Consider the following 72,089-nt stretch of genomic DNA (forward strand, 5'->3'; position numbering starts at 1 on the left):
AGATTGGTTAGTGATTTTTGTTTATTTAGCTTCATCCATGCCCCACTCTGAAGGCCCGACTCAGCCTCTTTCATTAGACAAACAATGTGTTTTATCCACCTTGTTCACCTGACCTGACCTCGTTTCTTTAACGGTAGGATATTTATACACCGTTTTTCTCCCGTGAAGGCAAACAGCACTCTCTTTGCAGTCACTAGCCCTTAACCAACGGCCAGTCTCTCGCTGGGGTGCTCAGCTGCGCGTTCCCCCGTACAAACTGCTCATGTGCTGCTACGCAGATTTCAGGCGTGAAAGTTTGGGTTTATTTCGTGACTGGGATTCTGCGAGAGCGGGTAAAAACCGCGCACAGATTTATGAATCCTGCTGTTCACCCAGCCTAATCTTTGGCTCTGCTTCAACCTCTTTCCCTTCCTGTTTTCCCAAGAACGCTCCCCCTCTGGAAGCCAGCTTCATTAATGCAAAGTTCAAAATTATCCAGAGACTGCCTCCCACCTTCCCAGCCAGCTCACGTCCTCGCTAGGAGCCTCGGCAGGTCTGTCCCTACCAAGCCAGGCTCCTTTCCAGGCCCCTCCGGTCAGAGTCGGTTCCTCCTCCTGCCACCTGATATCCTGTGTGCAGCACAAGCTCGAGTCCCTCGGCTCTTTTAAGCTCGATTTCCTCTCTCTGAACTCCTTGCTGAATTTAGGTGACCCAGAATGTTTCCCAGAAGGTCCAATTACGAGTCACTTGCTTTTAACGCGTGAACCATCCTTCAGCACATCTGCAAAGCGAACTGGGGCTAGCACAGGTGAGACTGAGCCCGTAGCAACTCCCTTCCACGCCAAATAGCGTCTATTTAGACTTCCAGAAAAACGTCGACCATTCTCATATCCCCACTTCTAAAGACACCAAATAAATATATTTGTTTGTGGTTTTTAATAAATAAATAACTAGTCCCACCTATTCCTGGCTAATTTTAGTATTGCTGCCGTTAGGTTAGTTGTGGTAGCAGTCTGACGAGCATTGTGAATCGGCCGAAGTACTGCCGAGAAAAGTAATCCCCCACCTCCCATCACTCGTTCCTGCCTCACGGCATCCCCGCCCTGTGCGAGCACAGCAGCCTGCGTGCTGCCCTGGGGAGGGAATCCATCTGAAGATTGTTTTGTTTTTTTTTTTTTTCGCTGGGTAAGTTTAAACCCAGATCAGCTTCTCCCTGCAGTTCTCTGCACAGCTACAGCGGAGGCGACGCAGAAGCGGGAACGCGTGGTGAGACTGGGAGAAGGTGGGACTGTGTCTTCCAGCACCAACGCCACTTTACGCTGAACCTTCGGCATCCATTGAACTGTAGCTTCAATTAGTTTACCTGAGGTTACCCCTAAGGAAAATGCAAATCGCATCTCTTTCAGAGACCCAGAAAATTTTTAAAAAATAATGCTGTTCTATGGTGGAAGCTGTTCTGAGAACAAAACTGTCACTTCAGGGAATTACATTTTTGTCAGTTCCTGTCAGATTTTACTCCCCAAATTTTATGTGGAGCTCTCAGTGGTTTCAGAATTTTTAAAAAAGAAGCCTTTTGTGACTTATAAACCATCAAAAGACAGTTAGTAGTTAAAAAAAGTGTTTACAGCATCTGAAACAGTTAATGCTGAGTGATAAAGCTGTACTTCACTCATCCAGGAAAAATACCAGCCCCTTCTTCACTCCAACATCAACATGTTTACCACCGGGCTGGAGGGAGGACAACACCCTAGGTATACTCTTAAGAATAAAGTTATTTTGACCTGCAGGAATTTTCATTGCTTCTGCTCTCTCAAACACAGTGCAGATGTGGATGTTAGGGAGAAAGCATTTGAAAAGCCGTAAAACTGCTGCTCGTTTTATCATCTACTTATAGCTTCTATGTGATTACCCTGTCTTTAGCTGCAGCAGCGCCTTCGTCAGCTGTGGCTCAGCACCGACACTTCGCCGATGAGCGGCTCCGCGCGCCGCTTCTGTGGCGCTCGAAAGCTGATAAAACTCAGCAGCTGTTATTTTCACTGGCTTATGCGGCGCGCAGTGGGTGTTCTGGTCACTTTATAAATATCACCTTTACACTTCCAAATGCTTATAAGCACATTTATTTCTAACAGAGTATCTCCACTTAGGTGCGATGTGTATTTAGTTGGTGTTATATAAAAAGGTCGGCTCTGAGGGCAAAACGTCTTCCCAGAATGACACGTAGGAGAGTGAAAATATTTTTGTATTTGTATCCTAGGAACACACACCTAAGTCTGGTCAAGCGTTCGCCGCAGGGAAAGCCACACCGGTGGAAGAGGCTGCAGTGCCCAGCTGCTGCTCCTGGCCCTGGGCTGCAGAATCCCGACCCCAGAGCTGAGCCAGCAGAACCAGCCACGTGGGTTGTCTCCATCGCACCAGCGCTAAGCCACCCACGCTAATTCAGGTCTTCGTCACTTTCTAAGTGAACTGGGCTGACGCTATGCTTTCAGGACAAGGGACAATCCTAGCTGGCCCTCTATGGGGATGCTAACCTCTAGCAGGAGAATGGGAAGAGGCTGGAAAGGAGCAGTAGGGGAAATATGATAGAGGTCTGTAAAATGCCGGCTGCTGTGGAGAAGGAATGACTGCTCACTTGTTCGGTCCAGTACAAGACTGGTGGGCTATAAGGGAACCAGGTTGAAAACAAATGCAAGGAAAGGATTCTTCAAGCAACAACTAGGCATGGACTTCGTGGGCAAAAGACAGCGTGGCTGCACGGGTTTAAAGGGAGAGCGGACAAGCATTTGGAGAGGGATCCACTATGGGTTACCCAACAAAAAAAACGTCGCAGGCACAAAAAAATGCCCCTATTTGAGAATGGTCAGAGGCTGCGGAAACACTGTACAGCTTACTTGCCTGTTCTCATTCATCAACAGGCATCCCATTGCTGTCCCTGTTTTCCTCTTCCCTGAGGGAGACCATGAGTGTGGTCCCCCATTGCCACAATTCAGGCAGATGAGTTGCCTGTTTTGGGGACGGCTGCAAGGTGAGTACACCCAAAATGCTGGGGATGAGCCTTATTCAGGGAAAACACTGGGGCTATCCCCTGCCACTTCTGCAGTCAGAATATGAGCTCCGTGTACTCTGATCTACAGCAGTACAGCTGGTTTAAGTTCAACGTGCAACCACAGCGTCGGACTATTGCATGGCAGAATTTACATACCTGTGCTTAAAACTATGCTCCTGAAAGCCTGTTCTTGTTACCCATGAGCATTTTACATGGGTCTCTGAAGTTTCTTGAGCATCTGTAATTGCTCAGCACCTGGCTTATGCCTAGGCTCCATTAATATCCACTATCCAGGTATTTCTCTGCCTAAATACCCATGGGGCTCATCCCCGTGGGCAGCTGTGCAGCAGCAAAGGAGCTCCCAGCAGCTCCACGCTGGGCAGCAGTAGCTTCCACACTCCTTTGTAGAAAACCAGTAGCTTTTTGTGTGGTTTTACAGCAGAGCTGCTAGTAAGGAAGGACCAAGCAGCAGTTTAGCCGTGTGGGTGATGAGGGGCCATTGGCTCAAGCTCCACTTTGGCCCTCTTCTATTCGGCAGTGTTCATCCCCACTCTGAGGTTCCTGCCCTGCCTTGATGATTAGTCCGGTAATTAACATCCCCGCCAGGAAAAGGAGGGGCTGAGGTCTGAGTACATGCAGGTGAGGGGATTTTAACTCCTATTTCCCACAGTGCAGGGATAAGTGAAATGCTTATTCTTGTGGCCCACCTCCCCACGCAGCAGCAGCAGAACCCAGGTATATTTGCCCCTGGCAAACAGGAATGTCCCGTTTACGTTGCCCTTGTGAGGGCACCAAGGAGCGTGCCCTCCACACCGCTCCAAAGTCCTTCCCCTTCCTGCTGCCACATTGCTGGAAATACATTGCTATTCCAGAAACGAGTACAAGTAGAGAGCAAATAATTGTTTGTGGCAGCCAGCTAGGGTAGAGGGAGGGCAGTACATAGGCAAGCTCCAAATCCTTGTTCCCATTACACTGTATAGATTGTACTCAATTTTTTGTCCCAGGCCAAAACAGCCCGGGGACATGGCCAGGAGTCCAGCACCTGCCTTTCCCACAATGGCAGGGCTACAAAATGCTGCTCCCTTCTGCAGGCTCTTTCTCTAGTCAGGCGTTGAATCCTCTTCTAGCACAGCTTGAAGCCACAGGATATGTTTTCCCAGAGAGCTTCTCAGCTCCTAGTAAGGCCAGACCTGTAAGACATGAGAGTTGAAACCCTTCCTCCCCTACGGTGGGTAACAGCAGGAGTTGCCCTAAAAACCACCTATTGTAGCAGCGAATTTTATAAATCCAGATTTATTCGGTTTGCATGGCAAGGTTTTGGTAGCAGGGGGCTACAGGGGTGGCTTCTGTGAGAAGCTGCTCAAGCTTCCCATGTCCGACAGAGCCAATGCCAGTGGCTCCAAGATGGACCTGCTGCTGGCCAAGGTCGAGCCCATCAGTGACGGTGGTAGCGTCTCTGGGATAACATAGTTAAGAAGGGGAAAAAGAAAACTGCACAATTGCAGCCAAAAAGAGGAGTGAGAATATGTGAGAGCAACAACTCTGCAGACACCAAGGTCAGTGAAGAAGGAGGAGGAGGAGGTGCTCCAGGTGCCGGAGCAGAGATTCCCCTGCAGCCTGTGGCGAAGACGATGGTGAGGCAGGCTGGCCCCTTGCAGCCTGTGGAGGACCCCACGCTGGAGCAGGTGGATGCCCAAAGGAGGATGTGACCCTGTGGAGAGGCCACATTGGAGCAGGTTAGCTGGCAGGACTTGTGATGCTGTGGGGGACCCACACTGGAGCAGTCTGTTCCTGAAGGAGTGCAACCCGTGAGAGGGACCCACGCTGGAGCAGCTGGTGAAGAACTGCAGCCTGTTGCAGAACTTTGTGGAGGACTGTCTCCTGTGGGAGGGATCTCATGCTGGAGCAGGGTAAGAGTGTGAGGAGTCCTCCCCCTGAGGAGGAAGGAGCAGCAGAGACAACGTGTGATGAACTGACCACAACCCCCATTCCCCGTCCCCCTGCGCTGCTCGGGGAGAGGAGGTAGAGAAATCGGGAGTGATGTTGAGGCCGGGAAGAAGGGAGGGGTGGGGAGAAGGTGTTTTTAAGATTTGGTTTTATTTTCTCATTATCCTACTCTGATTTGATTGCTAATAAATTAAGTTAATTTCCCGAGTTCAGTCTGTTTTGCCTGTGATGGTAACTAGTGAGTGATCTCCCTGTCCTTATCTCGACCCATGAGCCTTTTGTTGTATTTTCTCTCCCCTGTCCAGCTGAGAAGGGGGCGTGATAGAGTGGCTTTGGTGGGCACCTGGTGTCCAGCCAGGGTCAACCCACCACGCCAGATCATTTAGTGGATCTGGTGGATCAAATTGTGCATCCATCCTCTGCCCATACTGAGCACCAGAACTCTCCCAAAAAAAGCGCAGGGTACACAATGAAAGGACATGGTGCAATTGTCTCCTCCCCAGAGACAAATTTCTTCCTAATCTTCATCATTCCCTGGTTGGATTTGGCCTTGAAGCTGAAGGGCTTATATCTTTTATAAGTGTTTATTCTGTCTCCACAACAGTCCAGAGTTCCCCTTAATAACATTTGCATTAGTAAAAGAAAAACAAAAAGACATGATTAGGACAACCTAATCAAGTTCAAATTAGATCAACGCATTCTGGGAACATATGTAGCAGGTTTCCTGAACACGCGGTCTCACCCGAGCCTGGGTGTTCCCTAAGGTCCTGCTCCACTGGTACCATCCCACCAGCACTGTACCATGCAAAGAGCAACAGCAGCAACCAACAGCAGTGCAGGACCCAACCATTGCTGGTAAATCCCACTGTCAGCAACTGGAGACAAAGGCTTACGGACTCACAAAAGCCACTTGACCTTTTTAAAAATGATTATCAGGTTTGATTGGGCTTTGGAGCTAACTGCTAGAAGATCTCAGCCTCCCCTTCCCCCCTCGCCGTCCAGACACTCAAGGGCAGCGAGAGCGTCCCAAATCCGCGCCACCCAATGCTCCAGCACTACTTCTGCAAGGCCTCATTGTCCCGATGCCGTCGGCAGGTGCCAAGTCAAACAAGAAACAGCGAGCACGGCGCAGATGGGGGAAATGGGCTTCTCCCCGCGCGCCGACGGAGACGGAGCGGCGCGTGGCACTGGCCCGGCAGCCCCTCCTTATCCGAGAGGCAGCGAGCCGGGACGGCAGACCGCTGCAGGTGCAGAAAAGCCACGGAGCTCGAGTCTCCCCACAGATTTCCTATGTTCCTTCCAAAGTCACAATATTTTAATTGATGTTTCTTGTGAGAATTCAACAGGTGCAACATAAATCCCATGGATTGTGCTGAATCCCACAAAACCTTGACTTTCATTTTAGAAGGAGCCGGGGAGGGGCGGGGGGAAGAGGAGTTTTCTTGCTCTTTGGGTTTTTAGCCTTGAGCTACATGAGACAGAAAAAATGCTGTATTTGCTCAAAGTGCTGCCAGATTAAAATAAGCAGCTATTCATCTCATTTTTCTGAAAGGATGGTTAACTCATTGAGAAAAACTCATTGACTGTAAAAATACATTCAATTATAGCAGAAGCACAGTAAGGACAACGTTGGTTTTTCCTTATACATCCTGGAGTGAGGGGCAAAAGCTCCTACGTCCATTTCTGCCCCTTCAGACATGCCCGGCAAAGCAGACGGGACAGTCAGGAATAGAACCTCTGGATTTGTGCATACTCACCAGAACCCTGTTAAAAGCAATTAACAGACCCATTCTGCCATGGTTTTAGTTATGAGGTGAGAGGTACTAGAAGTAACGAAGGTAGATGCCACAGCATATGATTTCTTTAGCGTTAAGTCGTGATGTATCTCCTCTTGCTTTACACTCTACTTGACCGATGGCTCAGTATCTTCAGGGCTCAACATGGTACGCAGATAAACAGCGAGCAGATAGGGAGGCAGATGTTGGAAATAAAGACAAACTTCCACTTCTCATTTTTGCAACTGTCCGTGTATAATATTTCTCTAAGAAAATTCCTGATAAGGGTTTGTTAGAGGGTTTGGAGGTTTTTATGTTTTTGTATAAATAAAAGTTTTATAAAATGTTAATCCACCCCAAAACTTCAGACCACCTAAGAAGACCATATTTCTAGCACTTAGAAAGTGAGCAAGCTGATAAACTGCAAATCTGTGTGTTCTTCTCCACACTCCTGTACCCACTTCTCTGCTCTTTTGCCTCATCTGCGGTTTGGTTTGAGTGCCTGGCACGGGTCCTGCACTGATGCCAGGCCAGTCTGAGAGTCCCCTATAGGAAGGAAGAGAGGTCTATCTGCTGACAGATGTCTGTCAACTGACGGATGAAGTTTATACCTTTAGGAAAAAAGCTTTTTGCTTTTAAAATCAATACTAACACTTGGCACCACTACAACAGCAACGATAAAACGGCGGGTAGTAGCAATATAATGCTAACATTGATAATAATAGCAAAGAACTGTACTGAGAACACACTGAAGATATTTAAATCCTGGAATACTGATTTCATTTAGCACAGTGAGACATGATTTTTGAAGCAGAAATAACAAACTAGGTAGAAGGGAAAATCCCTCCATTCTTTCCGTTAAGTGTACCAAATCTGAGATTTTTTCACTGAGGATGAAAAGTTGAAATCTCAAAAATTTCTGTAAACTAAAATCTAAACCAACCCAAAACACGAAATATGGATCAACACAAGGAAAACACTTACCTTACTCCTTGTTGGTGCCTTTTCTCTATACCTTGGCTTAAAAGCAGACGGAGAAAAATTGCATTAAAAAATAAAACAAAACTTTAAAATATATGCTTAGGTGTTTAAATGCATTATTCTGACTTCCTAAGCATTTGTTCCTGATTTTTAAACAAAAAAAGATGGAAAGGGATGTTCTGCAGCAGACGGTGCATGTTCATGAACCCAGAATTTTTGATAAAAAGACAATTTGGGGGAAATTCCTGCTTAATTCTAAGTTGTTTTTGCCATCCTCTAAAAGCCTGAGGAACTCTAATACCTGGCTCATTTACTGTATGGGTCCCAAAACATGTCACCGTGGGAGTCAGCATCATTATCCTCATTTCCCATAGCGGAAGACTGAGGGACTTGCCCCAGGGCAAGCAGCAGACCAGCCATGGAGCTGAAACGAGAACTTTTCCATGCTAGTCCCTGCTTGGCACTCTTTGTTCTTTGCTGTGTGACCAAAAAATGGGTCTCCAAACGGGTAGTTTATCTCTAGCCCTGGGATGGGATCGATACACCTGATTTTGGGAGAGGTGGTGACAGTAAAGCCCTGCTCTGAGGAGCAGGAGAAAGATCAGCATTTCTCCAGAGGGAATTGCCGTGAGGTGTTCTGCCGAGCGACTGAGGCAACGTAGGGGGACCAGGTACATCCCCCCTTATTTCTCCCTAACCAAGCAGATTTGTCTGCATTTATAAAGAATACAAAGCCGAGAGAATGCTACCTAAAGTTTAACTAGGGAGCAAATGGAAAGTTTAGATAAAAGTCTTGAGGAAAAATAATGAGCAGAATTTCAGTAGAAACAGTTGCTATATGGATAAGGCAAAATATTGGACAAGGAAAACATCTCTGAGAAGAAAGGACAAGGGCAGAGCTATTATAGCCTCTGAGGCCTTTTCCCTCAGACTTCTTATTTTATAACATATTTCTAAAACACAACACCCACAACTGTTTTTCTTCATCTATCAAAGCATAAAATTGCCAGTCCTTTGACCTAACTTAAATGAAGGAAGTAGCAATGTTAGGTTTAATTAAAAACAGCAAATATTTGTACAGCTGTCCCTGGTTTCACAGCACAGAAATAGGTTTAGCATCAAATCTTACAGTTTTAAATCCTCTGGGAACCATATACAAAAACATATAGGATCCTTCTGGCTGACTTGCCAAAGCCAGAAATGCCTTTTTTTTGGAGTTATTTCAGGTGGGGCTCATTCAGCCTTCCCGTTTCCAACCCACTGTTTTCCTACTTGAGATTTTTTTTTTTTTCCTTTTTGCCGTGCTCCAAACGCAGTACTGTCAGCTTGACAGGTTTGGATCCATTTGATGCATTTTGGGGTTGTGAATAATAATGATAGTAATAAAACTGAGGCTAGGCTGAAAAGTTTTGACTTATCAACAGCCGCAGCTTTTTTGATGGAAACCCTGATGGCCGGACCCAGCTGGGTGTTTCAAGGGGTCTCTGCCTCTCGGTGTGGGTGTCACTGGGAGGCACCCAGCGCGGGATGCAGGAGCATCAACCAGCTCTGCGCCGAGCATCCCCAAAAGCGGGAGGGGGTTGGAATGAAAGGTTTCGCTCCTGGCCCTTTCTCTCCTTTTTAATTACACATTGAAAAATGTTGTAAAATCCTTCAGCAGCCAGCTTTATAACGCAGCCCCCGGAGGGCTGACTCCACGCGCACCCCTCCCCCTCGAACGGGCCAGCCTTGGCAAGCCCGCTCCCAGCAGGGACCAGGGGAGGATTTACACCGCCTTGTGCAAAAGGCTCAGCATCCTCGAGCTCTGCACCCACCCACCCGTCCCTCCCTGGACCCGCAGGTTTCAACATGCTGAAGCCACCCTGGGGGGGCTGAAGAGGCTGTTGGGGCGGGCGGCCACCCACCGCGGGGCCAGAGATAAGAGGGAAGAGGGAGGGAAGGAGCCAAACCAGGTTTAAAAAGATTTCCTTCCCACTCCAGACTCCAGGTCTGGAGGAGGATGGGAGGTGGGAAGGCTGATGGCTGGTCCAGCCACTCTCCTTGTGTCCATCGGGCACCAAGCAGGGGCTCTCCGCACCCTCCAGGCTGCCGCAGCCCCCCATCCTCCCCACAGCCCCCTGTAGCCTTCCCACACCCAAACCTTCAGTGCCAGGAGCTCTGTCCCAGCTTGGCAGAGCCCGGGAGAGGAGAAGGAGGTGTCCGAGCCTGGTAGGGCTCAGGAGCTGCAGGAAGAGAGAAAAGCTCCAGGGAAAAGCCCTAAGGAAGGAGAAGAGAGTGGAAATCTATCTCCTCTCAGCCCAGATGAGCCCAGGCCAGAGAGGGTGGCCTGGCCATGGCTGGAGAGGCATGAGACGCTTCGAGAGATGGCTCTGCACAGCAAGATGTCCCGACTAGCAGAAGCGACTTCCCGGCTTGTACAAGTAGAACAGACTCTCCTGCTCCCTCTCCTACAGCAGCATCCCTTTTCTCTCCACGCAAAAGCAAGTAAGAGAGAGACAGAAGTACACTCATTTCAGGCTTTTGGCAGAAGGGCAGTGGATTGCACCCATAATTGCACATGCTGGGTCTTGCCATGCGGACTGGAAGAGTTTCATTTACATTAATTTTCAGTTAAGTAATTTAAGGCTACAGCCTGCAAAATAGAAAGCTACTGACAGTTCAGTGTAGTTGCATCACAGGGATTCAGGGGATAAAAACACTTTTTGGCAGAATGAAGTCTTACTGACATGCTGAGTTGCCTGGAAAGATTATTTAGAGCTTTTTCAGAAGACAGCTTTATATGTCTAAATTCCTATAAATGCACATGAAGTCTTAAACTATAAAGCTATTCTCCAGTTCTAGAAGAGCCAAAAACCAACACAAGATGCAGAGATGACTGGTAACCCGCAAGTGAAACACGACAAACCCACAGAGCCCACGGCTGTTCCAGATTGACACAGTATATATCCAGCATACGAGACCCAATGAACAAATACCTGAAAAAAGCCTCAATTTTCCGACAAATATGATGGTCATGCATATTTACCCAGGAAGAAGTTTAAGAAAAAGCTAGATATGGGCTTGCAATTCATAGGTTTAGTTGTTGGAGCCCAATATGTCTTCTCTGTCTTGTTCCAAGTCAGTTTACGCTGGCATTGCCCAAAAGGTCTTTACCTTATGATGAGTCTTGAGTGTACCATGTAGAACAAGATGGCAGTTCTTATCCAATTTTTAGTACCAGAGGTGCATGCCACAGAAACCCTACCAGTAGTAGACACCAATTGCTGGGCTAAAGTGAGAATCTGCTCTTTTACTTTTATACCAACCTTCCCAGCACAGACCAGCGCAATATGGGAAGGTGGGGGATACTGAAGTAGCAAAAATTTAACCAGTTAAAGTTTCATCTGGTGGATAAATATTTGTGAACAAAATTTTCCTATGACTTCTGGTTTCTCAGCATCTTGGTGATGAATTTGAGATATTGCACAATACTGTTGTCACGTGTGCTAGATCAATATACTGACTCCAGCTGTCTTTGTGACTGTCCACAATTTGTTAAAAATCAAATCCAAGCTATCTCAAGTCAAGATACAACTCATCCATAAATTCAGTCACCAAGATTCAGAAGCAACCTTTGAACACTTGAGTCCAAATATTTTCCGTTTCCAGAAACATCCATCTCAGAATTCACCAGGAATAAATACACCTAGAGATGGAAGGGGCGATATTGGAAGCTATGCATGACCTGAAAAGAGTGTGTTAAAAATCAAATGAAATTGTTAGACATTATTCTTCAAAAATGAGAGTACAGCGACAGGTTGCACTTCTGCAATATCATTTTTCCAGTAAGACTTCTGCATTGCTCATAATTTAAAATAAACAAAGCTAATGACATTTATTTTTTGTACAAACAAATGCTAGCATGATGAAATACAGCCACTTCAACGAAGGTTTTATTTTCTTCCTCTTCTTTCCCAGAACTACTTTAATATCTACTCGTACGAAAGCACGTGCTTAGATACCGCTGGGAATACAGTTCACTTTGGATTCTGATTTTCCTGTTATATTTGATGCTAAGTTAGGTCCTTTTTCACTGAAAACCCATTATCATGGCCCATTGAGCTCTGGGACTTTCTCCCCTTCCCCTCTACAATGAGGTTACATAAATTCTGTGCTACGTTTCCTCAGACCCTTCGTCACGGATAACCGACCCCTTTAATTGCGAGTAGTTTCACTGCTGCAGATTTGATTTTGAAGTAAATTGGATTCCAAGGGATCCATTTATATTATAACCTGTTCATAAATTCAGATGAACAAGCCCTTAAAAATAAGCTCTAAGCCAACAAGTTGGCCAAAGTCCCTTCAAAATGGCAGCCCTCAGTAGCACGTCCTTCCACTCACTGTTTTTGAGGGAAAGCTCTTGGTTTATGTCCCAGAGACACTCACTCGTGCTAGCAGCCAGTATTTGATACTTCTCATTCATTGTTATGGTTATGTCTTTTTCAGTTCCTTCTTGACAATCCTGACTTTCCCGTTTTCCACTTGTTCGTTGTTTTCCTTCTGTTGGTTTATGGTATCGGTATTGGTTTCTCAGACGAACTGGTTCAAAAAAATCACTCTATAAAATGGTCCCGAAACACATAGGCATAGGCTTGAAGAAAAAAAATAGATTCAAGGAACAGGAGGGACAGCACTGAAATAGCTCATCCCCTGTAGGCACTGGGAAAAACTCTTTCTGCTGTGCCCCAGTGCCCATTAGACGGTGCTAGTCCTCAGCAATTAAAAGGTGGGTGTTAATTTCTGGTGAAAAGTGACACCCTCGCAAGGATTTGGGGCAAATCCTTTGCTTGTGACAGCGAGCCCTTTGTTACTGTTTCTTCCTGCAGCACGGCTGCAAAGAGCCTCCTCGGCCAAAGGGTCTGCGTGAAGATGGAGATGGGCAAGGGGCCTCTTCCCACCCTGGTCCTGGGATCCAGGTGGCCGCATCGCCCCGCTGCCCGACTGGCTGTTTACTGGCATCGCACCCACAAGCAAACCCCTTGCCCCTTCAGCCTCCACAAAGACACCCTGTAATAATGTCCCCGTTTTCGCCCTCCCCTAATTACACACTGCCAAAGTGAACAGAAGGGCTTAGTTTTTTATTTTTATTTTTTTTTAAACAGGGATTAGGTATTTTAAGCAGCAACGTGAGTGCATTTGAAAAGGAAAAATACAAGGTATAAAAGCTTTCCTGAAATAGCAGTGTGCGGCTTGCCCTGGCTGTGCTCAGGTGCAGCTACGCATTACTCCGGCTTTCTGATAACATCCTGTCTCCCGCGCCGAAGTTACCAAGGGGTCGCGAGGACAGCACTAAATCAGAAATGTGTAGTGGATTGGACTGGGCCAATCTCGACGGCAGCCAGCAGGGAATGGAATATAAATCACGCTAAGAAGTTAAAATAGCCAACCCATTTGCAAAACAGCCATGGTATTTTCTTTAAGGGGGAAAAGAAAATAGTGTCCTTAAAAGGAGCCAGATTGGCAGGGCGGGATAATAAAAAGAACTTCTGACTGTGCAAGTTTCTCCTGCCCCTGTGCTATGGTGCCGCTGCCCTGCCCGGGGCGGAGGAAGAAGGTCGGGGAGGCAGGCTCGGCGCCCCTCACCGAGAGGAGCAGCATCAGCAGAACTGCACATCCGCCTGTGGTCCCCTTGCCCTGGATCTGCCGTCGGGGCGAGACAGTGCAGTTGCTGTGAAATCAGCCCAGCGACACTTAATTTGTACCGAGAGCAAGTCACATCAAGTGACGGCACGAAGGCAGCCCTGCTAGGGTTCCCGCAGGCGGGCAGGGGGACGGTGCATCGCTTCTGCCCACAGCGGTGCCAGCCGCAGGCTTTGTTTTCCCGCTATACCGAGACCCATCCCGGGGGAACAGAACAGAGACCGCAAGTTCACGGCAGGCCAAGCGGCAGCACAGCATCGGGCGTCGCTGGCTTTGGCCACAGGCGAACCGAAGACCTGGAGACGTCCTGCTCCTCAGGGGTGGTGCCGCCAGGCATCTCTGCCGGTTGCTCAGCCCAGGGCTCTTCACCCGGGGCATTTGCACATTTCGGGGGAGGAATATGGAATGGGTGGCTGTTGCTAGATGACATTTCTAATGGTAGTTAATATGCTTGTTTTCTGGTTGCTGATTTCCTGATACAAATCAGCGATCGGTTCTCAGTACCAGAGTGACTCATTCTTCCTTACGCGAGAGATCCGAGGACTGATTCATAAATAATGGCTTAGGGGTGACGGAAACGAGATAAATGGCTTTCATTAGAACTCGCATAAAACAGCAGCAGGGTCCCTGCTTGCCACCACAGATTGAACAAATGTGCCAGCATGCACGTTTTTCATTTTGCAGTCACTGATATTTTGAAATTGTTCCTGGATCTAATAGCTTTGAATGAACATTTTTTAAAGTAATTAATACGAAGAGTGATCCTGGAAAAAATTGCCTCACCCTCCATAAAGTTATTTGCAAGCTGTAGGCATCAATACTCGTTTGTGTGGATATTATTTTTTTTTTAAATACTGACAAACGGACAATTTGAAGTTCTTCAAGTGAGGAATTGCCTCCAAGACCTTTCTGGAAGCTCAGAGGAAATATGCTTAGGCGATTCCATTTTATTAATACGATAGTTCTGCGCTCCGCGTGCATCTGCACCTGCTGTGTTAGAAAGTGGCTTTGCAGCAGAAAACCACAGAATGAACTACACGAGGGGCTTGGGGAGGGTTTGTTTTATTTTTTTTCCACAGGAATAGTAACTTTGCGAGAAATTATTAACCACTCCACCATTCTCCGTGGTATGTGTCTTAGGAGATATCTTCCAAATGCAACCGTTTCAGAAAACAGCAGGTGAGAGATGGATACACACTTGAGGTGGGGCTTATCTGTCCCATGGAGATTTCCTTAAGACTGACCTGCTCAAACCGCGTTTCCTTTAGGGTCATCAGAGAGAAAGAGGCACTCCAGATTCAGTTCATCCTATAAAAGTAATGAAAAAAGTTTATCTGACCCAAAGATGGGTCAGATAAACTGTTCCTATTGCTCCCCACTGACCACATGCAGAGCCGCTGGAGAAAAACTGCAGCTCAGGCTTTCATGCCCCCAAGGAATGCCACAGGAATCACTTTCTAAAATGACCATTTTATTCCTCCAGAAGTTGAGCTATCCCGAGAATTTATACTGGAAAAATATAAAACAGGTCAGTCGGGGTGGAGGCACTGAATTACCACGAATGGACGTTAGGAGCTCTGGCACTCCTACCCCGACTCCCAGATTTTGGCCCTCTGATCGTGGAGAGCATCCAGCACCTGGACCAGAGCACCACCACTGCCACTCTGCCTTCAGTGGAAATTTTGTCTACCAGGGTGCATGGAGATTAAGAAAAAATGTTGAGGGTTGGCAGCGGGCCGGGGTCTAAAATTTGAGCCTGCTGAAGAAAAAGGCAGCTGTCTGTAAGAACCAGCTGTAGGAATCTGTTTGATGGGTCAGGTTTGCACCTCTGGTAAAATAAAAGATGGAAGAAAGTAGTTTGTATCTTCTCTAAGGAAGCCTTCATAAAATTGGCCTCTCCATAAATGCAAAGCAACTTGGTGGATAGTATCAATTTTACGTTAAGGTTCGAAAATAAAAGCTGGGCCATCAGAAACATCCTGAAACTTCAGGCTACCACTGAGTGACATCTGCATGAAACAAACCCAGAGCAGTGGAAAATTTTAAGCCTTAAATTAGAGAGCCTTGAAACGAGTAGGCCATGCTGTTTTTATTCTGGGGGAGGTTCTCTATTAACTCATCTGTCTAAACATATGGATCTTGAAAAATGAAAGCTGCAGGGAGGATCTGCTCCTGTCCTGCAACTGAAAACACTTAAAATCAAATCTCTGCAAATATTCCCGTTACCTTCTCTTAAATGGCAAAGTACTGCAGGAGCTGTTGCTCTCTATCAGTTCAGCTCACAAGGGCCCTATTTCCTGAAGTTAAAATGGAAAGAATTTTTAGTCTGAAACTTTCTTTTCCTTCAGTATGTTGCTGCCCGCTTTTACTGAAAGGAGGGAGATAAGTCAAGTTTTTATTCTTTATTACACATGTATCCTAAAGCTCCCATGTGCTGGACACCTGCAAAAGCTAGCAGAACTAGCTTGTTTACTTAGTGCAATTTATTTGACCTTTTAATATATTTGAGTAAGGATTTTATACCTAAGGCAACTTTACAGAACAGATTTGAAAGGTGACCTTCAAAGGAAACATCAAAATCTTTCTGAAAAAGGAAACTTTGGAAATATACATGAAAAAAGGCTGCTTTTCAGCTAACCTCCTGACTCAGGACTCCCTGGCTTTTTGGCACGGGGACGTACCAGAGCAATGAGTTCACCTTGCCCACAGCAGACCCACAACCACTATCGTACAATACCTAAGGGCCCAAGAATGGTGTTGGATGGCTAGCTTCGGTATTTCCATAACGAACGCCTTCTAGTTGCTGGCTGGGGCAGTCATTCAGCACCAGTTTTGATGTTAACCCGCATTTTAATCCTTCAACTGCAAATCCTTTTTGTTGTTACCAGTATGAAGCTGGGATTGTCTAGGCGAAATGGAGTTTTTAAAACTGGGTTCTTTGTTGTTTTTAATAACAAAGGTAAAACCCACAATAGGTCTGAACCTTCATGCTTTTAAGAATAACATTAAAACTCAATTTCCTCTCAGCTAAAAACACAGGCTGCTACTAACTAAAAGTGTAAATACATCAAGTGAAGGAGGTAAGAGGTGCCAAAATCTGGTGTGCACCACACGCAATGGGAGAAGGTTCCCCCTTCCCCTACAGCTTGCCCTGGAGCATTCATTGTGCATGGGACCTCATGAAGGCATAAGCTGTGACTGAGACTGCATTTGCACATAAAGTTTAGGATGACAGAGGCTAATCCTGCTGCCAGAAGAAGATGTCTTGTCCTCTTCCCCTCCAAAAGCTCATTCCCAGCACTGAGATGCTCCTCCCTTTGTGCTGTCCCTTTCCCAGAGCAAACCAGGCTGAGGAACCACTGCAAGTTAAAGCTCTGCTTCTACCATCTGCTCCTCCCTCTTTTAGGGGTAGAGGGGAATGTTTTCTTTTAGTGGTTGTGTAAACGTGCATAGTAGATGTGCACCCCCTTACAGTGCTCACAAACCCATGTTGGCCCAGCTCAATGCCAGGCAGAAGGTTGCCCCTGCGGTAGGCAAGGTCCTACAGCCAGCAGCTCTACATGTCCTCAGGGGAAAACTGGCTCCACTGAGCTATTTTCCACACACAGCAGGCAGGGTTTTCCGTGAGCTGCAACATACGATGTTGGTTTGACTGGATTAAGGAATGCATTTGCCCGACGCAGTGCATTTCCCAGGTGTTAGAGCAGCACTTCTCATGCTGCCGGCCATGCCACACCTGAGGGACTGGGAAGTCTTCATAATTTCTTATGGTGTGCAATGGGCAGAGCTGTCAAGGTCACCTGCCTCACTGGTGATCCCAGTCGCATCACAGATGAGGGACACTGCATGGAAGTGATGTTTCAGTGAGGGCTGCCACCACAAACTCCCCTTGGGGCCATGGGGACCTCTCCAGAGGCGTCTGGTTATTACATTTCCCTGAGGTCCTACCCTTGCCCATCAGGGTAGGGGAAGCTGAATTGCTTGAGGACAGCTACAAAAGGTCTGCCTGGTAGAAACACAACTAAAAAAAATTAAGAAAGTCCCCTTTTAAGGGAAGAAAGTGCCCCTTAAAAGTGAGTAGGTGAAACTGCTACCCAAGGCTTCCTGCCAAGACAGCTTGCAGCAGTATTTAACTAGGTTCCACTAGATGTATCTCAAAACTGAAGGTGTTTCACACTAAATCAGAGATGAGCATTCATGATTAGGAAGTTTCTGCTTAGAAAATCATGCCCAGAAAGCTTGGGGAGCATTATTTTTCACTCACTTCTTTTTGCTTTTGCTTTTAGGATGGCATTGAGATAACAAACATCTGTAGTCACATGGCTTTACAAAGAGAGGGACGACAATTTGAGAGAGACTTATATGAAGCCCACTAGTTTTTGAAGACCATCATAGAGGAACTCATATGTTCATTGGCAGTTTTCCCCTCAGATACATATATCCCAGTCCGATATGCTCTGAGACAAATCCTGCAAAATCTCCTGGCAATGTGAAACAGCAGGCTGCTTGGCCAAGGAACGAGCAAGGCCAATGAGCTGTAATGGTGCTATAAAAATAACAGATAACTTGAAAGGTGAATCCTGGAGATTTTACTGTAGCGAGAGTTCCTGCTGACTTTACATCAGTGACGACTTCCCAATGGAGATGGCGTTCCTGCAAAGTACTGAATAACCTTCTCACATCAAATCCATATCAAAGTCATGTTAATGAGAGCTGGGAACATCTCCAGAAGTTGCTCTGGAGGAACGGGAATTCGTTCTTAAATAATAAGGTCTCAAAATGAATACAGAAAGGTGGAGGCTGAGAAGACAACTATCAGAAATCTCTCTATTTTCGTCACAGCTGAGGAAAACGTGTTTTCAAGCAATTCTTTATGGCGTGGGCACTTGAGAGAGACAGAGAAAATATAGTGCTTAACTATGGACTCTTTCATGAGAAGGTATACAGCCTGATTACGCTGCAAATAAAGACAGCCTGCTAAATCTTTACTGCATTTACCATAATAAGCCAACAAACCACTGGAAAGATGAAGGTGCAGTATCTTCTGTTGAGGAAAAAAAAAAAAAAGAAGAAAAATATGTGAGACCAGTGGGATCAATCACTTTAAAGCAATAAAAGGTCTTGTTAGATGATCCAGTGGAGGTGAATGGAAAGCAAAGCAAAAGAGGCATTAACACGGTGAAGCAAAGGTATTTATAAACTGAGGTGAAACATTTGCGAAGATTGCTTTGCAGAGCTTTCTCAGCCCCTGTGACTGTGCAGCAGACAGCATAAAACTCCGCTCTCCTACTGCCAAATCAGGAGGGTTTATGAAGTCACTTACTTCTGTCAAACAGCTGCAGCTGTAATGCTGAGAAGAGGCATTCCCCCCCTCTTTTTGCAATAAGATTTAATGTCTGTGTGATTGCTGAGCAGGAATAACGGCTTGTAAAATTTTTTTTTTTTTCCAAAGGAATAAATTAAGCTCCTTTTAACTGCGATTTGGGTAGTAGGTGAGGGAATTTTGTAGACTATGAGATAGAAAAGCATCTCTTTCCATGGGCTGGAGGAGTGAATTTCCACATGTGATTTTTTTCTTTTTTTTTTCTTTTTTTTTTTTTTTAATGTGTGATCATGAACATCATCAGCTGAATACTTTCCGAGTGTGGTTCCATACCCTGATTGATTTGCCATATTTTATGTTCACACTTTAAATGTTACACTGGTGTCATTCTCACAGCTATAATTGAGGCTACCTCAAAACACTTATTCACTGGTTCTTAGTGTGAATGTAGACAACTGCCCCAAGTTGAAACCTTGCATGGGATGTTTCTGCCTAGAATTCATTTAGAAATGTGACAAAAAACCACGAAGGTCAGGCCAGCACCAGATATCTCCCTTTTTTTCTAAGCATGACCCCCTCCTTCAAGGGAAGAGGGAAAAGGGCTCCGCTGGGAGCAGAACATGGCAGTGTTTGCCAAAAATGTTGTGATCTCCAGGGCAACGCTGAGCATAACAGCAGGCAGCAAACAAACAGAAGGGATGCACACGAAGGTGTTCTACCCAGCCCTGCACACATTAGTCAGTGTGTATCTACTGCCGTTGGCACCACCCTTCATTGTGGAGGGACAGGGGCCTGAAGAAGTCCTGGGAAATGAGTCTTTTGGCTATTTTTCTAATGTTACTTTGAGGATGGCAGAGCACTGGAACAGGCTGCCCAGAGAGGTGGTGGAGTCTCCTTCTCTGGAGATCTTCAAAACCCACCTGGATGCGTTCCTGTGCAACCTGCTCTAGGTGACCCTGCTCTGGCAGGGGGGTTGGACTAGATGATCTCCAGAGGTCCCTTCCAACCCCTACAGTTCTGTGATTCTGTGTGATCCTGTTATTCCCTCGGAGGAGAGATACGTGGGCAGCAGAGGCCGGGGGAGGAAACGTGGGTGAAGGCAGCTGCAGCCCTGAGGTCCCCCTGCTTTGCAGAGCACAGAGTGGTGCCACCCCCCTCCACTTCAGTGTGACAGCCACCCAACCGGAGCCCAGACCCCTCTCGTCCTGGCTATGAGGGGCTGTTTCTTTACTTCCCACCATTTAGGCAGGCCACTTTCTACAGTTGTTTCCATTAGTTCACTCAATCTGCTCTCACACACAAGCACCCTATTCCAGAGTCTGTGTCCCAGTTCCTTCAGCAGGGCGTTAGCCCCGAGCACAAATGGTTTTATCTCCAGTTTCATTAAAAAGTCTTTTAAAAGAAAAGCTTCCCCAAGGACTCACCATACCCCTCACTTGGGTCCATCTCAGTGAGCTGAAATCCTGGTCTGAAGATCAATAGCAAGATCCCGTTGACTTCACCAGAATCTGAGCTATGCTCTCCAGGTCGAAGCTCACATCATCAGCCTTGCTAACAGGTTTGGCATCGGGAAGGCTCTGAAAAAAAAACCACAACAAACCCAGGCTGATTTCAACTCTCAACTCTCTTTGCCCGGTCACACGCATGCGCGCACAAAATTAATGACCAAGTACAGAGGAATGAATGCATTTGGCAGGTAATTTTCTCTTCAAGCTTCTAAGAAACTAGCAAGTGCTACAGACTAAAAGTACACTACATCTAAAAAAATACTCCGGCCACAGTTCCACCAAATTGGACAGGTTCCCTTTTGGATGGCTCTAGGCCTGCAGAGATCCCTAACAGGTAAGAAACACAAGACACAGAGACTTAGGGGAAAATTAGGCCTTCTGATTATGACTCTTCATGTTTTTTTACAAGAATTAGTGTTTATTCTGAAAATTTCCAGAACTTTTTCTTTCCCAAACATTCCCACTTAAAATTAATATTTTGATTCAAGGTCATTTAAAAAGTAAACATTGTAAAATTCTTTGAAATTCTGGCTAGAAATTTAAGAATCCCTTGGGAAACTTCATCCTGCATCGGACTGTATGGCACAGGTTTTCAATTCCTCTCCTTGTCCTCGAGATGACGGTGTAACGGAACAGGAGGGCAACGGGTTCTCAGGCCCTGAGTCTGCAAACACTTTGGGTATGGTTTCATGACTCAAAGCGCTCACATTACAGTGGTTTAATAAGTTACCACCCATCAGCTGAGCTGTGGCAACTGCCCGTGCACATACAATTAGCTCACCCTAATTGCAAAATGTGCGACTCACTCCTTTTCAGGAGGTCAGTGCAGCTGCACGTTTATATCGAGTTACCCCCGCGGCGTGTTTGAGGCTCAAGGCCCCGTTTCATCATACCTTGATCAAGACGAAGGGTGGTAGAAGATATGAGCCTCCAACGCGCTCCTGGGGTGGGGCCTGGTGGCCTTGACAGGCTGGTGGACCCCCACCATGGCGAGCAGCCCTTGAGCCGCTCTCTGCAGCATACTGTGTTGGCTACGCAGCAGGTGAAAATCGGAGCATCGGAGAGAATAGCCTGAAATGTGTCTTCCTGCCTCCAACGCAAGAGGTGCAAGGGAACATGCTGCCCAGAAGTAGCTGCCCTCGCTCAATGGTGGCTATGTCACCACCTCGTGCGTCACACAGACTGCTGCCACACCTAAAAAAGCCTCACTTTTTTTAATGCTAAAATACTCCGCTTTGGGTTCAGACGGAGAACAAACACTGTTTGCACCTCTGTGATTTCATATACCCACCCCAACATCCTGCTCCGGAGCATCTGTGTTCCAGAGCTCTCCGTACGCGTCTTGTCTTTGCTGTTGTGCTTTCCAAATAACACCACCCAATTTAGCACAACTGCTGTGCATATGATCCACAAAATCAGCCTGTTCATCTGGGTTATGTATTTACATCTCCTGCTACTAGGCATTTGGTGAAGCAGCTCCCTCCTCCTTACCAGTCCTTTCGGGGCTTTGATGACTCAAATCCTTACTCACGTGAGCAGCCCTTGCTTGAACACGTCCTCTGCTGTTTCAGCTGGGCCTCCCTGCAGTCGCTCCTAAAGGATCAGGATGTTTGCCACCAGCATGCCAGGTTTCAAGCACAAGATACACTTGCTACATCAGGAAATTAGTGAATAAGAAGCTGAACCGGCAAAGAAACCCTGAGCATGAACGTATCAACTGTTCTATCTGATAAAAGAATTTTCCTATCATGCTCGGCACATGAAGCTGAGGTTAACAAACGGGGCAAAGTAGTCCAGGAAAATAGAAAACGTATATAGTAATGCAATAAAAATGCAACCCCCCCCATTGCTATTGCATGCGTAGTCTAAATATTGATGAAATTTCAAGACTGAAAAAAAAAATTAGAAAAAAACCTCAATGATTTTTTCGGTAAATATTTTTTTCCTAAATAAATTTCATGCTAACTGCCCTGTATTTCATTTCAGCTGCTTGAAATCGTTTGAGATGTAAATCAGAAGTGAAGTCTGGAACATTTTTTTTCCAGAAGGTGTTATGACCAGTCCTATCATCTAGGTAACCTTTTTATATCCCTGTAATAAATTTCATCCGTCATTCACCTTTGAGCACTGCACCTGCGCTCGCGAATCCCTATTCTGGGACTGCTTTAGCCTTCCAAATTGCTGACCAGCTTCAAACAAGCACAGCTGCTTGTTTAGCAAACATTAAAGCTGTTTCCTTCACAGCCAACTCCAAATATTCCAAAAAAAAAAAAAAAGGTCCTAGATGGATGCCAGGCTAAATGTGCATTATCTGTCCGACCACCACCATGGCTAGAAATTGAATATTTTTAACAATTTTAAGCTGAATATCCCATTGCTTAGAAGTGACTGTCACTTTGAGCCTATCCAGACAATTCAGAGGTTGCTGCTAAATTTGTGTTTAGTTACGTGCAAATTTGCACGTGCTAAAAATATGCCATGCAAAGCATCCAAAGCTGCTCTAGGAAGACTTATTTTATAATGGCATCCCACCACAGTACTTTCTGGTTTCTCTCCTAGCTTTGCTTGTGGCCATTACAGAAGGATGGCAGCGGCCTCAAGCAAGCAATGGAAAGAAGAGTTGCCAGAGTTGAATTTTCCTGCCAGTCCTTTGATTGGCTCCATTTTGCCCAGGGAAAACGTGAAAGTTTTGAACTCTGTGATTACAAACTCTTTATCTGAAAGCTCCTGCTCCACTGTGTGCACAGAATGGCCGGTGTTCACAGACTGAGCAGCTTTGTGATATTTAGTTCCGCACGTGGCTTCGTGTTTGCTGCCCGCTGCTCTGCGTCAGGGAGGCGGTGGGAGGAATTGCTGTTTTGCAGAGGAGGAGTTGCGGCACGCAGAGATGACAGCTGAGAGCTGCCACCCGTTTGGTGGGCCCAGCCGTCGAGCACCTCGGCTGCCAGGGTGCTTGGTGCCTCCCGTGGTCCTCGCTGAGGACCCTGCTGTGTCCCCTGGGCTGATCCCTCCCCTGGGCTCGCCCACCAGGTGGGAACATACAATCCAGGAAGGGTCTCAGAAGCTCCGTGTGGATCAGCCTGGGTTGCAACAAGATTACTTGGGCTTTTATCAACTTTTCACTTCGCAGCCTAGCTCACAGCACTGTAACTCGGGTGCACATAACTTAAATTACAGAATCACAGAACGGCAGGGGTTGGAAGGGACCTTCGGAGGTCATCTAGTCCAACCCCCCCTGCCAGAGCAGGGTCACTTAGAGCAGGCTGGACAGGAACGCATCCAGGTGGGTTTTGAAGATCTCCAGAGAAGGAGACTCCACCACCTCTCTGGGCAGCCTGTGCCAGTGCTCTGCCACCCTCAGAGTAAAGACGTTTTTCCTCATGTTGAGATGGAATTTCCTGTGTTTCAGTTCATGCCCGTTGCCTCTTGTCCTGTTGCTGGGCTTCACTGAGAAGAATCCCTTCGTCATCTTTGTAGCCCTCCACTGGACTCTTTCCAGTAATTCCTTGTCTGTCTTGAACCGGGGAGCCCAGAACTGGACACAGTACTCCAGATGTGGTCTCACCAGGGCGAAGTAAAGAGGGGGGATGACCTCCCTCGACCTGCTGGCCATGCTCTTTTTAATACACCCCAGGAGACCTTTTTGGCCACGAGGGCACATTGCTGGCTCATAGTCAACGCAATGTCCAACCCAACGTTGTTTCCCCTAGAAGAAAACCAGCAGGAACTTGCGACGGAGCCCAGCCAGACCAGGAGCCTCAAAGGTGTCCTTGTCACCGGCCCGTGGAGTTGGGCACAGCGTGGGGCTGCGTCCCCCGGGGTGGCGGACAAGGGGCGCGGAGGAAGCCCTGGCCACATCGGTGCGTATTTGCCTTTCTAAGCCAAGCCCTGCTCTGGAGGGGGCTTCGCCGCGCACCACCCAGCCGCCTCCGCGACCAGCGCAGCCCCTCCTCGCCTTTAAACCATTTACTGCCTTCAAACCGCCCGGGGCAGGGCGCGCAGGCTGCGTGGAGGATGCGCGGGGGGGCGCCGTTCCGGCGGCCGCCCAGCGGGTGGCGCTGTCGAGTCGCCGATGGGGCTGCGCGGGCGACTGCGCGGGGGGCGGCGGGGAGATGCGCGGGGCTGCGCGGACGGACCGAGGAGCACGGCCCGGCGGCCCCGCCGTGGGTGGCGGGAGGCGGCGGGGCGGGTGAGAACCTTTGGGGGGTATCGGGGCGGGGGGTGGGGGGAGTGAAAAGGTGGGAGGAATTAAAAGCGGAAAAAGTGATGCTGAGAGGGTCTCGGCGTCCGGGGGGGGGGGTTGGGGCGGGGGAGGGCGGGATTCGTCCGCAGGGGTATGGAATAAGGTGGGGGAAGGAGAGGAGGGAGGGAGGAGGCAGAGAAAGGAAGAAAAGAAAAATAAATGAAAAAAGGAAGAAACTTCTCTGTGCTCCCCCCCACACCAACTTCTTCGGAAAATCAAAATAATTAAGTCAACTCTTGCTATTTTTTTATTGCTATTAAATTTCCGCCCCCTTCCACACTCTCTGCTGGGATCGAAAGTGGAGAAGCTCAAATACTACGGGAAGGCTATTTTCAAATATAATATTTGCAAAACTCCCAAAGCACTGGAAATCTCAAGAATGGGTTGCCTGAGGCTTTCAGCCCAATTTCTGAATTATGCCCCCTCTATAAATAGGATGGGGTTTTTTTAACCACTATAACTATGTCAAGAGACAGGTTTCTTTTTTTAATCACATAGTTACTTTGATGACACCACAAGTACAGCTCTGCCTTCGCTAGTGGTAACATGTACCAGTATAGCATCTACCTCTCCTGACGAGGAAAAAATTACACCAGTGAAGAAAAGCCTTACAACTGGTGCCAAACCGTAGGCTCGTCAGCAAAACTACACCACTTTTACGGTCTCACAACATCCAACAGGTAAGTTTTGTGTTCGGAGTCACACTGATGGGCTCAACATAGCAGCAGTATGAGAGAGTACAAAATGGAGTATCATTTGGTCTTGCTCATTTTAATGGCAGTTTTGGAAATGCTGGAGGTTTCCTACATAAAATCAGAGGAAGGAAAGATGCTCCGTGCCTTAATAATAATAATCTTTAACCCAAAGACTTTACTTGTTGAGTTTGAGTTTGTTTTTTTTTTTTTTCTCCAGGAAATAATGTTTTCCAGCTTTTCTTCTATTTCTTTGCTATTTTCTTCTATTTCTTGTCTCTTGGAAGATTGTTAGCATTGCGATACCCAAGCCCTGGGTTTCGTTTGTTCCCGGCCCATTGCACACCAGTGAGGATGGGCACAGAACTGCCAGGAGACACACAGTAATACCCATGTGCACACGAAGGAAAGCTAGAATAGCCCGCTTCCCAAAAGGAGCTGCTAATCATTTTTGGTTTTCCTTTTTAAATAACTGCTGGTGAGTCAGGCATGACATGGCTCCCGTAATCTTCACAGATAATTGAGCAATTCATACCTTGTATCTGTGGGTAGATGCTGCTGTCAAAACTCAGGCCCATTCTGGAAGTGGATGAAGTGCTTTCTTTGGGAAAAAAAAAAAAACAAAACAAACCCACCCCTCTTGCTTTCTCCCACCTTTGATTAAGTAATCTTTAATACTAAAACTGTGCAGTAGGGAAATTTGCTTGTGTGGGCCATCGTTTTGGAAGCTGATGCGACAGCTTGTTGCACGACTTTTCTCTGTACAATTTCACTGGGAGGAATGCAAGAGATGGGCAGAGGCAAGAAGCTTTTGATTTTTGTTACTATAAGTTGACAAAATACAGCTTTGTCAGTTCTGATGTTCCACTGACAACCAGCGTTTCACACCTCTGTAGCACAGGCTGAGGTGTCCCGAATCTGAAATGGGTGGACTCCATACGAAGCCAGGCTCCTGCTGACACCCGTCCCACTGCATCTGACGGCATCGATGTCAGAGTGAGCAGGGAGAAGCCTTGCTCCCTGCACAGGTTACCATTCACCTGTGTTAACAGGATATTCTGAGTAATACCCGTTGTCTTCAGTTTCCTAAACTTCTTTGCATGGAGAGTGTTGTCCCAAATATCTGCATCATCAAGGAGCCCCTCAAGGGCCTCAGGACATCTGGACTCTGAGACAGCAATAGGAAACTTGTGCTAGGGATGAAACAGGCTGCAGTGTTGAACCCGACGATTAAAAGAGATCCAGACTCTGCAACACAAGGACATAAATTAAACCGGGTAAAAAATAAGGTTAGACTCATGGAACCTCAGTTAGAGGTGAAAAACAGCCTCTGTCTTCCTTTTCCCCCTAGTGAAATAGAATGATTTCTTTCATAACTGCACTGTCCAAACCACTTCTTAGATCCATGGCTTATTTCCATTATTTTAGCGAAGGTGTGTCTCGGTCTGCACGTAATATTTGAAGTAGGGGGGACTTCTAGCACTTTCCAGGTTGGCTAGTCCATAACCACGTAGAATAGTGCCATGGAAGAACAACTGCTCAGTGTCATGCAAAGGGAGGAAAAATTGAATACAGTTAAGAAAATGCAGATGCAACCCAAATATTGGGAGGATTTTTCCAACTGCTGGATGTTGCAGATGGTGGAAGAGTCCCTCCAGAAAATATTGGTTCACCCTTCATCCTGGCACACGCTGAATTCATCTGAACAAAGCAACAGCAGACACTAGAATTAGTCAAGGAATCAAACAGTTTTGAAACACTAGATAGAAAATCTCATAGACCATTTCTAGGTATTTCTCCCCCCACCCTTTTTTTTTTTAATTTATTTTAATGAGAAAAGCAGTTATGTTAAAAACATCATGGGGAGTAATTCTGAACTGGCAGAGAGATGGGATAGATGATTGAACAGATTCTTTCCACCTCCACATTTTGTGATCTATGAACTCACCTTTGGGAAAATTTTCTCATTTCAGGCTGAGTTTCACTACCCCAGGGTTGTCTGAAGAAGGTGGGATATTTAACCTGAGCGGCGTTAACACTACCACCGCGCTTTGGCTTTAAAAGTTGGTAAGATGTTTCGTCACTAAGAGACTTCATCACAAAGTGACTTTTCGCTGATTTGCTTTCTTCCTGGATGCCTCCCTGTAATATTTTCTCCTAGTGCTTCACACTGCAAGCCAGAGATGCTACTGTTGGCTGGACGTGCTGGAGACCAAACTTGCTCCGCAGCCAGCCTGACGTTTGCTGCACCAAGTCCTCTGTGACTTCCTTTTGCTTCCCGTCCTATTCCTCTCAGGCAGAAAGCTCATATGAGGGACACCATTGAAATATGATGTCCAGTGCAATTTCTAAGGAAAACCCCATCTTTCTGGCCCCCAGCGGATGGTCCCCTTGTCAAAGACTGAGTTATTTGGAAGCCCTGAGAAGTCCTGCAGCTCCATGCTGCTGTGAACACCAGATTAGTGCTTAGTGAGCATGGCTGTGTCCTCAGCCAGTAATCCTGCTTAATGGGACTCACCGTAATGCAGGGTAACTGGGTGGCAAGCGTCCAAGTCATTCTTTTTAATTAAGGAATCCGCAGAGAAGTTCACATGGGATCTAATGACTCAAAACACCGTGTTTCTGCGGAGAGCAAACAGCGAGCTAGGAGCCTTCAAAGCGTGAAAGGAGGGGACTGGTATCCCCAAAAGCAGCCCGAGGCATTTGATCAGGCACCTGGGAACCAGGGCCGAGAATAGTTTGTAGGAGTGACAGTCTGGGGACATGTGGCGATGTCCCCAGCCCTGCAGAAGGCTCAGGGAGGTCCCCAGCCGCGGAGTGACTGGTTTTCCTCTGGGTTCACTCCCATGCAAGCCACTTCTGTCACAGACAGCACGCAAGTGTTGCTTCATCTGGGTTGGTTTCTTCTGGACACTTGATTTTTCTCCAAGCAACTGCATTTATAGCCAAAAGTCCGGGACCCAGAACAATGTCTAATTTAGTTTACAGCTCAGAGGGTGTAAGGAGGAAGTAATGTGGATCTCAGTTCAGGAAAAAACAACAAACTGGAAAAAGAGGCAGAAGAGGACATTCACCCATTTCAGCTAGAACAGTTTGTCATCACATGGTGCTAAGTGGTCAACATCAGCCTGAGACTCCAGCGGTCCACAGCTTTTCTTCTCATTCTTATTAAACCTTCCAAATTAGAGAGGGTGCAAATTTATGTAAATAACAGTGTGTAACATATAATTCTTCTTGGCGCCAAGAACTGAGAAACTAGTAAAATACTTTAAAAAACAAATAATGAAATAATCAGAGAAGTCTCATTGCATTTGTGTTTGTTTTCAGACCGGAGCTTTGTGGCTCGGAGAACGGATCCACTGACCTTTCGCTTGCGTGCTCTTCAGCTCCTGCTCTGCCACAGGCCAAGTGAGTGCAAGTGAGCTCCGTGGTCCTCCCCATACCCCAACATGCGCAGGCTCCAGTGATCAGGAGCCTACGCTGGTCTTGCCACAGATTTCCTGTGCGGTCTTGGATAGGAAGGTGTCTGTGTGCCTCAGTTTTTCCATCTGTAAAATAAGAATGATGTTACACTGCTTCACCGGCGCAGCTAAATTTCTGCTTAAAAAGCAGTCTGTGACCTCTGGATGAATGGCGGTAATGAGCTGTTTGCCTTATTTATAAGTATCATTTGGTGTGATATAAATATTTTTTTGCATTGTGCATGCTGTGTTTATTTTGTGCAAGTGAACGCAACCCCAACGAAAGCGAGAGAGCGAGTATTTTGCTTTCCCACATAACTCAACCAGCGTTCCTGAGTCCTGATCTCTAACACCTCTGCTATTGCAGTCCTGGGCCCCTCTTGAGCAGAAACTGCTGATCGTGCCAAATTCTCTGGTGTTTTGTAATGTGGGCTAACATGCGCCGGGGTTTGGATGAGACCAACAGGCTCATTTTCACTTAAGACCTGCAGCAGCACTGGAGCTGGAGAGCACAGAAGTGAAAGGTCAGTGTATCCCTTCCCTAAGCCACACAGCTCCTGTTTGAAAACAAATAAAAACATCACGTGACTGCTATGATTTAAAAAAAAAATAAATTTAATAGCTTTATTCCCTTTCTTCATCCAGAAAGTCCACTTTACACCAAAAGGAAAGTTAGATGCCTGTACATTTGCACTGTTCCTTCCTCGGAAGGTTTGCTTGGAATAAGAAAAACTGTAGACCTATTACATTTCTCATCTTTCTAATTTAGTGTGTCTCAGTCCATGTGTATAGTACTAGCCAATATTTAGATGTCTTTCTGGAACAAAGTTGGTGAATACGACCATGCACTTTGAAAAATTAAGGTCCGAATAGACACTGACAAGTGATTAAGTTACCACAGCCTAATGAGTGTCTCTAGAGAATGATTAAAGTGAGCACTTAACTCGGGTGGGCTGGGAGCATGCGCACAATCAATTACTATGGCTTGGTAGATGAAGAATAAATTGTTAAACCGCAATAAATTGACAGTTTGCCATGTCCATGCCCTGAAGGACATGATGGTATCCCCTTTCCACTTCCAAAGGGTGCTCTCAGCTGCTTTTCTAGGTTCCCTCTGGAGTCTACCAGAGAGGCAGGCACTCACAAGGGGGGAGATGATCCCACTTAGTTTGTGCACCTGTTTTGGAACAGTAGAAATCAAACTCTGATGGCAAAAGATGGTGAGATGAATCCCCCACAAAATGCCTGAAATGGCATTACTATCAGAACTCCTTCTTTTCTTGAAGAGACGTAGCCATTGAGTACTAGATCCCGCAGATCTGGCGTACCAGTGGTTAAGTAAAAACCCAGAGGAGGAGACACAGTAGTCCTAAACCTCAGTAACTACCTCTAGCAATGAGGACAATGGACAACTCTCTGCTGCTACTGACTGAAAAAAAGTAAAGATTGATCCTATGTGCCTCCTCACCTTAGAGTTCAACAATAACATCAAATTACTTCCCAAACAACTGTGAAAAAGCTATACAACCTGGAATCTCATCCACTGTTGTTCTTCTGTTAAAAGAGCCACAAATTAAGGAATACTGGCAGGCTGATAATATCTGACGAGGGCACTGGTACTGAAGAATTACCAGGTTCATCAGAACCATCTCCAACACCCCTTGTTAACTAAATACCTTCTATTAATACCTTTCTGCAAGCTACAACAGACTTCTGCCATAGAATACACAACGCAAACCACCTCTACATCAACACTTGTAAATCAACAATCCACATCATGATAGCATCAAAACTTGACTTGAATATTCTTGAGTGGGACCAATATATAGCGTATCGGCCTGAAGGCAATGGCAGCCTTATTTACTTTATTCTCACTCACAATTTTACTTTCAGTAGCCCACATTTCCTCCAGCATATGAGTGGACACGTGAGAGTTAAAATGACTTGCAACATGCCAACCTTTTCATGGGACACCTGTAGAAGGATTTCTAAGTAAGTTTATAAATTCTGTCACCAAGGCCAACCTGTACCTAAAATGACATATTCATCGTTTGATCTGGAAACCCAGATTTCCATATCAATTCGTACCACGAATTTGATAATTATTACCGTGCTACTCCTCTATCTCTGGGATAGCCTAGTCAAGTATAATTTTCCTGGACACTATGGATAACATCAAAAAAGGTAATCCCCAGAATAGAATGTGTGTGTGTATATATATCTATATATACACATTATGCGTAATATGCATATACAAAACCTACAAACCAGCTTAGCAACTCAATATACCCATCAAACATCTGAGAGAGTCGGTAATACAGCCAAGCTCTCATATACCACTGCCACCACCACATTTGCTTTGAGAAGAACACTGTTGTGGACGACCTAATGATGTAAGAAGAACTGTTTCTCAACAAGTATATTACTTGAGACAGCCATGTCATGTTTTTGAAGGAGCCATCCAAGCACCATATAAAGAATTACTTCAATACTAAAAGACAACCCACAAGGACATTTTTTCTCCAGTTATTACATACCATGACAGCCTGGAACTTACATAGAAAATCACTGAGCAATTGCAGCTTAAGCTTATATCTAGTTATAAACTCAGTGTTGCCTTCCAAAGACCTGGTACCAAGCTCACCGAAATCAATGCAATATGAAATTGGGGGGCATTAAAGGAGATACTGTGTGGAACGTATTGCACGGCATTGCCTCATCATGAGCAGCATGGTATAAAGAGGGTATCTCAGTCTGTGGCAAGGTAAACAGATCCAATCCCAGAAACAGCGATTAACAAAGAAGCATGAAGCTCCAGAAGTCTGAGTCAAGTAGTCACTAAAAGCATTGGATACTGCTGAGAGGTTTATGAAAAGCATGAAAATAGGTTCTGATGAGATCACTCACAATTTTCATCTCTAGTTGCATCAGAAAGACTGCAAAAAAAAAAAAAAAGTTTTGTGTTAGTCACTGGGACTTCTGCTACAGGTACAACGAGAAATGCGAAGATGCAGAAGAAGGACAACATGGTGTTGTTCAACTTCTGTGAAACTTTGAATCTATTTGAATGAGATCGGGAGTGCAAGTTTTGTATTAGAAGCCAGTCTACTACATTATAGTCTGCCTGACTAACATTGCTCTTATTTTTGGTGGCTAAGGTCTTTCCTTGCAAGAGAAATACAGAGCTGCTGGAGTTATTGCTGCCCTGGATATAACATCTCACCCTATGGTACTTGCATTCCAATTGAAATGAGGTTTTGATCTGACAGAATTTATCATGAGCGAAATTTGAGCAGCTACAGCCGCAGGCCCCTTGAGCACCTTACAGAGAGAAGGCAGAAGAACAGGAAAGCTCCGTGATGGTGACTGAGCAGCTGGGTGGGAAGCCGTACTGATGGAGTCCCTTGTACTCGCTCTTCGTCAAACCTCGGCAAAGGTTTACAGTGAACAAGCAGGAGATCCCTTCCCTACTCAGCGTGGCATATTTGTATCTGGTAAAGAATCGGGTGGATTCATATTTTGCTGTAATTGAGGAAAAAAAAAAGGATATACACTCTACTGTATGCATGATAGGTGTAATGGCATAATTGGAGGAATGTTTCCCCTCCTTTCTGGATGTAAATTGCTCTAAAAATATAAGAGAATGTATTAAAAATTATTAGAAATTATTAGAAAAAAGAAAGAAAAGTTCTTTCAGCTCAAGAAGGACAGGGAACTGCTGGAGAGGGTGCAGCAGAGAGCTACCAAGATGATTAGGGGACTGGAACACCTCTCTTATGAAGAAAGACTGAGGGATTTGGGTCTCTTCAGTCTGGAAAAAAGACGGCTGAGGGGTGACCTTATCAACACTTATAAATACTTAAAGGGTGGGTGTCAGGAGGATGGGGCCAGGCTCTTTTCAGTGGTGCCCGGGGACAGGGCAAGAGGTAATGGGCACAAACTTGAGCATAGGAAGTTCCGTCTAAACATGAGGAGGAACTTCTTTACCCTGAGGGTGTCAGAGCCCTGGAACAGGCTGCCCAGAGAGGTGGTGGAGTCTCCAACTCTGGAGACATTCAAAACCCGCCTGGATGCGTTCCTGCGCAACCTGCTCTAAGTGACCCTGCTCTGGCAGGGGGGTTGGACTAGATGATCTCCAGAGGTCCCTTCCAACCCTATGATTCTATGATTCTTTACTGAAGAAAGTAAAGCAAATGAGCAGGCATGGATTTATCACTGTGAGGGGAAGAAAAGGAAGAGAGAACAGAAAGGAAGGAGGGGGGAGCACATGGAAAAGAGAAGTGGCACTTGTCTGCTGGGAGGAAGGTTGTCTTTTCCCAGAGAGGGAATGAATCACTTTATCTCCTACAACAATTTTTGTCTTGAACAAAACAAAGTGGCAAAACCCACAGAACTTCTCCAGAAACAGCCTGAATGGAAATTGAGGTGAAATCTCTGTGGGCTACAACTCGAGCATCCATCAAAGATGTGGAGAAGGAGGAGGAGGAGGAGTCAGCAATCCAGAGTGCCGAAAGGGAGGTGAGCCTGAAGGGTGGCACTGCCACAGTCATGGCCATGGAGGAAAGCCTGGAACAAGCAGTGATGCACAGAGCCCAGATCCGGTGACCTCTATGATCAGGCCACGTATCACAAGCTAAAGTGCGTCCATTATCAAAACCTCGTGACTTGTTTGCTAAAACTTTACTCAAAGCCATTTTAAAATGGAGAAGAGACATCTCTGCTATGTGGTCTTTTCCAGACTTATCCAGGGAGGAAGTTTCTCTGCCCCAAAGCTCTCTCCAGAGATACTCAGGGTAGCTCAAAGTATCACTACAGAACTGTGTTTGTCATCTATGGGTCACTTCAATTTTTGTCCACTTTGGTAGGTCTATGTGAAAATTCAGTATGGTGAAACCGAATTAATAAACACCCAGATTTTGGTACCACTGAAATTACTTAAAATATGTTCATGAGCTGTATCTCATTAAGGGCAAATATAAAAACAAAGTGGAAATTTTTTTAGTGTAAGCAGTTTTCAACTTCTAAATGAACAAGAAAAGGTTAGAAGATTTTTAAAAAGTAAAATATCTCTATGTTTTCAAATCTCCTTACTTAAAAAAGGCTTATCAGATCAGCCTTAAACTTTCCAAAAATATTCTTCTTTGCCAAGAGACCACACGTTAAGTTTCAGGTGGGAAAAAATTTGGCTTAAAAAAGAAGAAGAAAAAAATATAGGGTCTTAGAATAAAAATCAACATGGAACTGCTACTGTAGTTCCATTATAAAGACTCATAAAAAACATTTCCAGTTGCTCTCCAGTAGGTCTGATTTCCATAAGTAAAGCCCCACTTTATTTCTTCCACAGTTCCTTATAGGTCTTTAAGGAGCTATGAAAACTCTCTTGCCAACAGGGAATTTCTTGCAGAAATAAAGTATCTTAGGCAACATTTTTTTATAGATCTGGAAACGTATTAATGATTAAAGGCCTGATCCTTCAGAGCTGAGTGTTTGCAGTTTCCATTGGCTTCTGCGGGAATGACAGATGCTGGGCACCTTTTCATATGAGGTACAATATCTGCATACCCCTACTCTGTGATTGCACCAGGCTTGTGAAAAACCTCAGTGCTTGCCCTCCAAACCGCACAGGGCAGGTCCCCGTATTCAAACCCAAGACTTTCAAATTCATGACTCCGGTCCTTAAGATCATGGGACAGACTTAAAATTCATGAGCTTTTTCTGGTTTTATGTGATTTGTGAATTTAAACCTCTTTTCTTAAGTAAGTTTCTTGCCTTTCAGGTTTTCTCCGCAGGAATCCAGGCTGGAAATTCACTTTTGTTTAGAACAAAGTAAGGTTTTCCTTGCTGCCGCCCGTCTCCTGCAGCCGGGGAAAAAAAAGAAAGAGGCCAAACATCACAGGACGTGGTATGGGACTACCGGAGATGGCCGCTGTGAGGCTAACTCATCCTCCTCCTTGCAGGTCTGTCGCCGTGATCCTGCCCATCCCGGCACAGCCCCGCGGTGCCGCTTTCTCAGCGCGTTCGGCTGGGGACACAGGATCAGAGCAGAACAAAATCTGTGGGAGGCAGAGCTGCAGCTGCTGGAGGAGCTTATTTTATCTGTCAGCAGCTGTACATGAACCCTCTCTACTGCAGGATAAAATCTGACAGAGAGGCATAAGTCCTGACAGAGAAAGTTTTATGTACTTTAAAGTCCCCATCAACCTGTCAATGCATAAATGGCCACATGCAATGTAAGTGATGATTAAAAGTGATCCAAAAGAAAGCATTTAAAAACCAAATGAACCTACCCGCTACACCAGATCTACACCAGAGCTTCTTGATAAGTTAAACTGTTTTTAAGTCGCAGAGATCAGCAACTAAAGGTCTGCCTGCCAAAAGGCATTTTAGACATTCAGCAGATTTCCTATTAAAATGTAAGATAAGAAACCATCAAAATGTACATAAAAAAGACCCCAGTCAAGTGTGTAAAATTTCTTGAGGAATCAAGGAAAGCGTGTCCCATTTGTGGGACTGCTTCCAGGGGCTTCTCCCTCTCCTTCAGCTTTTGTGCTTTTGTGTTTATGGCAAAAAAGCATTTTACAGTTGGAACAGCTACATTCAGCCTGCAGCCCAATAGCAGCTCCTTCGCTGGGAAGGATATTTATTATTCCTGGCGCCTTTAATTGCCTGGTTAATCTGTGTAACCAATAACCGTAATCCATGTAATCCCACGGCCCTTTCACTTGTCCTTTATCGACCAGGCAGGTATTCGTTATGGTGGTGGTTGTGTTCTTCCCTCCAAGCAGGCTGTCAGCTCTTCACACAAGAGGATTTCCTACCATGCTACGCGTTTGCACAGCGCCGGCACAACGGAGCTGCCGGCTTGAAGCTTTCAAGGGCTACCAGAGAAAAAAAACAGATATCTCTGCAGCCACCCTAGGTCCATTTGCCAATTTATATCAATAAAGCTGGAAGACAGCAAGGGAATGAGGAGAAAAGTGGTATTTTGTTTAAAAAAGAAAAAGAATAGAAAATCAGCCATCGTGAAGAACCAGTCTCTATCTTTCTCATAGTGCTCTCTGACCTCTGGGTAATCTCCTCCTGGGGAAGTACTGGAAATAAACTCTTAACTTTTCAAAGACAAAAATCAGCTGTCATTGCCTTCTGTAAGGCAATGACAATTAAGTCAGTGTCTTATATTTCCCCGGCATTTTTCCATCAATATAGGGCACTGACTTAATTGTGTCATTCAAATCACATTGTAATTGTGAGTCAAAAATGTAATTCTTGGTTTACCTGCATTTCTGTACCACTGAGGCCAACGCATGCGCCTACTGCTCCAGTGATACATCCGTATGGATGTATGCTCTAGACCTACACACAGAATAAATGGCTGTGGATATTTGTCAGGCTGCTGCTAGGAGTGGCCTCATATTTTTTGGATAAGCTTCAGATAAAAGTCTAAACATCTGGATACTTATAAAAATCATCCAGAGCTCCTGGATGTCGAGGCTTTTCTGTCATTCATTTGGACGCGTATGTGAAATTGTCAGTGGGCACAGAAGTGCTGTAATGCGAGGGGTAATCAGCCAATGGACAGAAATAGGAATCAGATGTCTTTCAAATAAAACTCGCCTCTCCACCAGCAATCCTCCAGCGAATCTCCCACACCTGTGGATGAGGGGTTACGCTGCTGTTACTGCCATTCAGAACTCTTTTAATGCTGGACGTATTTTTAAAAGACAGCTCTCGCAGCTTATAAAGCAAGGTTTTGGCTTAGGCTAATGAAAAGCATTAATGTACTGTGGGAGGTGGAGAGAGAGAAAGATTATAATTAAATCTCTGCACTCCTCTCCCGTCTCTAAGGGCTTGGATAAGAAACAGTTCTGCTGGGCAGCTGAATTTGAGCTAAATAAGATAGCGGGGGGAGGGAGCCTTCTTGGTGGTTTCATACAGGCTTGCACATGTGGTAGGGCCAGGGAACATTTCTGATGAAAATAAAATTGTTCTGGGCTCAATCCAGCTGAAAATACCGACAGCCTGCCGGGCCCCGCAACTTTCATAAGGTTGCAGATCCTGGCTCCTAGCAGGAAGCTTGGCCCAGCTGCCGTGGAAGGCCCAGCAAGCAAAACAATAGTTTTATGCCTGAAAGTTGCGCATCCAATGGGGAGAGACAGGAGGAGTTGTGCCAACACGCTCCCTCTCTCACAACGCTGCCAAGGTCGGGCTCCTTCTTGTGCCTTCAGTCCCCCTGACCTACAACCTGCGAGTGCGGCCAAGAAGTCGCTTGGGAGCCTAAAGTTGGAGGCGGTTTCTCCTCTGCTCGTAAAAAATGGCTGGTGGGTCTTGGTATCTCACAGGCTGGTGGTCATAACTGGTAATGGCCTCCCGCAGGATGAACGTGATTCTCCCGTCATTCTCTCCCCTGTCTCGTTTTTTACTATCAGCTTCTCTTGAGTTTGATTTGACCTTGAAGAGCAAATGTTTTGTTGAAATGATTTACAATTTATGTTAATTTATATAGTGCCCTTTATGTACATCACAGGCAGGTCTTTATAACAAGTAAGTTTGAAACAATGTAGATGCCACATGCCAAAAAAATACAACTATTGAAAACAGAAGAGTAAAAGACCCCAAACAACGTTTTAAAACTTCTGAGGGAATTTGATATAAAAACTTTTTTCGGTGTGGAGGGGGGTGTTGGATTCCACAGCTTTGGATTGCCAAGAGATGTGTTTCATCTGAGACTGAGCCTACGGTGGACAACGAAAAGTAAGTTCATAAGCTTGGTTAGCTGTTGGAGACATGGGCAACAAAAATACTTTAAACTCAGTGCTATAGAAGTAATCCCTGCAGCTGCCTGGATCAGAGACTCAACTCTACATCCTCTCAGCTTTTGCATCTCATCACCCTAAAATCACCAGTGGGCCAGAACTTCTCACATCATGACAAGCTGGCCTGTTCTAGGAGAAGAAAGGGGCAAAATGAGCAGAGTCAGTTCACCTTGCTGACACACAATCAAATCCAGCTCCAAAATTGTGCTCTAAGCTTCTTTTAAAGGGGAAAAAGCAAAGTTCCTACCAACACACAGCCCTGATCCTGACAACTCTGTGCCTTCCTCAGGGTTTCACTGACTTAAAGTGCTCCAGAGGAATAGAAAAACCCATAGCCACGCTGACAACACCTATGGAAAGTTAGTTTTTTCCAGAAAATTGCAAGGAGTGATCACAAGCACAGAAAACATGGAATATAATGAAAATGAAAAGTAATGTTGAAGTAAAACCAGGCTGTTAGTTAGTGCCCCTTATTGTCTCTTTAATCACTGATTAAGCCCTTGTACTCACGACCATTTCATGTGATTTGAAACAGCAGTAATTAGTCCCCATCCAAAAGAGTACTTAGACTCACACCTTAACTCTAAGTATCTGCAGATCTCTGCTGAAGTCCCTGTGAGGACTGGCACCCTGAGATGCTGCCCACACACTTGCACGCTGGACCGAAGCCCGCATTTTCCCTCTCCTGAACTGCAACGGTGCTTTTTTCCTGTGACCATGGAATTAACTTGGAAATTCGCCCCCACACAGACGGCCTGCCGCTATTTTTTTCTGCTTCAGCAAAGCTCACTCCAATGTTTCAGCTGCGGTTGCAGAGCAGGCCTGATTCTCTACTGAGAAATTTGCTCTTGATTTCAGTGTTTTCCGGATCGGACCTCAGCAAGCACAAGAAATCTAATAAGTATGTCTGTGTGTTTTCAGAGGTGCTCAGCATCTTGGACTATCAGATCAGTCCCCCTTTAGAAGCATAGATTTGAAGAGTATGGAAATACCATTTTTATATGTCTATATACACACACTCACTCCATACATGCATATATATATATATATATATTATTATTACTATTTCACCAGAATTATGCAAACCTGTTACCTGATCAAAGCGCGAGCCAGTATTATTTTAACAATGGAAACCTTTGCTTTTCTCTGCAGTTGTCTTTGTTGAACAAAGCCAAGACAACATTTTATCAGAAATATATGCAGACGTGATCCAAATGACATGGAGCCCTGTTAAGCACAGAGAGGGATTGTACTCTCAGTTATACCAACGTAACTTCTGTTCAAGACAAAAGATCCCTCTGATCTTACATCAGGCAGATGTACTTCTGAGCAAAAGACATAAAAGACTTGTCAGAACTTGTGCACCTCAGTGGGATTTATATCTCTGTAAGTGGGCCCGTTTGAGTTGAAGATGTATGTGTGTACATTCGTAGCGGGAGCTATTCTTCTCCCCCTAAGTGCAACACACGGGTTGGACGTGATTGCATTACATCTAAAAATGTAATAAAATGTTTTGCCTGTGAACATGCAATAAAACACTTGCACTTCATTTTATGGGACGGTATTTGTGTGTAACCTGATTCTTACATTATAACACATTGCAAATTTAGTATAAATGCTCTCTTACTCCAAAGTGATAGTGTGCATAGCAGGATGATTCACAGGATAAAACAAGAGCCTTTTGCTCTTGCAAACACAATCGGAAAACAGGCTTGAGCTCACTGAAGAAATGCACTGGATGGGTTCAGACCCAGGGCTCACTGGTTTGCACAGCATTCCACAGGAGCTTGGTAGCATCACCTGGGGAAGACCCAGGACCAAGGTCCCAGCGGTCCGTGGCTTCCTGGAAGAACAATCTTCCCTTAATTCCACCTTGCAGCTTGGCCCATAATGTGCAGAAGTTACATAGAACGCGTTTCACTTGTAGGAATGGCACTGCCACACTACATCTTGGACCTGCTGTCTAGCGAAGGGATGGCTAATTTTAAAGAAATGCTGTTTGAAGGCCACATCTCCCTCCACATCCCATTCAGCTGCTCTTTTTTGCTGCAGTGCCTGCCCTCCATGCATCACACCGGGAAGGAACGTGTTGTCTCCAGATGGTCCTGAGAAGGCTCTGAGAGTCCCTCTGCCCTGGGTCAGGACAGCCAGCAGTATTTCAGACCAGATAAAAGTTGCCACATGATGGAGTCAGGACCGCCTGTAAAAGGTTGTGAGCACAGTGCAGCAGGACAGGGGTGCGATATGAAGGACACCGCGAAAAGGGAGGGCAGTGGTGAGACAGCGTGGGCACCACGTGCCTGGTGTAAGTCCTGGGTAGAAGGACACATCTTAGAATCATAGAATCATTTAGGTTGGAAAAGACCCTTGGGATCCTCGAGTCCAACCATCAACCTCACTCTACAAAGTTCTCCCCTACACCATATCCCTTAACACCACATCTAAATGAGTCTTAAACACATTCAGGGATGGTGACTCCACCACCTCCCTGGGCAGCCTATTCCAGTGTCTGACCACTCTTTCTGTGAAGAATTGTTTCCTAATGTCCAGTCTAAACCTACCCTGTTGCAGCTTGAGGGAACACAGGGAAGGAAGTTAATAATATCGCAATGTGTCAGGCAGCTCTCGGAGTGGGCATGGCAGTTCTTGCTGTACATATGTATAGAAATGCATGTCACAGCATTAGTGACAGAATTTCACAGAGGAGCAAAAAGGGGTTGCTTTTTCCATCTTAAAATTAATTTCTTTATTGCTATGATAGCACACAATGACACTGTTCTCTCAGTATTTAGGTATTGAATTCCCCTTTTTGAGAGGGGACTTAGACTTGAGTGACCTGTGGTCCCACCATCTACGTACTGAGCCCTCTTTGTTATTTGTGCTTTTTGGAGAGATTATGCTCCCATGATTTATATAAAGAGTCTGCCTTCTTAGAGGGGATTTCATATGACCCCATGATCCCATTATTTAAGTACTAAAATCCTCCTTGTTAGAGGTTACTTTAACCACCATTTACACACTCAGCTCCACAGAATAGGGCTTTCCCCAGCAGTGTCAATAAAGTTAGCTTTTGTTCAAGTGCTCTTCCTCTCTGCAATTAAATCACACTTGAGAGGCAACACTCCTATTTTTTATAGCGTGCTCTCAGGCCTCCTGTGCCAGTGGCATGTTAAGCAATGCCCAAACCCAAGAGTGGATGTGACCACGGGTTGTGCAGCCTTATCTGTGGCTGTGAATCCCACCAGTCAGGATGAGAGGGCAAGGGGACAGGACTGGGCACAAAATGGTGATCTCATCCTAAATGACTACGGTGAGGTCCTTAAATAACACATGCTCAGGCAAAAACCAAAGTCACCACCACTGAAAACTGATACAATGAAAAGAATTAGCTTAGAAATTAGTACATCCTTCTCATACCTTGTCTTTTTATCTCAAGCATTTCACGTTTGTGAACTCTATGTGCTTTGTATGCAGTTATGCTAGTAGCATAAAAGTAAAAGCTTTGATTTAGGGTGTTCAGGCAAATGATGGTTAATATAACTTTTGCAGAATAAATACTAGGGCAGTTTTAACTATGTGTGGAGACAGGTTCTTGCAGATTTCACAGATCAGAAAGAAAATCCAGAAAGAAAAAAGCATAGCGAGAAATAAACCTTTCTAGAAGACCTTTACTGCATGGACCAAAGCACTTCAATTCCACAAACAAGAAAGGGAAGGAGAAAGGTAACTAGGAATAAAAAAACCAACAATGACAACATATAAGATGTGTCAGGAAAAAGATGATCTAGACACAAAGTATGGCAATGTGGAAAAGCAATAAGGAAAGTAAAGGCATAAGGAAATAAATAGGTCTATTAAATACCCATCTTTCCATTATAGAACTGTATAGATGGATCACGAAAGACAAAAAGGCCTATGAATGCTATAGAAATTTCAGTGTTTGGAGATGGCAAAAATTCTAATGGAGACATAGCTCGTGACGTTTGAAATAAATCATTCCACGAGACACTTCACAAGCAGTGGAAGGAGGCACATGCTGCTCACATGAGTATTACAGAGCAGTTTACCTACAGAGGCTATTAAAAATCACCTGCTCCAGAGGAAGATATATCTGAGGTTATCTTTGGCATATCAGCTTTGTATTTAAGAGACTTTTAAGAGATTTTAGTGTATCAGGGTAAATTCAGGTAACTGAGAAGATGTTGACTTTGTGCCAGGATTCATGAAAGCAAATAGGTAATTATAAAGAAAAGTAACGAGAGGTTCTCTCATCTGACAGAAAATTTAGGAAAAACATGGAAGTGAAGAAGAGAAGAGGAAGTGGCATTCATCAATTAGAGAAGCAGATGCGTGAGTATAAGTCTTTTCTAATCTATTTGCAATTCCATTCTTTAAATTGTTCTAGATTGATGAAATTTATTATTTTTTTTAATAAAAAAGTTTGAAGAAATTGCTTTATTTGACCCCAAAGGAAATATTTTCCTTGGTATTCAAGTACAAAATGTTCTTACAAAAAAGCTGAAGCAAATTTTGAAATTAAATATTGCATATTGAAAGATTCAAATATTCCATTTTTAAAATGTCAACCCAATATTCTTCACCTCTTTTTTTCAGGTTCTCCTTGTACCCTTACCTATTTAGATACACTTGTCTTCAGCTGAAATAATGAGAAACTTAACTTGATTTCAGAAAATATATTGGTCTATTTCAGTTTGCATTTTTCAGTGGGAAAAAGAAGGTTTAAAGAAACTTTTTATTCAACCGTAATAAGGAAATAACAGCTGAGGAAATATTGCCAATCAAGATGGCTTAAAGAAAAATAAACCACGTTAAACAAATGGGTTTCATTGTCTGATGATGGCTTATTGGTAAAAGGCACTGTATAGATGTAAAACATTTACTGAACGCTACTTGGTTTAACATCAAACCATATATCTATGAGGATTGCAAAATACAGAATCTGTGAAGCAGTTCTGGAGTAGGTGAAGAACTGAATAATTGGCAGATCCTAAAATAGCATTTTCAGCAGGAAATCACATGCTAATGCGAATGTTTACAATAGAAATCCGTGCAAATTAGTACTGGTGATGATGCTTGTGTGTATTTCTGTTGGTAATGTAGAGGGGAATGCAAATTACTACTGAAAATGTCTTAATTACCTAAGACCCAGTACAGTGGTACATGATGGTGAGGGCAGGGCAGATGTACAAAATTATATGGACTTGACATACAAAGAGCATGTGTTTTAATACAGGTAAAACCCAGAAATCTGTGTGTAGGACTGAGGAAGACAAGCACGGCCACAGAGTCTGGGACTTGGGATGGGGCAGTGCCTCTGAGAAGGACTCGGGACTCATGGGCAAGGAGTTGCATTAGAGTTCCTGCTGCAATGCCGTAGCTAAAACAAGCCCTAAATGTAAAAAGAAAGGAGCAACCAGTGGAAATATGAATATAATTTTACATTTGTACATAGCTGCAGGGACACAGATGTTGGAACATTAAGTACAGTTCTGGGCGTCCTGTATTTATAAAAAGATGTTGAAAAACTGAAGAAGATGCAAAAAACGAGCCAGGAAAAATATTCCAATGCTGGAGAAAAAATCCTGCACAGTGCAAGACATAAAGACCTGATCAAAAAGAGGAAGAATAGGTAATTTGAATGCCACACTACCCTGGGACTAAAGTGGAGATAGCTACTTTGATGAGCAACGGAGAGTAAAAAATGAAACAAATTCACAAGAGAAATAAAGCAAATATTTTGGAAAGCCGAAGTAACTTAAGTTATTGGCCCAAAAGTCTTCACCTCAAGACTAGATGTCTATATTGAAGACTGTGACTCAGAGAAACTCGAGGTAGACAACATGATATGGAAGTAACTTGGTTTTAGAAAAAAACCCAAGAAAACAACAAACAAAACCATGGCCAATTTTATCCCATGAAATTGGTCCTGATGATCTAATAACCTTTCTGGGCACATCTGTACGACTCTCTGGATCTCTCATCTCTATGGATAACACTTTGTGGAGCAGACCCAAGTCTTCCTGCACATCCAATTTACCTTTTTGGTAAAGAACTGAGAGGACAGATAGTTGTGTAGCTCTTGCCAAAGCTAACAAGAAGCGTATCTTGTGCAAGGCAAAGCCCTGCTTGCAGAGAAATTTAAGCCAAAGCGATGTATAACTGCGAGCAAACGGTGAAGTCATAAACACCCTGGAACCCATTTTGCCTTCGGTTCCTCACCACTGTTGCATGGTTTTAAATGAGAGTTGAATTTGTTCAGGGCTGCTGATGCTCTCCATATGCACAACTGGTGCCTTGGCATTTCTAATGCTCCATGGTATTGGGGAGATAAAAGTTCTGTGATATTCTTGTCCCCCTTCTATAATGAAGCCGTTATCCCTAAGAGCTCATTTAAAACTGTGTCTCTGTGGGATCCTCTCCATCGATTCCTAAAGGCTGCAGTCAGTCTGTTCGAAATGGACCCAGGAACAACCTCACGCAGCCTGAATTCGTGTCCATGGTGGTTTGCTGTACCCAAAGCTCCCGGCACAATTTGAGTTACTGTCTTCAGAGAGGCCAGAGCCTTCAAAAGGTTTTATTCCTCACCCCTACAATTACTAACGTGGGGTCTTGAACACAATTTATACAAACTGACAACGCAGAAAAGGATTTGGGGATCATGTCTAAAATGATATAGAATTTGACCCTCAAAAATCCTTACTCGTTAGAGGGTTGGAATTTTCCTTTTCTTAAGAAAACATCCAACCCTCCTTTCTTTTTAAAAGTCAAAACATCCTGGAAAGCATCAATTATGTGCTTTAGTTACAAAATAACGTTGATTGTACAGACACCTGTGCATAGCGCTCCATCCTGATACTCAGCTAACATGAAAACTCAGACAAACAGCCCTGTTAAAGTCAATGGGAAAACTTGCCTGGAGAGGGTAAAGTTTGCAGGATCAGATCGTCTGCAGAGAGTTGCTTTGTTTCCAGAGATATTTTGTGCTTCACTAAGTAAAAAATGTCATCATATTTCAAAGTGAAATTTTGCAGGCCATTGATCTAGAATGTGAGCTGGTTCCTTTGGGTATTTTAGAAAATCAGAAACAACATATTTATTTAATTTAGAAAAATTACTTCCGTCCAAGGCTGTTTCTCAAGAAACATTCATGACAGCCTAAAACTTGCAAACTCGCTACATATACGTGCCAGGCATAGCATAAAGATAAATAGCTCAATATTTTGTGATATGAAATCTCCCCGAACAAGTATTTCATGTTGGATTGTAACAGATCTTAAAAGACCTTCCAATGTCCTGGAAAAATAATCACAGTTTTAAAGGGCTAGTAAATATATATCTTCACATGGTAGTTAGCAAATGTTTCAATAAACTGTTAAAGATTCCTTCTAACAATTTTCATACTTCGTCCCAGAATGATTAATCATGTTGCCTTTTTTTTAAGGTTTGTATTAAAATAATAAGAAATAAACTTTCCAGAATAGTAAAACATTGTGATTCTCATGCCAATAGGAAAAGCCAAGGACTTTAAAAATTAAAGATGACATCTCCAATCTAGATTTCGGCCCCAGCTAAGTAATTTTCATGCTTCTGGCCTCTCTCGGTCCCCTGAGGAAAATGGATGAAACCCTTCTCCCAGAAGCTGAGGGTATACCTGGCCTAAATTCTTTCAGACAACACACCTAAAGAGCAGAAACCCAGGTCTGTAAGTTATGCTTAGTTATTGAATGGCATCTGTTTGTGTTGTTACACAGGGCAGGGTACACTTTGCAGAAATAATTAAGTGAATTATGGACAAAGTGTTAGTCTGAAAAGAAAAAAAGAGTGGTCCTGTTGCTGCCTGCTTTAAAGGAGTTTGACTGAAGTTTCTCTTCTGTGCTTCATTATTTTGTCCTTTATGCTTTTCAAGTATATCCCCAACTTGCAATTTAATAAAGGTTATTTTTTCTCTTAAGAAAAATAATCTTTTGTAACAAACCCCTCTGAATATTGGTTCTGTGGGGTTTTTTTTGTTTCTTTTGTTTTGTGGGGTTTTTTTCCTGCTGCAAAAGATAGGGATAGAAAAAACAGGCAGAAAGTACTCAGGGGAACCACAATTTTGTACTGGTCAGAAAGCCCATTTCCTCCCTCCTTAGGAACATACAATCAAAGATACATTTTGCCCTGAACCGGGCATCCTGCACCAAACAGCAAAAAAATGGTGATTCTTCACCAGAATATTCTTGTAGTCTTCAAGGAGTCATTGCTCAGAGACTTTCTGTGCTGGGGTTGGTGTCTTTGTATGTAGTAGTACTCACAAGATTTGTCCCCAGAACTTTTAGCATCTTCTTGTGTGAAGGACATCCTTAGCTTAAACACACACAAAAGGGCTTCCTTTTGCTTGCTTTCAGCCTGACGTCTGCCAGATGCATTTGGCTCCCTCTTCCCCTTCCTCCTCCTGGCTCTCGCCCTGGGTAAGAGCGAGAGAGGGAGTCCTTATTCACCTTCTCCACCTCTGTCATTCAGAGAGTCAGCATTTCAACTCAAAACTTGTAGGTCTTCACAGCGTATACCAGAATGGAATAATTTATGGTCAGTTCAATAAAGCTAAAATTAAATTTTATACTTAAAATTAAGTGGCAAAGTTTCAGTAAGATGCTTGCATAGCATTTCCATTTTGTCAAATCTAACAGCATTTTCTGATAGGAAACCTGTTTGCTGGAAAATTTTCAAGCTTCTCTGAGTGTTATGCTACATTTTTGGCTCAAGAAGCTCAGTAAGGGCTCTTTATTTTTGTTTTAATACAGGGTGTCAAAATTGCTTATCAGAAATTTCACTGACATAAAGGAAAATACTTGGTCCAGGGCATTCATTGTTATAAAGACTATTAACCAAATTTCCACACTGCAGTCACAACCACATATTCATGTAGACTAACTAAATAAAATACAGATTTCAAGCAAACAAGGGCAGAATTTTTGGCTAATACACACACGGCATTATCTTTTCTGGAGTTTGACTTTTATCAGTTCAGCTTGTTCAGCCTTGACTACAGATATTTTGGACACTTAACTATCTGCTTATAAAAAGAAGTTTGCTCAGAAATGAGGGAGGCCAGAGGTCTGCCATCCCTCTTATGGAGCAATCTCAAGAAAGAAATAGCAAAAAGACAATTTTGGCAAAATTTGGTATCTGTAATCTGCCTAAGCTCCACTTCAGGTGCCTAACTCCTCCAGAAGACTATCAGGTTGCTCAGGCATGTTTTCCCCTTCATAAATCCATGATGACTACTCCCAGTTGCTGTCTTGTCCTTAATACGTTTGGAAATGGCTTCCAGGAGGATTTGTTCTATCACTTTCCCAGTGACTGGGTTGAGGCTGACTGGCTTGTAGTTCCCTGGATACTCCTTCATGCTCTTCTTGAAGACAGGAATGACATTTGCTTTCTTCCAGTCCTAAGGAGCCTGCTGTGATCCTCATGACTTTTCAAAGATCACCAGGAGTGGCCTCGCAATGACATCTGCCAGCTCCCTCATCACCCATGGGTGGGTCTTGCCAGATCCCACGGGCTTGGGTACATTTGGTTTGTTTAAATGTTCCCTCCACCGAGGGAAGTTCTTCCTTGCTGCAGCCTTTTCCACTTGTCTCAGGGGCCTGGGATTCCTGAAGGCAGATCTTACCAGTAAAGACAAGGAGTATCTTGATCTTCTCCCATGTCCTTTGTCACCATCTCTCCTGCCTCATTCAGCAGTGGGCCCACATTTTTCCTGGTCTTCCTTTTGCTGTTGATAGGCAATACCTGTGGAGAAGTTTCCTCGTTACCCTTCAGGCCAGTTCTGTCTTTCCTAAAACCTTTCTGTTTTTTCATGCCAGACAGTATCTCTGTATTCCTCCTGGGTGACCTGTCTCTGCTTCTACTTCTTTAATTAAAGTTTAAAGTTTATTCTTCCACCTTCTTTTAAACATTATAGGAAAACATTGTAGAGAGGAAAGAATGAGTCTGACAAGCTTATGGTAGCTCACATTGCTAAAGAGGCGTGTGGTCTGCATTTCCTGAGTGCTGATGGCTCCTGTCATTTACCTTGTTGTCCAGCTGAGGATTGACAAAGATATAAAAAACTGAGGCCTGATTTTAGCCCAAAAACATCATTCAAAGACATTTCTATATGCAGGCTTGGAGACCACAAGGACTCCAAAGTTTCACCAAAACAATGGCCTGAGCTGAGCGAATACATGTGTGATGTCAAACACAAGATCACGAAACCTTGGAATCTTTTATATGGATATGGACTGGAAAATATGGACTATTCCTAAAAGGTCTGGCATTAAAAGTGACATCCATTATTGTGACTTTGTCTCATGCATATGGCAAGAATTGTTCATAACACATATTATTAGGTATGTAAGTTAATCATGAGGAAAACTGAACCCCATGTGGGAATACCGAATATTGGTTTATTCTCCTTGAAGCCGCTGGATATAAAGGGAAATAAAGAGGATAAAGTGAGAATTTTGTTTCACTTAAAAGTGTTGGTTTTTTTTTTTTTAAATCCTTATTCTGGTGCATTGCAAAACCAATTCTTTTCAGAAGTGTTCAGAATGAGAGACGGGTTTTACTACCTTCTTAACACACACTGGAATAGCTGATGATTTCTTAAAGCACAAACTTAGAAGGGTACAGACACCACTTCAATCCCTGTTGTCAGGGTTTGGGGCCAGGACTTGAGCCAAGTCTCTGAAACTCCAACCGAGCAGCTGCACCAAGAGGTGCTTCTGTGGGAGTTGTCTCCTTTCTCTTTGGAGGGGAGCTTGGTCAGGAGCTTCTGAACAGAACTTTTGCTGAAAAGGACTCAGTTGTAAGAAAGATTTTGGTTTCAGCAAATAGGCATTTTCCAGTTTAAAACGTGTGCTGTGGACAAAAGTTCCTGCCTTGCTCCAAGGCTGGGTTTCTTCAGAGCCTGGAGGTGTTCAGGAAGATGGAAGGTGCTACACGCAGATGGAGGGGGCCAGTCATCTCATGAGCCTGCACAGCACATGCAGGAGATGCAAAAACAGGGATGAACTCGAGCCGGGGTTTGTAGTCATCCAGAACTGCCCAGAGCTCATTTGTGTTTGAACACAATGGTTTGGTTTGGGGAAGACTGTGTCTCCTTCGGTTGTTGTCCTGTCCTGAGGGCTTGGGGGAACAAAGGACAGGAATATGGGAGTGTGGCATGGTGAAACTTCTCCAGAAGAAGGGCTACCTATCCAAAGAATTAAGTGAAAGTTGGCTTTTTTACAGAAGTTCAGGTCTGGACATGTGCATGCTGATGGAATAGCAAATTCCTGTTTTGCAGTTACATCTAGAAAGAGAAATGTTTTCCATTTGCTGCCTCCCCTCCCACTTGCCCAGCCTGGGATAAGGGTCTTATTCAGTTCAGCCTGAGAGATGAAGGGATAATAGGAGTTTCACAGATGAAAAGAAAGAGACGGGAGTGTGAGGAGAAAGGGGGAAGGGGGGAGGAGGTAGAAGTACTGGCACAAATATTTAAGAATTCAAAGTGTTGCAAAACTAGGGCCTTGTAGGAATAAAAGCCTCGTGTGGTGGAAATACAGGCTCTGGGATCATTATTTCTGCTGCCTGTGAAGCTAGGAGGTTAAAAGGGGGAAATGATAAGTGAAGAAGAGTTATGAGCAGCGAAGACAGAGGCAGTCCAGGCGCTGGTACACGCACATGCACCGGGCAGTTGGCCTGGGCCCATCGCTGAGCCAGGACCCTGGCCAATTTTCATTTTTTTTTTTTCCTTTTTTTTTTTTTCCCCTTCTTGGAAGAAAAGGAGCGGGGTTAAGCTGACCGGAGAAAGCAAAGCTACCATAGCCTTTTGTGGCCAGTAAAGCTGAGTACAGACTGGCATTGTCCGGCTGTGTAACACAGTCCACTTTTGTTGTTTATTTGCAGCCGCGGGTGGAAGGAACTGCTCTAAATTATGTTGGGTGACGGGGAGCCAGGAGAAGGGCTGTCGTGGGAGGAGGCTCCGCTGTCTTCCTGAACTTTCACTTTTGATTTTCAGCTGAGCTGGAAACACGAGTCCTTATTGTTTTTTGGGTTTTTTTGTGTTTTTTTTTTAATGCCTGGACCCAAGGCCAGATCCTCAGCTGGGATAAATCAGCTCCGCTTCCCTCTAGCCAAGGAAGGTAGGAGGATGTACAGTGGTCCAGGATACGACCCGCCTTGTTTAGAGACCGGAGCGCTTCTTTTCCCTGGTAAAAATCAGACCACCACATTCATGTGCTCAATCATCAAGTACGTGAACATTTTTCAAAAGCACAACTTCCCAATGACCCAGAGTGCCTTAAAATAAAGAAGTGCTATTGGACCCCGGTAGTGTGAAAGGAGCGGTTGAAATCCCTGTCTTGCCCAGCTGTTAAACCTGTGTTTGATTTCTGAAAAACCTATAGAGAAAAAGGGTTAAAGGAGACCATACAAGAAGTAGAAGAAATAAATTGAATGCACATGTGCAATCATTATTCATACTAACGTTCCCTGTATTACTTCATAACACAGCTGTATACACAAAAAAACAGTCCAGTTTGGTTTCTTCCTATTCGAATCTTATTAATTTCTGTTTAATGGAACACAAATGTTTGCGCTCTTCATTTTGACGAATGCAGCCTCGTAGTGTATTTGTTAAGCATTAGCTAGCGCGGTTGTGACCATCTAATACAAATGTCTCTGGGCCTTTCATGGCTCCTGACAGGACATCTTTTGAGCATGACAGTTGCCATGGGGACGGGTGCAATGCCTATTTGGAAGGAAAATTGGGAGCAATGCTCATTATGTCAAAAACTACATCGGGGAGGGGGGGGAAGGAGAATGTTTACTTCTTGTGCTGACACTTAGCTGCTTGTTTTACCCGCCACCCACACACTTCCATCAAACAATATCTCTTTCAAACGCAGAAGTCAAAGTTTGCATCTCCTATCGTTCCAGCTGGAACAGGCAGGGGCTGTGTGAAATGAATATCATCGCGCGCAGGGCTGGGGCACCGCCTGGCTGGCTCTATCTGTCACTTCATAACACAGCAACGCTGAGCCCTCTCAGCTTTTCCCCTCCTCCTGCCCTCGGCCGAACGCTTCGCCCGGCTCCTCGGGGCACCGCGGGGACACCGGGGTGGCGCGGGGAGGGGGCAGCTGGGTAAGCCTAACCAGCTTGCTCAAAACCCGGCAGATTTGTTGCGGCTTTACGCTGGTGAGAGGAGGGTTGGTGTCTGCGCATACCGCCATTTCCACAGGTAGGGAAGGTGGCAATAACAAACACGAAGGCCTTCGTGTCCTCCCCGTCCCCCTAGAGCACTGTGAAAAGTCAAGGGAAAAAACCCTCTTTTTGTAGAAAGCGAGTCCTAGACCCGCTTTTGATCTGTCACTTGCCATATATTCCTCTAAAGTCTGCACATTTCTTCCATTACAAATTAGCCATCGCTATATTTTTCACTGAGTTGTTCTGTTGACTTAGACTTCCACAAACCCCCAAACCCACACCAAAAAAACCCCACCCCAACCTCCCCCCCCAAAACTGGCTACCAGCCAAACAGTCGAAGGAAAAGATGCAGCAGACTCACCACGAGGCCCAGGTTTAGGGGCGGGGGGGGGGGGGGGGCGGAGTTTGCAAAGCTCTCAAATGTCCAGTTTTGGTTGCTGGAGCAATATACAAAATTTTCTCAGTGAAATACGGGAGGTGGCCGCAACACCTTGCTGGCAGCCCATGATGCCCACGCTGAACGGTCAGGGCCAGCAGGGTGCTTGGTCCCTGAGATACCTGGACCCTGAATGACCGCCCTTGGAGTCCTGCTTTGCTTTCTGTGGTTTACAGGGACCAGGTGCCCACAGCAGCCCTGAGGGTTTCGCATTTCCCCTGCCCTCAGGCTCATACAGGCGATCCAGAACCTGTTGAGTCCACGTGCTAGACGTCTTGGAAATACGACAACTTCCCCAGCATCTGGATGAATACAAATTATCTCACATATGGAACCGGGACAGGGTGGTGGAGTTGGCCTCTGCTTTGCGGGGGAAGGAGGTCGGGGGGGGGGGGGGGGGTGACTTTGGGGTTTTTACGTGCTGTCAGAGCATTTTTTCATTCTCTTCACTGTAAGGTTGCGGACGTGAAATGTGGTGCAGAGCAAGAGGCAGTTTTGACACACTTGCAAGTTTCCTGGCCTCGATCAGTCTGCGGTGTTTCTCGCTGGGGCCTCTTTGCACCAGAAAGGCTCCTCCACCGGCTCCCTCTAACACACTGCCCTGTCTGCAGGCAGCAATTAATTTCTAAGGCTTTATTTAAATGAACAAAACACAACCCTCAACACCCCCCTCCTAGAAATAGATACCATTTTGTGCAGCTGTAACAATTCTCTCTCCCCCCGCCATTCAGTCACGCATCGACAGCTGCCTTTAAACCTGAACTTTCTCCACTCCTGCACAGCCTGCTACCACTTGAACCGCTTGACTAATATCATCATCTAGCAGCAGCAGCAGCAGCAGCAGCAGTAGCAGATGTTATCTCGTCTGGGGAGAGAGGTTTCCAGGTCTGAATGCCAGAGCTGCAGTCGGGGCTCACACATGCCCCATGGAGTCGCAACCCCCAAGGAGCCCTAAAGCTGATTTTGCACAGGGGCGGCAACGGGAGTCTCAGGGAGCGCTCAGACCTTGGTGCTCTCCTCTCTCCCTTCCTCCTTTTCTTCTCATGGCATTCATCAAGGCCAGGAGGCCACATCTGAATGGTGCAGGATCTCCACCGGGCTCTCTTGACTCTCCCTCACCTTGCCCGCCACTTGATCACCACTTCTGCAGGGCTCATTTAGTCCCATTAGATGACTCTTTTTCTTCATTAAAGCGACATGTGTGAAAGACCAGCTGCTCTTAGCTTTTCTGCCCACCCAGGTGCTACCCTCCAAATTAAGACACCACAAACTTTTGAAGTAGATAATTATGTTTGTCTAAATACTGATGTGTTTTACACTGATCCATTGTATGCTACACTGAAATATGCAATCAATACAATATTTATGCTTATAAAATAATGATATCAATACATATTTTATTTCTAAAACAGTTTCCCTCTCAGTAGATATAGCTAAAAAGAATTATGACGCATGAAAAACTAGCTTTGCAGCAAGTTTCAGAGTTAACCTGTGGTATGCGTTTGCCTATGGCAAACATGAGGTGATTTGAATTAATTTAGCCGTCCCTGCCTGGTCACATCTTCCATCACCGTAATTTATCTGGCTATCTGATCATTTTGTTTTGTTCAAACTTTAGGCCCAATTCTTTCTCCAGTTTTATGCACGCAATAGCATGCACATCTCCCGTAGGTTCATTGGGAATTGCAAGTCTGTCTCGGAAGGGAGAGCTCTAGAGCAAAGGTCTATATGTTTGAACAAAATTTGTATGAAAACTACACTGTAGAGGAGCATTCTATAACAGACCAGTGTGAATTTATTCCCAGTCTTCCTTTTTGTACTGTCTGAAAGTGAAGTTTTTGTAAAAATCTAAACAAAGTTGAAAAGAACTAGATTTTCATAGTATCTGATAAAAAGTTATTGGTTTATCACTTTTACAATGAAAAAAATATTTTCAGAATTTTCTGAATTTGGCTATACAGTTTTCAAGGAATTTAACGTTTAATGTTTAATTTTATTATTTTTACACAATTTCATGGCATTTATGCCAGCATCAAAAATCACAAGCAAAAGACTCTATGAAATAGAAGATCAAACTTTTAGACGTGCTAAATAGCACTTGCGTCTCTATGATTTTTAAAGATAATTGAAATAATAGAATACTTCAATTAAGTAATTACATGCTATCACTAATTACACATTTTGAAATACTGTAAATAATGAGTATAAAAATGAAAAACACATTACATTAACAAAAAGAAAATAATTAAAAGAAATTCTGAAATGAACTTTTGCAAATCATCAGATGTTTCCAGTTTCCACTTCATGGAAAATTTCAGCTGTATTTGGTTATGCTCTAAGTCTCTGACAGTCTCAATAGATGTTAGAGATCTCAGAGCAGGAAAATATGTCATTTCGAAAGACTACTATTACAATTAAGGCTGCTGTCTCACAGAGACTCTATTAATCAGGGAATAAACACCGTCCTAAGTGTTTATTAGGAAGAAACTCTGCTTTCCAAACACTTGAGATAACTGCTTTTTGTTCTATGGCAACCAGGTTTCGAAAGAAAGATGTTTCATTGTTCTCTGGTACAAACCTCCCACGCGCTTTTGCCTTCTCCTGCTTGCAGCACTTCACAGAGCTGCACTTTGCACACAACGGTCCAAAATCAGTCCTGGCACAAACAATCACCGATGCCCAAGCTGGTCTATAGGCGTGTTTAGATATGTGTCTGCTTTTCTGCCCAGGGTCCAGCTTTCCACAGAGCTTCTGTCTCCGACGCCCCAAAATAAAGGAGATTGTATGACCCAGTGGTGGGTTTCAGCTCACCTGACATGGTCTGTGTCTGAGGGAGTCACGGTCAGCTCCTGTTAGTCATGGGAGACAAGCAGGCTCTTCAGAATATGTGTCATCTGGCCTGTTTCAGATGCCTGCTTCCCAAGGAGGAGAACTGCTCAGCCATGGGGCTTCTCTCCTGTGACCACACGGGGAGCCTGCACAACTACCATAAATGCAAAGGTCTGCCTTCTGCTCAGGTCCGTCACACCCAACGTGCTTAGCAATAATTTGATTTAACAGAGGACCTTGGTGACCAACTCCCTTGGCCATTATTGGAAAATGGAAACTACTTCCCCAGCCAAAAATTCTGCTTAAACAGTCTTTAATGGTGGCATGTCATGAGGCGCTCACTCATTTTACATACCCAGAGGATGCTCCGAGTACAGCATTTCCCTTAGCACTGGGAGGGCAGGGGTTTCTCTACAGCCTCATCGTGGTACTCAGAGGACAAATTGCTCCTATCTATTGAAAACAACAGTACTTCTACCACTAGAATGAAAAGAATAATTTGTATGGAGTAGGATTTCCTTTTTCTTTGCAGGCAGTCGGGGTTTACTTCCATATTCTCCTTTGCCTGGCAATACTATAATTGTGCAGAGGAACAGCTTCCTTTGAGCCGACAATATCAAGAACACAAACAGACTTAGTGTGTCCCAGTCAGGGCCATCGGTCACCTCTATCTTTCTTTCCAAACTCAGTGAACGGTCATTGTGGCCAGGCAGAGGGATGGAAAAGCCGGGGGGTCTCACTATCTCAAGTAGAAAACAGATATTTAAGGAAAGGTAAGAGAGGCTCAGATCTAAGAAATATTAGAAGAGGATAAATGTTTGCTTTGCCTGAGTTTCCTGGGTCTTGCTGAAGGCGGCAGCCCCATAAAAACTAGTCAGCTGAAAGGCTTGCTATGTAAGTGCAGGGTTACATTTAGATTTCCTCTTCTTGCTGGTGCAGGAATAGCCTTGGTTAGAAAGAACGTGGATGTCTGGTACAGCTCAAGCGCATTTGTGCCAGAGCTCCTACAATGCGCTCCTACTACCATGGCCCCTTGCTTCATGATGTTGATTTAAGATAAAATCACTGGCTGGTGATGAACAACATACAGACATACACACAACCCCCCCCAAAAAAAAAGAAGAAGAAAACAGTTATGATCTGATATGTCTGCTTGGTCTGCATCACTGGTAAATGAAAAAGACCATTGTTTTAGCTGTTTAAGCTGGGAAGATTGCCATCAGACACTGAGAGCTAGAGTTGCATCCAGACAACACAGCACAGGTTGTCCAGCTAACCATGAGATATAGTTATCCAGATATCCTTGAGGAAAGAAGTGGGAGAAGATGTGTCTAGAGGTGACACGTCTGTGAAGTTTCCCTTTCCTGAGTCAAATGGCTGAATCACTTAAGCAGGATGATGCTCTTGACATGCCCTTGGAATAGCCACTTCCTGGTCTGGACACTTTCCCTTCTCCTTCTGCAGCTCTCTCTTCCAACACCAGCATCATTAAGTGTAATTAGCTTCCTTTTCCACAACTGAAGCCTGGATTTATGCAACTTTGTGTATTCTGCTACTTCAATCCATTTTCTGGCCTACAAGCTACTTGTACCAATGTTGGCATTTCCAGTTAAAGCTGTTCAAGCATTTAACTTGTCGCAAGCCTGAGGCCGATGTCCTAGTTACCCGTTACCAAGATAGTACGGTGTAAATCAACTCCTTTGTCCCTTCTAGGAAATGGAAGTCCAAAATCAAATGAGAGTAACAATGATATCCTATTTCTCATTCCCTTTTTCCTTTTACTCTATCAAGATCTTTCATTTTTTTGTGCTGCTCTCTTCTCTCCCCTTTCTCTTTCCCACATGTCCTTTGTGAATCCAGAGCCCTCTCTCTTCCCCAAGGTGAGGTTCCCATGCATTTCCTTGCAACCACACAGGGATTCAGTTTGCTCCTCTTCAACTAACACTCAAACTCAGGCCGTAAATGCTGGAACCACTCAAACCAGCAGAAGACAATTCCTGCTTCATGTCTCCTCAGGGCTACACCCTAGGCTTTGCAACCCCAATATTCCAGGAAACCTTCACACAGTATCTTCACAGAGTTTCACAGGGTTCGTGCTTCTTCATTCTTATCAAGGGCCATCTGTGTTTCCTCACTCAGCATACAAACCCTTCATAGGTTCTCCTGTCCCCTGTATTGTGAGCTGATGGTTTCAGGGTTCCTCCACAAATAAAACGGCATGGAATTGCTGTCTTCCTAGTCTCTCCTGACAAAGAAGGAAGAAAAGAAATCAATTTTTATAGAATTTCTCCTCCAAAAAATGATGCTATGTTTCAGGAGAAAGTGATGAGCAGAAAAAGAGGAGTTTGGTCCCACCTTAGCCCAACAGGGTGAATTTCCTTTGCATTTGTTCTGGTCGGGTACAGAGTTCATGTACTTAGCATTGATTTTGCATCCCTGCTCGTGCTCCTCAATGAATGTGGCCCAAAAACCTCCATCAAAGATACAGATACTGGCAACAATCTCAAGTTTGATTCCCTCCGTGTTCTATATTAAGCAAGTACTTTGAATGCATGGGAAAACATTTCTATATTGAGCTCTATTTCCTCATTCTTGGAAGACGAATGTTCTATAGTTACTGAAGAAGCTTATGCCATATGGTCCCACCTACATGATCTTCCTTCCTGTTTTCACAGTATATTTTGCGCTATTTAGCCACTTTTTTTTTGTTTTGCTGTTGATGTACCCACAGCGATCCAACAACAGCTAGTTTCTTGCCGTTCAGCTGCAGAAGAATTGTGACACTAACAATTCTGTGCCTGTGTGTGACTGAGTCTAATAGAGGCATGGTCATTTTTTCCTTAAATTGTTCTTCCCAGTTCCATCATCTGTCTCATCTCCTGTTCTTAATATTGTTAACACTGTTCTTGTAACAACAGCCAGAGGCATTTGCCTCCAGCTACATGAGCCATTGAAATACATTTTTTTTTCCTTTTCCTTTTCGCTATCTATTAAGGTCACCGCAAGATCTACTTCACTTTCTTCTCTGCTTTACCCCTATATTAAATGCAAATATGTTTTAATGTTGTTAAGTGGGAATGTTGTTAAGTGGGAAAGACAAGTCTGCAAAATTCAGAGTGCCAAATGCCCTGTGCAGAATGAATTTACCTCCCCCCCCGTCCCCGTCTGCCAGTGCCCACAATAGCTCACTGCTTTTTTTCCGTCACAGTCAGAGGAGGCAGAAGAAAAAAAACCCACAATGCAATGACAGGAAAATATGAAAATTTAATTAAAAAAATCACAAATGTGGAAAAATAATAGAAGTCATCATCAACCACTAGACAAGAGACTCTGTGAGCTACAACTCTGTTATCCAGCTGAGGGTCATGTCCTGAAATGTCTATAGAACATCCTGAAAATTTCCTGAGCTATTAGGAACTTAAATTATTCAGTCTTCAGGCCTGATTAAAGAAAAGATTAATCACTTACTGTAGAATGTTTTATATTATACCTGCTGTGTGAAGACCTCTCCATGATTTATGAAGTCCAATGTCACAGCTCCTCTGTGAAGCAAATATTATTCCTGTTGTATGGAAAAATGCATTTAGATGTGCAGAAACTCAGACTATTTTAAAATACTTTTTAACTGTAAGTTATACCATAATTAAATGGAAATACATTTAATTAAAAAGAGGTAAGGGATTTCCTACAGTTTCCTGTGGTAGTCCTCAGTTTCTCTCCATTTCTGTTTTCTATTTTGGGTTCTGTGTTACTTTTTACGTATTATAGATACAATTAAAAAAAATAGAGAGGTATCTGTCACTTACTCCACAGCACATAAATTCACCAAGTTCAGCTACACGTTAAGGAGGTTGACTGTGAAGCTCTCTCTTATTTATTTCCCTATTTTAGGTAATCATTTACTGGGTTCTAGATTTAGAAAAAAACCAAAACAAAACAAAAAAAACCAAACCCCCAAACCTAAAAATTTCATTCCTTTTAAATTTTAAAGCATAGAGCCTTTCAGATTTGTACATCATTAAGATGATACACAAACAACGATCAACAGACTTTTGCAAGGCTATTTCCAAAGTGAAAAAGGTCATTTTACTGCCATGACTACCATTACTGCCATGACTACTATTCATCAAAATTTGGTCAGGAAAGTAATAGAGGATTCCTTGGCTCTGTTTGTAGTAAGGTTTGGTAATTTCTTTTTTTCCGAGGTATGGGAAAAAACTAGGCTAAACTGGGCCACTCAGGCTATGGGCTCAGTCCTGAAAATACTGGTAGTAAGGCCCAGCTTTGCACATCTGAGCAGCTTCAACTAACTCTAGAGGGAATATTCCCATGTGTAAAATTTCCTCAGATTTGCAGGATCAGTGCTTACATTTGGAAAGAGTGCTGCAGGCCTGCTTAAGGGAACGAAATAGAACAGCTGCACCTAATATGTGTCATTATAATTATTGGTTTAATCTGTCCCCTGTGAAAATAAAATTATGCTAAAACGGCATTTGCCTAAGCTGAACTTGAGAAACAATTAACAAATGTAGCTCTGGAGTATAAATGAGGCTGGGGGACCCTCTGCGGATGCTGACACTTGTGGATGTGTGCAGGGACAATGTATGGAGATGTGCGGAGTTAGGGGCTTTCCAGGGCCGTGGGGCACCTGATGTAAAGCCACGTCTCCTCCATCCCTGGCTGTGTAGTGGGACAGGCTCTTGCACAATGATGGGCATCTTCAGTGGTGGACTCCTTCTCCCCGTGCGTTCTCCCGCAGCCCAGGAGCCTGGCACTGAGCACACGTGGCTTCTTTCAGATGTCTTTCTCCCTAAGCACATTGGATTGAAGGATATTTCCAGGAGGTCTGCATGGATCAGCGATCAATCAAATCATGGTCCATATGGGGCCAGGCAGAATAAGGGAAAGCTGCAGACTGTACAGACGGAGTGCAGGAAAAGACAAGCTGTAAAAAGAAACATTGAGAGCTATTCCCCAGCAGGCTGCTGAATGAGTTAAGCCTGCTCAGGGGCTGCTTCAACTTGAATTCAGTCCACCAGAGGTTTATGTGAGCACTTTCAGCAGCAGCCGTAGCAACCCATCCCAATAAAGACAGCACCTTGGAGATGCAGGGAACTCATGGACCGAGGACCTGGGGTCTTGAACATCCTGAAAAGGGGAAATTCTTAGCCAAAGAACAAATCAGACACGTGAGCCTGTCAGCATGTCCCATACAGCATCTTTTTATTGTGACTCTCACGGCATTTAAGAGCTTCCAAAGAAGTATCATTGCATGTGGAGAAAATCTGCCTCTGTGCAGGTGGGCTACCAGGAATTCATTCAGGTCTTGTTGGGTATATTCTGTGAAACTTCACTGCTGCTTGAGTTTTTGATAGAAAAGAGAAGACTGATCCACGTAAAGGGGGAGAGACAGAGGGAGGAATTCAAAATTCAGGAAGGATCTCCAGTGGAATCAGGTGACAGCTGAATCTCCATTGGAAAGGAGGAAACATGAAAGAAATGTCAAAAGACACCATAATTTTTTATTTTCAGAAACAACCAATCAGTTCTTAATTCAATTGTTATTTTTAACTTCTCAGGAACCTTATGTAATTAAGGACACCTTTAAAAAGCAGAGAGATGAAGATACAGCACTTTGTTTGTATCAAAAAATCATCTCAGCAAGGCAGAAAGGAACAAATATGATTTTATGCTGGAATAGTTAGAAACCAGGAATGGAAGTACTCCGGTGGGAGGTGGGAGCCCCTCTTCCCCACACCAGCATGGTCCAGTGCAGTGTTGGACACTGGGGGCTGCACAATCCACTCTGCCCAGGGCTCTACTTGACCATGTGGAACATCAAGTTCTTCTGAGTGGGCATCAGTTGTAAGAGATAGGTGTCATTTCCAGCCTTGCTTTTCTTGGACTTTGCACAGGCTGTGAGTTTGTTACAGTGGATGGGGAATGATCTGAGCGGTTACGCAGCAGAAGTCATCTTGGGCACTTCTGACTAAACTGAATGACGTGCTCTCCACAACTGCAGGGGTGGTGACTTGATAATCCAGATAGCCCTAGCTAGTTCCGAAATACTTGGAAAAAGATTCAAGTGGGTCTTGAAGGACACAAGAAGGTGGCACTGGCCCTCTGGAAAGCTCTGGATTTCACCCAGAACCTGGGCTTGGACAGCATTGGTAGCATAAGGATATCCACATGGTGGTGTACCGTGGTGGAATGTCTACATCAGTGGTGCAAAGATATCTTACATGAAAGCTGGTGATGAGCATGCCCAGTGCAAAGTGTGGGATGGTTGGCAAAGACTGCAGATTCACCTTTTCTGGGGGCATCTCTGCTGACAGGGCTGTTTGTAAACACAGCAGCTTTGCTGCACCGGTGGTGTGAGATCCACAGAGAGCTTGGGCAAAGGTTGGGGATGTGGGCTGCTCCCTCTTTCCAGCTGCCTGCTGGATGCCTCTCTGCTGAACTGGACCAAGCAGGGGTTGACTTGAGGTACTGGACAACTGCCAAGAGTGAGCCAAGAGTGCTCACCTCTTAAACCAGCTCTGTCTCTATTTTCTTCGGTGCACGCCACGGCACTGAAGCACAGGGCTCTTCAAAAAACCGGCTCCTAAGACCTTGTTTCGTAGTGGCAGACCTTATGGTCAAATTCAGCCAGCCTTCTACACACTGCCACTTGGTTTTACACAGTTCATTTATTTTTTCAGCTACTTTGGTGGGAATGAGGGGCATATCAACCCTGGAACATGGCTACCCCTCTAGCCAAGGGAGGACTACAGTCATGATGCCAAATATTTTTAGGGAGTTTTCATGTAACTGTTATGTAAGCACGGGTTGATTATTCTTTACAACTTGTTAAATTTTAGCATGATATTCACTGCTGTCATTTTTATGGCACAGAGCTTTAAGACTGTTACTGTGAATAGTGTTACACATTGTACATTTGTTTTGTTTTCCGGAATAGCTGGAATGACTTGTTATTTTTATGAAGATCTCATAGATGCAGATAGGTCTATGTTGCTCTTCTATGTCTACTTTAGCCAGGAACTCCACCGGCATTTCAATCTGTGCTATTCAATAAGACTTATTAAAGTAAAGGGAAAACCTGTGATGATCTTCCCAATTACTGTGACAAGTGAATGGAAACCATAAGAAGTGTCTTGACTAGATAGCAGATCTTCACACCTTTTGGCAGATGGGCTACATACACAGAAAATCTAGTGACATTTTTCCAGCCGCTAAAGTCTCACCCTCTGCATAAACATCAAAGGGAATGTACCTGGAAGATTCACTCAGATGAAGAGTGTGAATTCATCACAGATTCCCCCTCAGCATCTGCCTAGGCTGAAAATAAGCAGATCCAGAGAGATTACCACGTCAGAAGGGGGGAGTATCTAGCCAAAGTTGAACTGTCTCTTTCCCGAGTGCTGCCAAGAGATGGGGAAGGCAGTTCTAGATTACTTCTGTGATGCTTCTGCTTGGCCTTTCAGCTACTCTTTGACTGTAGTGACCTTAAAAGGCTGCTGACTCTCTCACCAGTGACACTAGAAGGCATTGGCAGAATGGTACTGACTTTGCTACAGCTGTTCCTGCTTTTTGTACAATTGATTGAGGTGAGCACTCCTAGCAATCAAACATGGTGCCTGCAGGGCATCTGTTTTTCACATTCATGTAAAATCTATATATATCTGTTAGCTATTATTAACTATTAGTTATGGTATAATGTACATGTGAAACAAGCCATATTGTAAACAATATATTAGTGAAACACAGCACTTTTTCAGTACAGGAGACTGTCGGGACCTGGCTGAAGGCTTAAAGTTAGGACATGAACAGACCAAACTGAGCTGAAACTGAAAGAAGAAAATGTTAAAAGGATCAAGGGAACAGCAAATATTCCTGCATTCTGGAAAACGAGAGGCTCTCACAAGACAACACAGGGAAAAGCCTCAAAGCCATGTTGTACTCACCTGCTTTGCAAGGAGAGTCCCCAGGTAGCACTACCTGTCATTTATTTATATGGGTCTTGACATATTAGTAATGCTACGCAGATATGACAGTCCACAATTCTGCATGGGGCAGACAGATGTGCAGAAGTTGTTATAGCTGTTTAACAAGAATGGTGTGGAGAAGGAAATGTATTGCTCAGGGAAAGCGCTCTGGCACGGCTGGGACCCAGGTAACGCCTTCCTGCATCCAGGTTTCATCCTCTCAAAAACCTGTGGCTTCCTTTCCAGCACTACCATTATCCCTGAGGGGCCTGCAGCTAAAGATCTGAGCCTTCTCTTTCACCGTACAGAAAACATGTTGGTTTGCCCCCTTAAAAATCTAGTATAAAATGCTAATACAGAAGCAACAACTTTTATTGAGCATGAAATAATGTCATGGACCAGCAGAACTGCATGACCACCGGTGTACAAAAGCCACAGCGAGCAGCTGAATTGGATACATGTGGTGGAGAGAAGAAGAGGGAAAGCTGGCCGGCTCCAAAGTGCAGGGACACCTTCTCTCCTTCCTATCCAGATGCGCAGGAGGGCGGCGGGTCCCTCAGGGTGTCCGCAGTCAGATTGTGGAAGGCTCCTGAGGCAGCAGCACGCTCTGTGCCTCCCCATTCCTCCTCGGGGAGCTGTTTCTGTTTTGGCTCCCAAGGAGATACGCCAAATAAAAGCAGCTTTCATTTCTATCACAAGCTGAAAGCATCAATTTTGGTGAGCATTCCCCAGACCTAGGCTAATACAAGACTAATGAAGAAGTTAACAGTGGTGTAGCCTGATATTAGCTTGAGTTTCAACAGCCTCAAGAACTTAAAAATTACGAGCTCCCTCCCCCTAAATGAGAGTGGCTGAAAAAAGGTGCCATTTGCTTTTGAAGCAGAGTTCAGGCTGCTTTTATGTAAAGTCTAATGTCAGACTGTAGTTTCCAGGTCCTGTGTCCACCCACAACTTTTTTCCCCTCAAACGCAATCCTCCATGTAATGACGTGACCGTATAAAGGGAGACTTCATTTTAAAAAAGTCTCACTGCCACACATCTGATAAAACCTCAAAAGCTGAACCACATTGTGATGCTGATGAGACAAAAAGTTTTCTAAAAGGGAAAAAACCATCTCCGTGAGTATGGCTAATTTTTGCTGGGTTTCAGTATCTCAAAGATAGGCATGGAGAACGATATATCAGCTCATCTGAAAAAAAACCCAAGCAGCTATGAAAAAGAAATGTGACTCATCTTTTTTTTTTAAGGTTTCCCACCACTTAGGTCTAGATATCACCAGTACTAGTCATACAAAAACTAAGCCCTTCTCCAGAGAAATAATGTTAGTGAATATGAATAAAAAGGAAAAGGGGAGCAAAGAAGGAGCTAGTAGTTTTTTCTTCTGGTATATTTACAAAGCTTCTATTTTTTGAAAGCAAAATATTTTTTATTTCTATTAGCCAAAAATAAGGACACTTCAAATGGAAACATACCTGAGTTTTCTCACATAAGCATATACAGAGCTTTTGAACTTCTGAGAAATGGTCCTGGTTTATAAATAAAGTGAGTAGGAATAAGTAACTGTGCAGTGAGTGGTATCAGGGCTTAGCTCATCAATTAAACTCCTCACATAAAAAAGTTAGAGACATACAGAAGTGTTTATAGGGTCAGGACTTCAGAGCAAGTGATGAGTGCAATGGAAATCCCTAAACCAAAGGGACAGGCCCCACATCTTTGATCCATGAATCACACAGCCCTTTGCATACATTGACTAATGACCATGCATCAGCCTTGTGTAACAACCATCACAAATATTTTGATAGTCCTTAATTTACAAGTGGTAAAGGTCTGGTGGAGAAGGCAGTAATTGTTCTGATTTATGACTGACTCAGAGACGTGAAGTGGCTGTGTCTGCTCCAAGGTAAAGAAAGGGCTTGAAAACAAAGCCTAAACCATGGGGACCTTCGTCACTCCATGCTTCCCATGCAGATGGCAGCAGCCTGCCAACAGCTTAGGACTATAGCGCAGGTATCTTAAAAGTTAGACATCTAGCCATCAAGCCTGATGTTTGGGGTCTCCTTGTAGCTGATGGACAGACAGGCACCAGTCTTCCCACTGGTCTTGAAGACTTACAGAAGTTTGGGATGAATGACGCCCTTACAGGTATATCTCTCTCTGCACTGATTATAGCTGGGTGAGTAACTTCGATAAATCTACGGGCACCTAAAATCACGCTGAAGGAGTTTCACTTTATGCTAAGGAAGACTTGACCTGGGATGCCCCGTAGTTGCCAGCAGCCATGAAGCCCTTCAGAGCCTTTGCAGATCATCTCCTGCCTAATGGGGCACAGTGAGCTCAAAGCTGCCCGTGCATCAGCCCAAAGGCACCCCGCGTGTTTAAGTGCTCTGCTCTCAGGGGGATCTGGAGCTTGAGCACAACCTCTTTTAGCATGGGTTGTATGTCAAAAACGCAATCTGATCTTGGACATCTGGCAAATATATGTACATGCTAAATTGAGAGAATAAACATTCCCCAAAGATCCGGAGTCCTGAGATTGCAACCTTGACTTTAACCATTTGGCTTTCTTCATGTGCTAGTAAATGCCATCTATCATGCATACCACGTTAGAGTCTACCCAAAGAAAACTAAAACAGATCACAGTTCTATGAACTGAATAAAAAATATTTTTGATAGGATTTAGAAATGTAAAATTACATCGTAATCCTCTCTTCAAAAAGGAAAATGAAAAGAAAGGCTGAGAAAGAAAAAAAAAAAAAAAGGGCAAATTATTCCTGCTGTGGCATATGAAAGCTAGAAGAATTTAATTTTCTGGTCTGTTTGTCCTAGCATGCTTCTCTAGACTTGTCATCAGTTCCACTGGAACACAGGGAATGTAAAAGATATTTTAATACAAATTACTGTATTTGATTCATTCCGTTCTCCTTATAAAATTGTCTGCTGTAAAATTATGTCTAATGTGAAACAGTTATAATTTGCTTGCTACTCACTGTATTAATACCTATTAAAAGTGACCACAGTAGCACGCACCCAGTTGTTGCAACACGCAAAAACCCACAAGATTTATTTCAGTGTGTCTGAGGAGTGCCAAAGCATTAAAAATATATTGAAATTTAAAAGGTCTAATGTAACTATTATATAGATCACGGACAAAACTGTCAGTCAACTCAGAATGGCACAGCCAGCTATTTCTAAACATCACAGACCTCTTATAGATCCATTTTTGTGATGTTTCCTACATGAGTTCCACCTGTAGCAGTATTTTTTTACCTCAATTTCAGGACCTGCCGCGTCCATAGACCTCTTTATGCACTGGAAGGTTCACTACATGAAACAAATTGATTTAAGAAAACACGTCTATAAACAGCGCTAAAGTCATCTTGTGAAAAGCTCTTACAAACAGTGTGTTTATCATCAGTACTAATTAAAGCCTGGAATCTGACCCCAGAGTTAGAGACTATCCCAGCGCTGGCTACAGATCAGCTCATCTACCGAAACAAACCCTCTAAGCAATACCACATGGAAGACCGATGGTCTCTGGTAGGGTTGGCCTTCGGTGATAAGATCAACGGGGAGGCGAACACGACTAACAGTATTTCAGTGCTTTGATACTCTGGTGATAGGGGCTATAAAAAACCTCAGACAGTTTGTATCGACCCACGCTCGCCAAGCGTGGCAAAATGCCAGCTCAGCCCTTTCTCTGGAGGGACAGAAGCAATGCTGAAGATGTTTTGTTTTGTTTTGTTTTGTTTTCCACAAAGCGGTGGACTCACCCATGGCAGTGAGGTGATAAAGTGCCGAGAGCCTTTTCCCCCTGCAGGAAGCACACACATCTTCTGACACAAGGGTGAAAACTGCAAGCGTAAAGCAAGCAATCCGGCCAACAAAGATTATTGTGGGCCTGCTAGCGTGCAGAGTGCTAAAATTTGCAAACTTCAATCCTTCCTGCATATAACATGTAGATCAAACTACCTCTTACTGCTTCCAGCTGTGGGAGGCTGAACAGATGCAGCGGGAAACCTGCAGCCGCAATGTAAAGGGAAGGAGGCACCCATATGGTGTGTGCTCAGATGGAGAAGGCCTGTGCCTTGTCACAGGAGCTGCTGAGGAGAGAGGGGCTGCTGCCTGGTGCCTCCATGCTGTGTGAGGTTCATTTAGACCCCACTTTGATTAATTTGGAGGCATCCTGACCTTGGTCTGGCCGTTTGTGCTGGGGTCCCTACGGAGCACTGGCGCAGGGCAGATGTGGTGAGGCATGTGGGGCAGACAAGGCTTAGTCAGAGGAAACCGTGTAAATCTCAGCAGTGGCTGATTTGTGGCTTCATCCACAAATCATTTAGGCCAACCAGGGCAACCTACTTCCACTGTTAGGCTGCAAACACATACATGTTTCCTAATCCCCCTGCTACTCCTGAACCCAGAAAGCATTTACTAGCCTGCCTGGAAAGTCTCCTCTGTACCTGATGGCTCCTAAGAAAGGGCTGGTTTAAGAATGTAATGCCAGAAAGTGGCAGACAGCATCCATTTGCACTGGAGGAAGCGTCCATAGGCACCCAGCTCTGGCTCTGTGAAGAGGATTCACCCTGTTTTTCTCTAGGACTTTCCCCACCAGCTCTCTTGCTCGCCTCCCAGCTTGCTGGCTATTGAAGATCCCACTCTTTGGCCAGCAAATGTAGTGCCTGACTCTGAGGGAAGGGGAGTCTAAATATAAGAAAATGCAACACCCAGGACCTCCCCTGTATCCCTTACGGGAGCACATAAAGAATGATGGCCATCCTTGCCCAATTCATTGTCAGCATGCTCTGTTAATGTGATAAAGCAGAGGAGAGGGCTGATAAGAATAGGAAAGGCAGGAGTACAGGGAATGAAGATAAGATGTGAGCATGAGATAGGAGAAATTCAGCTACCAACACTGGTTAATTAACTGTGTCCATGACCGTCCTATAGAAATGAGGACACTGGGCAAAGGATGGGTTGTACTGTACTTACACTGTGCAGATCTTCAGAGGAGGGTGACCACATCCAAACTGCTTGGAGGGAATCGTCAGCGTCCCATGCTAACTCACAAAATGAGGAGTGTTTGAGATATTAGGAGTTGGGCTGGGCTGAAAATGTGCTTGGAAGGGCTATGACATGTTAGCAATATAGATGACTGAGTCTCAGTGCCCAGAAATGTTCCCTGGCATTGTTCAGTTTATTAGCACATGCTTTGCCTTTGGGATCTCATTACCATGGGGATTAGTTGATGTTTGTGCCACTGCAATGTGCTAATTGCTACTTTTAAGAATATGGTGTTCTGAATATTCTTGCAGGAGGTAAAACAAAAGGAGCAGTAACTTTCAGAAGCGTGAGTGCATTAAACACAAAGATATTCATATAGTCTGTGGAAGTAAGACATCATAATTTCATCGCATATGTATCACAGCACCAGAGAAATCACTCTGATTTAATGAGCATTAAAAGGACAATTTCATTATCCGGCAGACCCAACGCTGGATGTATATCTCTTGCCTTTGAGTGACATTCTTGATACGTTCTCATAGCAGGGACATGAATACACCCTGGCTGCCTTGTGAAAGAAAAAGTGAAAGGGGAATAGAGTATAACCTGTAGCGAGACAGGAATTGCCATTGCAGGTTAGTCAAATGCCTTCTGCAATGTGGTATTCCACCTCTGGCAGTTGTTAGCACAGACGCTTTGAAGAAAGGTGCAAACCCCACACAATGTACCGCTATGTAATGACTTGCCCATGGAACAGTTTCTGCTTAACTTTAGGAGGCGCATTATGTCACAGAGCATGACGGCTTACCCCAGCTTGCACGACTCCTACATTTTTATCCTAGCTTGTATAAGAGTAGATGCGATGATTCATACACATCATTTGGTGCTGCTTTTAGCATTTGTGGAGGAAATGCTAACTGCTCCTTCTTACTCCTTTGACTGATTTTTACCACTGGAATTATGATGGAGCTGGTGAAAAAAGAGACAGAGGCAGGTGCTCTGGCTTCGGCTTATAACACATCTAGATTTGGGTAATTTCTTCCAGACTTAAAAAAATCAGGGAGCTGCAAAGGGAACCACATGGCATTAGTAAAGCCTGCCTTGCTTTTTAAATATATAACTTGCAGGTTGGGCCAGACTTTATTTCTGTTTGTGTTGTGGCATGACACCTTGTGACTTTGATTTAAGTGGGGGAGCAGGTGGGGGCTTTGGTAACTTTCCACTGGCTGGAGATTTCTCATTAGGAAGCCAAGTTCACCTGCCGGCTTCAGCTGCGAGCCTCCAGACACCCCCAGGCTGTTGCCCGTTGGTTTTGAGGTCTCTCTTGCCCCATGGGTGGGTTAACTAATGACATTCCTCTGTTCCTGCCATCTCCTCTTACCCAGAGAGCCACACGGCTTTCAAGGCCCATTGATGTGGTCCCATCAATCCATCATCATGTAATGTGGTGTGGGCCCTGACACCCCCCCACACCCCTCATGACGGCTTCCTCACTGGAATTGCAGATCTTGTTTCCATTTGCAAGCTTGGATCTCTGAGGAAGGAAGAAATGCTTTATGAGTCACCACCCTCAAGAGCTTTACACTTCAAGATGTAAATGTAGGAGGATATTGTTCAGAGGTCTTTCAGTTTGCTCTAAAAACCTGCAAATTCAGGTGCAGAAACCAAAATCTTGAATTTCTGTATTTGGCTATATGGAAATGATTATAGCAAAATGCTGATACCTGCAGAACCTTTCCTATAATTTTCACAATTAGGAAACAGCAAATACAAAGATCCTCGGCTCCAAGCTGGCTCAAGAAATGAGATTCCATTTACCATTGTGTGCTTTGCTCTTGTTGGTGCTGGTAAACTCTAAGCAAGTTGTCTGCAATAACAAATCCTTACATTGCTAAGTATAAATGACATGTTTTTATGAAGGATTCCAATATGCTGGCTACATCAGAAAGGGAAATAGGTGGAAAAGATGATGAAAATGTAGTTCTTAACTGGCGTGTAACAAAGGGAAAGTCCAGCTTCTAATGTATTGTGGAACTATCTGGTAAAAATTTATGCATGCTTTTGGGCTCCATTTCATCCACAGATTAGAAGCACTAAAGTTGCCACAGGAGAGGCCAAGCACATTAGCAAAATAACACAAGTACTCCACCCTTGGAAGCTCTGTAAATACAGTACTCCAAAACCATCTGTCAGCCCTCCAAAACCACTGCAGGAAAGGTAAATATTAATAACTGCTACTAACATCTAGAAAGAGCAAACTGGGATTTCTTCTGGGTGATGGCTAGTACTTAGACTAAAACCATCTCAACAACTTCTTCTGTGACCAAACTGGGAAAGAGGTGGAGAGAGAGGGGCTAAGAAATGAGAAAAACTAAGCTAATTCCAAACACTGAAATTTATCACTGAAATATTAGGAATTTACACAAAACAATAGTGACTTGTAGATTATCTGTCTTTTGATCTGGGCTTGTAGAGATCACTTAGTTGACTTGTTAGATACTTCTGCTTCAGCTAAGAATGCCAGCTTTCTTTTTCTCTTGGGGAATTACTAGCCACTGGGAATTTGGATGCCAAGAAACCCACTAAATACTGCCTGAGCCACCCAAAATCCAGAGAGCCATCAATTAAAAAAGAAATAGAAAAGGAGCCTATAGCCTGATGTGAAGAAGCTGAGGACGGAAGGAGTGCCTCTGATTAGTCAGCCTTGTGAAACATTTCTTGCTGTGTTTCAGTCCCCCTGTTCTGCTTGAGAAAGCAGTTGTTAAGGGAGCCAAACAGGTAAGATCAGAAGAGTTCAACATGGTCTTCTTCACCAAGGGAGGTTTATGATGGGAGTGGTTATATCAAAAACTGGCACATGGAGCGTCTTGCTGAAGGACCCATGCAGTTTTGGGATGCTTGCTCTGGTCAGACTGAGTTAAAGCCAGGGCTCTGACCTTTCCCCACAGAGGTTTTCGCGCTGAAGCCTGGAGTATTTCTGCTAGTTTATCAAGGAAAAAAAAAGGGGGAGCTTGGACAGTCTCAGCTAGATTGACAGATGAGCTGAGGCCCAGCCTGTCCCGGGATGAGAGCAGCCAGTGCCAAAGGAGAAGCCCATCGCCGCAGGCGACGCTGTCATGGCATCATCTTCCGTCATCAGTTGTGGTAACAAGGGGCTACTGGGGATGGTGGCAAGTTGGCAGAGTGCTTACAGGGCTCTGTGCACATCAAAGAGGAGATGAAAGGCCTATCAGCATCGTACCTTCTTCTTTTCCTCTTTTCAGCCAGGACACACAGTTTTGCTGCAGTGAGACGGATGCTAAATTGGTTTCCTGAGCCAAACACAGCACTCAAGCTTTCAACAAAAGGCCTGAAAGTCCTCTTTGACCTCAGAATGGCCAGAGATCTCATTGCTGCCTCTGCCAGATATGACCTAATTTTTGATGAACAGATTTTCAAAATGGCTTAGTCTTGATAATCTATACATATTAGCTACACTTGTCTGTTATCTGCAAACGTAATATTGCATGCTATTTACTTAACTTCTATTGTCTCTGTGAGATACCCTGCCAGCAAACTCCCTCACTAAAGTATCTGCAGAGTGTGCACTTGGGTGAAACAAATTAAATGTTTTAAATGAGTCGGTACACTCAGGAAATATGTTAGAGGTATCCATCCACGCCTAATGAGAAGAAAATTAACATTCTCCCTTTCTCTCTAAACTCCCTCCTGTTCATTTATGAAGCAAAGAGAAACTTCAGGAGAGGCAGTGAATGAGCCTCGCTGACATTAATGGGAATTGCATACTGCAGGCAGATTCAGGGGTGCACTTTATATGGCACATGACATGGAACGTGTCACTGCCTGTCCTGACATTCGCTAGTGTACAACAGCTAAAGGACTTCCCATGCATCAGGAATCTTGACATAACGTAAAATTTTCAGAGAGGCAAAATTGCAGCAAATTGCACGTTAGTCTTCGTGAAGAAGGTACCAACACAGAGACGACTAATGGTGGTCTATGTGCCATAGCGACTTTTTCTAACTCAGATTTCTCCAGTGGTGCTTCAGAAGTTCAGCTCTCTTCCTTGCCCTTCACTGTGTCTGGGCACTGAAGCTGCGCCACTAGCCACTGAGGTAGCCAGGTGTGGTACTTGGATTCACATTATTAGTTTCTGTGATTAAAGGCTTATCTCCACAACCATGACGGAGCACATAATACCAATGACAGGCAGGGGACCCCAATAATCTGACCAGAGAAAGCAGAGCCTCCTGACCTAGTTCCTCCCAGGGCCGTTGCAGGAGAGTATCAGCCCCACAGACAGGGAGTGAGACCCACAGAGATGGGTCAACAGGAGAGGGTCTGTGGAGCACCTGAAGGGCTGAGGGGGGTTACTGGCTATGGGGAAATGGGGTGCTGGGGAAGGGCATTTCGGGATTGTAGTGCTGGGACTTAGTATGGGACATTTAGGGGAAGAATCAAAGGTACCAAGGGGGTCTGGGGAGGAAAAAGTATGTGAAAATAGAGAGACGAGGAGACATAGGGGCCAGTCATGTGCAAACAGGCAGCTGGTCAGTACACTTGTCTGGCCATGCCCTGCACCTGATCAGCACAGTCCGTCCTGTCTGCTGATTAAACACCGTTTCTAACTCTTCTCCTGGGAGAGGGACCCTATTCAGCATCCATGGCTGTGTGGGGTCTGAGTGCAGCACCTGGAATGGGAGCAGGGTCAGAGGGACATGTGACAGGAGACACCAGTATGTGTGTGTTGTGTAGGCATATTTCAGCGTGTGTTCAGAATCAAATACCAAGCCAGACTAGCTGGCAAGTAAGATAAGCAGCTTTGGAGGTGTCTGTTGGAGGTGTCTGTAGGTTTGGGGCACATCCTGGAGAGATCCAAGGGTCTGTCAGTCAGCTACTGGAGGGACCAAAGGAAATGGGGGACAACTGAGAGACCTGTTTGTGTGTATGCATGTCTGTGTGAGTGTGTGCAAGGGGGTCTGTACCTCAGGTACCTGGAATGGGGCCACAGCCCAGATGCCAGTGCCTGGGGAGACTGGGATCCAGGGGCAGCTGCTGGGCAGACTGGCAGTCCAAGCCCAGCGGCTGGAGGCAACCACTTCACATGTCTGTGTACATTTCCCACTCACAGTCCTTCATCCTGAACCGCCAGAGAGCGGGACAG

General features: G+C 44.6%; 1 protein-coding gene and 1 long non-coding RNA gene across 4 annotated transcripts; both read left to right on the plus strand.

Moving 5' to 3' along the window:
* The first annotated feature begins 9,743 nt into the window (after positions 1-9,743).
* DLEU7 (deleted in lymphocytic leukemia 7) lies at positions 9,744-17,954 on the plus strand. The gene is given in 3 exon segments (XM_063322772.1): positions 9,744-9,844; positions 10,022-10,205; positions 17,691-17,954. Coding segments are annotated over 3 exon segments (492 nt in total). The 3' UTR covers positions 17,898-17,954.
* Positions 17,955-24,340: 6,386 nt separating this feature from the next.
* Positions 24,341-38,960, plus strand: LOC134515159 (uncharacterized). 3 transcript variants are annotated; one of them, XR_010070889.1, is made up of 6 exons: positions 24,341-24,424; positions 24,977-25,158; positions 27,144-27,237; positions 28,498-28,578; positions 28,999-29,155; positions 34,408-38,960. It is a non-coding gene; the product is annotated as an uncharacterized LOC134515159 (long non-coding RNA). The 3 variants fall into 3 exon arrangements; XR_010070891.1 differs by lacking the exon at positions 28,999-29,155; XR_010070890.1 differs by lacking the exons at positions 28,498-28,578; positions 28,999-29,155.
* Positions 38,961-72,089: the final 33,129 nt, after the last annotated feature.

This window comes from Chroicocephalus ridibundus, chromosome 1 (assembly GCF_963924245.1).
Source record: "Chroicocephalus ridibundus chromosome 1, bChrRid1.1, whole genome shotgun sequence".
Classification (NCBI taxonomy): Eukaryota; Metazoa; Chordata; class Aves; order Charadriiformes; family Laridae; genus Chroicocephalus; species Chroicocephalus ridibundus.